Source organism: Diuraphis noxia, unplaced genomic scaffold (genome assembly GCF_037042655.1).
Source record: "Diuraphis noxia isolate RWA-SAM2 unplaced genomic scaffold, SU_Dnox_SAM2 contig0003, whole genome shotgun sequence".
NCBI classification, from domain to species: Eukaryota; Metazoa; Arthropoda; class Insecta; order Hemiptera; family Aphididae; genus Diuraphis; species Diuraphis noxia.
In genome coordinates, this window is record NW_028301713.1 from 65,468,632 (window position 1) to 65,526,607 (window position 57,976).

The 57,976-nt window shown below is 28.5% G+C and overlaps 7 protein-coding genes and 1 long non-coding RNA gene across 13 annotated transcripts; 4 read left to right on the forward strand and 4 right to left on the reverse strand.

The window, feature by feature from the left end:
• Positions 1-891: 891 nt before the first annotated feature.
• On the reverse strand, positions 892-2,622 carry Ski6 (exosome complex component Ski6). 2 transcript variants are annotated; one of them, XM_015512080.2, is made up of 4 exons: positions 2,345-2,622; positions 1,962-2,165; positions 1,283-1,492; positions 892-1,213 (listed from the first exon to the last, which is right to left on the reverse strand). In XM_015512080.2, the coding sequence occupies exons 1-4, from the start codon at positions 2,504-2,506 to the stop codon at positions 1,040-1,042; spliced, it is 750 nt and encodes a 249-aa protein (XP_015367566.2). In that variant the 5' UTR covers positions 2,507-2,622; the 3' UTR covers positions 892-1,039. The 2 variants fall into 2 exon arrangements, with proteins under 2 accessions (XP_015367566.2, XP_089079843.1); XM_089223717.1 differs by having other exon boundaries at positions 892-1,200; positions 2,345-2,609.
• A 1,771-nt stretch (positions 2,623-4,393) lies between these two features.
• Positions 4,394-11,401, forward strand: eIF3c (eukaryotic translation initiation factor 3 subunit c). Its single transcript, XM_015512092.2, has 15 exons — positions 4,394-4,544; positions 4,617-4,727; positions 6,077-6,209; positions 6,267-6,643; positions 6,702-6,829; positions 6,902-7,040; positions 7,122-7,384; positions 7,452-7,664; positions 7,727-7,880; positions 8,125-8,340; positions 9,906-10,046; positions 10,122-10,260; positions 10,345-10,538; positions 10,597-10,939; positions 11,017-11,401. Exons 2-15 carry the CDS (start codon positions 4,635-4,637, stop codon positions 11,208-11,210), a joined length of 2,727 nt encoding a protein of 908 aa, XP_015367578.1. The 5' UTR covers positions 4,394-4,544; positions 4,617-4,634; the 3' UTR covers positions 11,211-11,401.
• Positions 11,402-15,201: 3,800 nt separating this feature from the next.
• LOC149057673 (uncharacterized) lies at positions 15,202-24,826 on the reverse strand. The gene is made up of 3 exons (XR_016190985.1): positions 24,677-24,826; positions 16,127-17,366; positions 15,202-15,408 (listed from the first exon to the last, which is right to left on the reverse strand). It is a non-coding gene; the product is annotated as an uncharacterized LOC149057673 (long non-coding RNA).
• Positions 16,853-22,657, forward strand: polo (Serine/threonine-protein kinase polo). The gene is made up of 9 exons (XM_089223716.1): positions 16,853-16,993; positions 18,070-18,314; positions 20,613-20,810; positions 20,869-20,964; positions 21,042-21,343; positions 21,417-21,626; positions 21,695-21,848; positions 21,909-22,155; positions 22,230-22,657. Exons 1-9 carry the CDS (start codon positions 16,895-16,897, stop codon positions 22,419-22,421), a joined length of 1,743 nt encoding a protein of 580 aa, XP_089079842.1. The 5' UTR covers positions 16,853-16,894; the 3' UTR covers positions 22,422-22,657.
• Positions 24,827-24,993: 167 nt separating the features above from the next.
• Wdr59 (WD repeat domain 59) lies at positions 24,994-31,006 on the forward strand. 3 transcript variants are annotated; one of them, XM_015512111.2, is made up of 3 exons: positions 24,994-25,053; positions 27,424-27,547; positions 27,630-31,006. In XM_015512111.2, the coding sequence occupies exon 3, from the start codon at positions 27,641-27,643 to the stop codon at positions 30,398-30,400; it is 2,760 nt and encodes a 919-aa protein (XP_015367597.2). In that variant the 5' UTR covers positions 24,994-25,053; positions 27,424-27,547; positions 27,630-27,640; the 3' UTR covers positions 30,401-31,006. The 3 variants fall into 3 exon arrangements, with proteins under 3 accessions (XP_015367597.2, XP_015367595.2, XP_015367596.2); XM_015512109.2 differs by having other exon boundaries at positions 25,013-25,292; XM_015512110.2 differs by lacking the exon at positions 24,994-25,053 and adding an exon at positions 26,424-26,442.
• Positions 31,007-32,585: 1,579 nt separating this feature from the next.
• On the reverse strand, positions 32,586-37,328 carry LOC107164314 (uncharacterized). Its single transcript, XM_015512079.2, has 5 exons — positions 36,086-37,328; positions 33,716-33,838; positions 33,378-33,579; positions 33,031-33,271; positions 32,586-32,950 (listed from the first exon to the last, which is right to left on the reverse strand). Exons 1-5 carry the CDS (start codon positions 37,122-37,124, stop codon positions 32,783-32,785), a joined length of 1,773 nt encoding a protein of 590 aa, XP_015367565.1. The 5' UTR covers positions 37,125-37,328; the 3' UTR covers positions 32,586-32,782.
• Positions 37,329-43,211: 5,883 nt separating this feature from the next.
• LOC107164316 (uncharacterized) lies at positions 43,212-45,330 on the reverse strand. The gene is made up of 3 exons (XM_015512083.2): positions 45,193-45,330; positions 44,999-45,115; positions 43,212-44,172 (listed from the first exon to the last, which is right to left on the reverse strand). The coding sequence occupies exons 1-3, from the start codon at positions 45,328-45,330 to the stop codon at positions 43,327-43,329; spliced, it is 1,101 nt and encodes a 366-aa protein (XP_015367569.2). The 3' UTR covers positions 43,212-43,326.
• On the forward strand, positions 45,274-48,925 carry LOC107164319 (uncharacterized). Of its 3 annotated transcripts, XM_089224534.1 has the most exons (7): positions 45,274-45,377; positions 45,716-45,755; positions 45,857-45,883; positions 47,933-48,025; positions 48,117-48,292; positions 48,431-48,631; positions 48,753-48,925. In XM_089224534.1, the coding sequence occupies exons 2-6, from the start codon at positions 45,726-45,728 to the stop codon at positions 48,609-48,611; spliced, it is 507 nt and encodes a 168-aa protein (XP_089080660.1). In that variant the 5' UTR covers positions 45,274-45,377; positions 45,716-45,725; the 3' UTR covers positions 48,612-48,631; positions 48,753-48,925. The 3 variants fall into 3 exon arrangements, with proteins under 3 accessions (XP_089080660.1, XP_015367576.2, XP_089080661.1); XM_015512090.2 differs by lacking the exon at positions 45,274-45,377 and having other exon boundaries at positions 45,658-45,755; XM_089224535.1 differs by lacking the exons at positions 45,274-45,377; positions 45,716-45,755; positions 45,857-45,883 and adding an exon at positions 45,932-46,604.
• Positions 48,926-57,976: the final 9,051 nt, after the last annotated feature.

A 57,976-nucleotide genomic window follows, 5' to 3' on the forward strand; every position in this document is an offset into this window, starting at 1 on the left:
TTAGATGTTAAAATAATAATGACTAATGATAGACTAATTAACATTGTTTTTTTTTTTTTTTTTTTAATGAAGCTTATTAAAAAAATTGTATTCAAATTGAAAAAAAGTAATATAAATATAAATTATAAACATCAAAGAAAATAACATTTTTCTTGTTGTAAATACATTATACCAGGGGTGGCCACTAACCTTTATTTTGGGAGCCGCATATTTATGAAGCTATTTTGAATTGAGCCACTTTGTTAAGATAGGCAGGTATGTTTATATAAAACGAAAATATATTTTTGATTTTATAATCAATAAAGCAACATTCATTTTTTACACTACCCAGAGCATAATTGTTCAGGTAGTAAGATAGTAGGTATTAAGAAATGGGATTTTACTTTTGAGGAGTGTTTTTTATATATATTGTAATACAAATTAATTTTACTCCAAGCTTAGTTTTAACTTTCAAGAGTCATACGAGACTCACTCGGAAGCCGCATGCGGCTCGCGAGCCTCGTTGTGGTCACCCCTGCATTATACTTTATCTTATTTGAATTGATTTTAGTAATCATCTAAAAACTTTTTATAACTCTTTTAATTGTAAGCAACAACTTATAACCTCTATAGCATACCTTAATTTTACCTAAACTTATTTTAACTGCATCGGGTAATGGGTGCATATAAAATAAGTCCCTTCTAGTTTAAATAAATTATAAAATTAAATAACAGTAACAAAATATGTAATTTTTGGACAGCAATATTTTAATTACCATTAATTATAAGCTTTTTTCTCTTCAATATAAATTTAATTCAAAAATACTCATATTAAATTAAAGTTATAAATGAACAATGACTTATATTTAAATATTTTAAAAGTTGAATAGAACAAAAAAAATGTATAACACATTTTAACATAAAACTGTTTTATTTTTTGATAAAAAAGTAACTATTGTCATAAAGAAAAAAATTATTATACACATATTTTTACATACAATATAAATTATACAAAAATATATAACAATTAGCAAGTTAATGTTGACATGTTATTTTTAAATTAAATATTGTACTCCTCAGTTCCCCAATTTGAAGCACCACCGATCTCTTCATAATGCTTCTTTATGATTTTATTCAAATTCTCATATATGAAGCGACATCCTCGAACAGCTTCGGTTAATACAGGTTCTAAATGATTGATGTGAATTCTTTGTGACGTTTCTAACATAGCAATCTAGAGTTTAAATTCATAAAATATGTCCAATAACAATAATACAGTTGATAATAAAACAAATGTGTATACCTTTCCAGAAATTGGTAATATTGCTACAGTCAGACTGGGTCCACCCATTGTTTCTTCAAGATGACTAATGTCCACTAGTGGCGTTTCTCCGTTAGCTAAACTTGCTGTACACGAGATCACAAATTCATCCATGGCAATTCCAGCATCTATTAGAGCTAATGTAGCTGCATTAACACATACACTATAATTTCCACCATCTGATTGTAAAACCTAAAATGAATAAAATATCTATAATGTACATGGCAATTCTCAAACACGATTCATAGTACATATTTTGGTGTGCATTAATTTTAATAATTGGCAATTGTTACACAACCTACATACCACCTGAAATTGAATAAATTACAACCAAAAAGAATAAAAAATGATAATTAAACAATTTTGTCTATTCAATAATTAAGTAATAAATTAATAGAGAACAAGACATAAAAAATTTACAACAAGAAATCTAAAAATTTAATCAATTTAAGTATATGGAATAAGCAAAGATTAATACTTAATGACAATGAGAATCTAGTGATAAGTCTATATTATGCTTACACACAAATCCAAGCCCTAATGTTTTTTTAAGAATTCATTAGGTATTACAGCCTTAATATTTGACTGTATCATAGCACTAGCAATAATCTAATCTAATTTAATTTTAAACTTAAATATTAATCAAGTGCCTAACAATTACCTGGACAAAAATATCAATCTGAGATTTAGGATAAAGATCAGTTTTGATTGCAGTGGCCATAGCTTGTTTGAGATGCAATGTAAGCTCAGCTGATTTATTATCTCTCGGTCGACGTTTCCGTTCACTCCTGCTGAACGTGGCCATACTATACTGACAGTTGATCACAGCACTGTCGTTGGGTGCTTTAGACCGATTGGTTCGAATCTAAACACAAATTACTGAATCATTCCAAACGAAGATCTCAATTGTAAAAAAGGTAATGTCAGTAATTCTAAACATTTGGACATGTCTGGGTCGAGCACAAGTGTTTTTCGAACGCCAATCAACTAAGGCAGAACGTGGAACTATGAACAATCGTAACAGTTACCAATCAAAATATGTACCTCGTGCGGTCCGTAGATGGCCGCGACAACTTTAGTGTTGCCCTGTTCCAAGTATGCGCTGCCATCCGGTTGATTGAATACACCCATCTTGCATCGTATCCTGCGCAACTCACCGGACCTCCGACCGTCTGTCCTCAGTCCTTGTCTGCTCAACAGATCCATTGTGGTGTGGTGTGCGGTGTACCTAATAGACAATGCTATTTATTGGTTTCGCTGTGGCTACTGGCTGGAGGGCCCGGTCGCCGGGTAATGGCGTATCTAATATCTATAATATATTAGAACATGTGCCCAAGCGCGGTTTGCGCATGTGTGAAAACTTATCATTTCGGGTACAGTTTTCCCGATTTTGATAACAAATGATAACAGCTCAGATTTTATCAAATCCCGCGTAAATCAACCTTTGCCTTTTGTTCATGATTAATGATTATGACCGTGGTAATTGTATTTACAGGCTCTTCGTCAGCATGGTTGTGCGAGGGTGAACCTGTATCTGGCCCACCCTAAATTAACTCTGGCCCAAGGCTGGTTAGGTCGCCAACTGGGCCCCCTTTGAATTTATTGAAAAAATATGCTCAAGGCCCCACGTCTTCATGATTGTACCTAAATAGAGGGGCCCTTTTTTATTTAGCCGACCAACTAATCTGTTCCCAGGCCGCCAATTACAAGAAAATTAAAAAAAATTTCAAATTTCAAACTTCTATAAATAACTTAAAAGTGAGTTGAAATATTTTGAAAATATTATCAAGTATAGGAATTGATAAAATATACATGTGGTGTAAATTTCAAGTTTCTATAATTATTTGTTTTTGAATATCACTACAAGAGCAATCGATTAAGTATCCAATGTTGTAAAAACTTGAAATTTAAACACTTGTAAAAAGGAATGTATTGATTTTACATGACGTGTGTTTTTTTTTTTTTTTTTGGACTGTCATCGCGTTTTGGGGCAGTAAAAGTGCTTCGATTTTTGACTTCAGCACCTCGTTCGATCAGAAAGTGAATCTAGTTGGTACTTTGGGGGGTCAAAAGTAAAATATTCACAATATTTTTCTGAAGAATCGGGATAAACAAACTTAGAATGAATGGAAAATAAGAATTTTTACGCCCAATCAGTTTTCGACAAAATCGATTTTGGTTTTTAATTTAACTTTAAGAAAAATTACCATAGATTGATGAAATTTTCACCGAATGTTTATCTAAGTATATTCTACCCACCATGCAATTTTTGATCATTATTAGTTTTTTTTAAATTAATATCGAAAAAATTGATTTGTTGGGTAGAAAAGCTTGAAAGTTTAATACAAGGTTCCAAACATATTGTTACAATAGCAGTTGAAAAATAAAATAAATTCATAGTTACAACTTTTTTTTTATAAGCATTCTGAATTTTAACAAAATACGTAAAAATCACAGCAAATAGCAAATTATTTTAAGCTAGAAATTCATTAAAAATTTTCTTTTTAAATATAAGATTTGAAAATTTAATTCAAGATTCTTTCCAAGTTTTTCAAACTTTATCACAAAAAAAATGTCCAGCGGAAATTCAACATTCGCTCAACATTTAAAAAACGAATTATAATTAAAACATTTAAAACTATATTATAGATTAATGAAACACATTTTCTAAACATATTATTTCAAACATAGGCTAAAATAACTACAAAAATTGATTTCATAAACACAAATATGTGTCTCCTGAAAATGAATGTTATTTACTTACGTGGTATTATATCTTAGCTGACGATTTATTATAGCCATATAAGCTATTTAAATAAAACTTAAAACTTTGAATGGTTATAACTACAAAATTAATGATCTGCGTCAGTTTCCGTTTGTACCATCGGATTCAGTGTTGAAAAATACATAGGACCAAAAAATCTGTAAATTAGAAATAGAATTACACGACAATTTTTATCACCAACATTTTTATAATTTTTCATGAAAAAAGGTGATGGCGGTAAAAACTTGAGATCATTTTCACACCTTCACAGACTGATATTTTAATTTGGCTACACTGTGACGTGGCGTGGTGTGATATTGTTTATCAACATCGCCGCATCGCATCCACGCTCATGCCTCACCGCTAGTGACCGGACCCCACTACTGCAATATTTAATCATTATACGTCTATACTTGCAAGTTGCTATTTTGCCTGGGTGTCTTTCAGGCTCCACGTTTTTGCCGTTTTTGGTACATCTAGGTATTTTACATTTTATTTGTGTTTATTTAAAACTGTTGCCGTATATATTATTTGTGGTGAATTGCTTTTCAGATTTACTAGCTATCAAATATGAGTAGATTCTTTGCAACCGGCTCGGATTCCGAGTCCGATACATCGTCCGAAGAAGAGCAGGTTATCCGCCAACCAACGGCGAATTTCACCGTAAGTAACTTTCATAAATATTGAATACTACGTTGAATACTAAATTTATATTATACTAATAAATATTAATTTAAATTATTGTAATAATGTTTTGGGTACAGACCTCAAAATTTGTTATTGTAACGGTTACTCATTCTAGACTAAAATATATTTCTAAATGTCATAGGTACGTTCTACTAGTTGATCAAATTTATTATACACTATTAATTTAAACGTAAATATCTACATTTTTACATCACATTCATTAGAAACTTTCTATTTTCTTAAATAGGGTCATCTAAGATTGGGTTCATTAGTTTATGTAAAATATTTATCTTTGAACTAAAATACAATTTTAATATTGAGATTTGATATCAAAATATCACTTATAAGCTTAAAAGTATTATATATTTTACCATTTTCAAAATAATCGTTAATCTTAGCTTAAAAAAAAAATAAATATCTTCATTTTAGTTAATGCTAGGTAATAATTGGTTGTTCACAGATATAATTTTAAATTTTATTTAAATCTAGTATACCAATTATCTTTCTATATAATTCATAATAAAAACTTATCCTAAATGTATACATAATTTTTTCTATTACAATGTTGAGCATCAAGTGGTATGAAATATATTTTATGTATTATATCTATTAGGTACTATTTTATTCTGTTACACAATGGCACCAAATACATATGGCAAGTGGGGTAAATACCCCAGGACATTTTTAGGTGGTGGGTCGTGAGTGACTGATTTTGTTTCATTATATAGGATAAATACTAAATAGTATGAATAATATATATTTCCCTTACAATTTAAAGTTTAAATTTTAATCTAGTATTTTTTGAAAAAGGTGCCCCCTTTTATCCATCAGAGGTGGGTAGGTAGTACTCTCAAACAAGATTTACTCCAGTGGCTTAAAAAAGGTTCAACGATACTGCTGTTATATCTTGTTTCGGAAAGAATTCATAAGGAATTCATTTCATGAAAGCTATTGTTATGTAATTCCTATTTATTGATAATTACTACAAATTTGAAGTTCATCAATTGTATCTAAAAACATTACTTTGTTGGTTTTGTTTAATACCTAAATGTTTTCTTTCTTTTATTGCTTTACTTATAGATTAAAAATTTCATGTAGATATATTTTTTATGTTTCTTTAAACTTTAAAGGTTTAAAGTATCTTATTTTTTTTTTTTTAAATTACTTATTTAATAATATTACGTATGTGTTAAACTTAAATTTACTATGTAAATAATTTACTATGGTGTATTCAATTTTCTACAGCTAAACTAAACAATTAAAGTAAAAATTAATTGTACGTATAAACCTTAAGTAATTTAACAAATATTGTTCTTTAATTGTAGTTCAGTGATGATGAAGAAGACACAAAACGTATTGTACGGTCATTAAAAGAAAAGCGATATGAAGAGTTGACAATGACAATTAAACAGATCAGAAATCATAAAAAAATCAAAGATATGAGTAGCTTACTGACCAGTAAGTTGATATAAGCTTCAAAACTAAGAACCTTAGTATAAATTTACCTGTTTGTAGGTTTTGAGGAACTAACCCGTGCATACACTAAAGCATTCAACGCAGTTATATTGAAAGAAGAAAATGGAATAGCTCCACGTTTTTTTGTTCGATGTTTAGTTGAAATGGAAGATTTTATTAATGATGTCTGGGATGATCGAGTAGGACGCAAAAATTTATCAAAAAATAATTCTAAAAGTTTAGCTTCCTTGAGACAAAAATTTAGGAAGTATGTAAAAGATTTTGAGAGTGATTTAGCTAAATTCCGAGAAAATCCTGATCTCCCAGACCAAGAAGAAGATCAAAAAGAAGATGAAGATGTAGATTCCGATGAAAGTAAAAGTGAAGATGAAGCTCCAGCTGCGTCTTTCAAGAAAACTGAAGAAAAAATACCCAAGGTTAGGATTTTACTATTTTATTTTTAAATAAAATATAGTATACTTATTTATAATTTAGGTACCAAAAACTGGCGGTGATTCTGACAGTGATGATTCTTTTGATTGGGGCAGTGACTCTGAAAGCTCTTCTTCAAGTAGTGAAGATGAAGGCCAATATCAAAGTATAAGAGAACGATTTTTGAAAAAGTAAGTTTATTTCGATTATGATAAAATGCTCATAACTATTTCTGTTCTTACATCATAACATCATGATTCCAGATCAACCGATAAAGATGATGATGAAAAGAAAGAAAAGAAAAAGGAGCGCAAGGAAAAACCTAAAAAACTTAAGCGAGAAGAAGAAGATGGAAGTGATTCTGAGTGGCAAAAAGTTAAAGGAGGAGTAGCTATCCCATCTGTAAGTTGAAATTAATTATAATAAATTATATCACCTATTAAATTTTTTTATTATTTATTAATTAAATTTGTTATCACCTAGGAAAAACCAAAAATGTTTGCAAAAGATGCAGAAATTACTCCAGAGGCTGTTTTACGTAAATTAACAGAAGTAATTGCTGCCCGTGGAAAGAAACGTACAGATCGAAGAGAACAAATTGAACTGTTACATGAGTTGTTATTGATATCAGAAGCGCATAATTTAGGACTAGGTTTAAGAGTAAAAATAAAAATGTCAATTATTTCTTCTATTTTTGATTACAATCCTAAAGTATCTGATGCTATGAAGCCAGAAATTTGGAGCAAGTATGTTAATCATTTTATAACTAATATATTTATTGTTGAATATTGATATATCATTAATTTTTTTTAGATTATTGGATTGTATAGTTGAACTATTGGACCTAATTCTCCCTGCTAAAGACACAATTTTTATCGGAGAATCGGTAGCAGAAGATGCTGAGACATTAGATAAGCCAACTTTTAGAGTACGTGGATGTGTGCTTACAATTGTCGAACGATTAGATGAGGAATTCACAAAACTTTTGAAAGAATGTGATCCTCATAGCAATGATTATGTACAAAGGTCAGTATTTTGTATTTCTTTCAATTTTTTTTAGCTTTGTAAAATTAATTAAAAACATATAGATTGAAGGATGAAAAACGTGTATGTGACATCATTGATAAGGTTCAACTGTTTCTGGAACACCAAAATATTGAGCCTGAAGTCTGTCGTATCTATATGCGTAAAATCGATCATCTCTACTACAAATTTGATCCACTTGTATTAAAGCAAAAGAAGGTAAAAATATAAAAAAAATTAACAAATTAGTGTGCTGAATTAGTCAAGATATTTTTTTATTTTCAAAATTGTAAAAACCCCATTTTAATTAAATTCTTGTTATTCATGAATGATGATTGGTTTATTACTGTATAGTGTAGTCAATATTAACTTGTGGGTTATTTTGTATAATATTTTTAATAAATAATTAATTTGTACTATTTTAATTTAATTTAATTTTAATTTTACTGTATATTAATTTTAGGGAGAAATTCTTGCATCACATAAAACAAATGTTCAGATAATGGAAAATTTATGCAAATACATTTATGATAAAGATTCTACAGATCGTTTGAGAACAAGGGCAATTTTATGTCATGTATATCATCATGCCTTACACGATAATTGGTTTCAAGCAAGAGATTTGGTACTTATGTCTCATTTACAAGAAACCATTCAACACTCTGATCCTGCCACTCAGGTATATATAAAATAAATATTAGAGTTGGGCGTGCATTTTTTTTTTGACAACTACTAGAGTCCATTATTTGAAAACTCATTCTTCTGTCTTCATAGGGTTTTTGAAAATTATTACCCTAGTGTCCTAAGATTTTGAAATTGTTTATTATTTATAAATTTCCATAATTGTAAGGCATTTGTAAATGTCTATAGTTAACAGAAATTGCAAGCGTTCTATTAATGATGTATTAGTTTATGTATGACACATACAGAGTGTCTCACGAAAGTCTGACAAATGAAATAAGTTTTGTTCTAATCAATATTTTTTACAAATTTCTTTTAAATATAATTCATATAGGCACTTGTGCTACATTTTTAATTTTTTAATACTGAAAATAAAAAACTTAAAAATTGATAAAAAAAGTTTTCGAAATATTCAATATAACCAATTTGTAAATCTGATTTTCGGAAAAATGTATATGGTAAAAACACTTATTTAAGTCAAATTAGTGATTTTTAAAAAAAAATTTAAATATCAATGTTTTCATTAAGTAAATTACAATCTAGTTTTTGTTAAAAATATTTTATAGGTTCATGTTAAAATCTAACTTAACTTTTTATTGTATCTAATATTTTATTATAATAATATTATTTGGTGAATAAGCTCAATAAACCATTAGTACAATGATCACCCAATTATTGATTAAATAATATTGATATTTAAAAGAATTGTAAAAAATCAGCTATTTTACTTAAATAACTGTTTTTAACATATACATTTTTCTGAAAATCAGATTTACAAATCGGCTATATTGAATATTTAAAAAAAAAATTATCAATTTTTAAGTTTTTTATTTTCAGTATTAAAAAAAAAAAAAATGTATTCTAAAAATGTAGCGCAAGTGTCTATATGAATTTTATTTAAAAGAAATTTGTAAAAAATATTAAACAAAAGTTATTTCATTTGTCAGAGCTCCGTGGAACACCCTGTATGTTGTAGCTAGATTTCAACCAGCTTTATACTAATATGTTCTTTTGTTATGAACAATCAATGCTTTATCCCATTATTTTATAGTATGTTTCAATGTTGTGTCATAAATATAGTTTTTTTTTATAAATTTCTTAATTTAAGGTAACAATAGTGAACAAACGAGCAAAATCATATTTTTAGACTGGATATTATCTATACTATACTATACTATACTATCATGTATATATGTGTGTATGTTATACTATAATTATATTTTATCTAATGGATATGGCTCTTTGTTAAAATGTTGCAATGATTCTTAAACGCATCGCCAAATTGAATTTGTTGAGTGTTTCATTGATTTGGACAAAAATTGAGTATTGGGTTTAAAGATATTTATTTTTCCTTAAAACTTTTTAGTTTATTTGAGTATAAAATTTAAAATTAGTTAAGCCATGTACTTATTTTTGATACTATGAGAAAAATGGGATTGAGTTTATTCAAGTTTTCAAAATGTATTCAAGTATTTTGTCAAAGTTAAGAACTAACCTAACTCATATATATCTATATAACATACTATTGATATTATTAAATTACATTACATAAATTAAATACAGATTCTTTACAATCGTACCATGGCACATATTGGCTTGTGTGCATTCCGCCAAGGCAACATTAAAGATGCTCACAACTGTCTGGTTGATTTAATGATGACTGGTAAAGTGAAAGAATTGTTAGCCCAAGGATTACTACCTCAAGTAAATACTTAATAGTTTCTTTGATAATTATAGTTAATCATTTGATACTAATGTTAAAATATTATTTAATTAAAGAGACAACATGAACGTAGCAAAGAACAAGAAAAAGTGGAAAAACAAAGACAAATGCCGTTCCATATGCATATTAATTTAGAACTCTTAGAATGTGTGTATCTGGTATCAGCAATGCTCATTGAAATTCCATACATGGCTGGTAAATTGAATTAATTATAAATAATATGAAATAAACATTATATGTTAAAATATTTCTTAATTGCATACTAAAATTGTAATCTAGCTCATGAATTTGATGCTCGTCGGCGTATGATTTCCAAAACGTTTTATCAACAACTGCGTTCAAGTGAGCGACAGTCTTTAGTTGGTCCTCCAGAATCTATGAGGGAACATGTTGTCGCTGCTAGTAAAGCAATGAGGAATGGAAATTGGTCTGCCTCCCGTAATTTCATAATCAATGAAAAAATGAATGCTAAGGTTGATAAAAAGTTAGTTTTATTTTAATTTTTTATTAAATTATTTACTCTGTTAACAGGTATGGGAATTGTTCTATGAAAGTGATAGAGTCAGAGATATGTTAGAACGTTTGATAAAAGAAGAATCCTTACGCACTTACTTGTTTACTTATTCTCATGTTTATAACTCTATTTCAATGAAGACACTATCTGAAATGTTTGAACTCCCAAAAAGCACCACTCATTCAATCATATCTAAAATGATAATTAATGAAGAGTTAATGGCTTCTCTTGATGATCCTACCCAAACGGTTGTAATGCATCGTAGTGAACCTAGTAGGTTACAATCACTTGCCCTGCAACTGGCCGATAAAGTTAATAACTTTGTAGATTCCAATGAAAGGATTTTCGAAATGAAGCAAGGTAAAGTAAAACAAATACATAAACATAATTTTATGAAAATTTGAAGTTATTACATTTGTTATTAATTTTTTCTTTAGGAAACTTTTTCCCAAGGGGAGGTAATCAAAATCAAGGACAATACAGACAAAACTTTGGTCGACAAGGTGGTGGTGGACATGGAGGACATGGTGGGCACGGCGGCCATGGTGGGCATGGTGGACATGGCGGTCATGGTGGCCATGGTGGACAGGATTGGAACAGACAACGACGAGATAACCGTAATAATTATTAACAGTTTTAAACAAATAGTTATTATTTTCCTCTTCATTAATATTCATACAGTTATTTTAAGTATATAAAACCATAGACCTTATATCTGTTCAACTTTTCTATTGATTGAAATTCGTATAGAATACATTTTTATTCTATAAAATATGAAATATTTAAAATTTACAATTAAATATTATTTATTAATATTTCAAATCGGTGTTATTTATTTCAATTTTCAACCATATGTATAATAATATAATTAAGCAAAATTCTTTTGATGTTTTTTCCAAATAAACTTATTATGTGATTATGATATTAACTTAATTATCCTTGGTTGTTTAATAATATTATTCTATTATTGTATATTATTTTAATTACTCAAAGTACAACATTAATCTTATAAGGTATGAAGAATTTCCTCTGTGTGTCTGACCATCTTTCATCATCCACCTACTAAAAACCTTTATTTATTGGAAGCGATACATATATTTGTTATATTTGTCTTACAAATGCGTTACATAAAACATTTTAGTCTTAGCACATCATGTTTATCTCTGTTATTATATAATCAGAAGTTTTTCAGTTGAAATTTTTTGAAAAAAATGTAAGCCTTTTAAAAAAGAAACATTTGTAATTGGTAAAAAATGTTGCATTATAATTGGTCAAATAACCTTAATTCCATAAATAACCCCAATTATTTAAAAATATAATATTTGAGGATACTTCAAGATTTAATCTACTAACACAGTTTCTAAATGTGTCCTAAAAATTAGCTGTGGTTGTATTTATTTTTTTTTTATGACTTCATCTTTTGTATCCATAGGATATATACAATAAATTAAAGTAATTTATTTTGTTATACTTCAAAAATATTATTTGAAGGGACTTGATACTTTTTACAATTGTGTTTACTATTATTTGCGATATATTATATAATTTTCAAAATATTTGGACTACGTAGTTTAAACTTCTTACAAAATGCAACAAATTTACTCATATAATATCATACCATACAACTTACTTTATTTTTTAGTCAGGTTTTATTGTTGTTTTGTAAATACATATTTTTTAGACTTGTTTATGATTTTTGTGCACAATTTGTTTATAAAACATACTCGTAAGTGAAATGTTGCAAAAAGTGCAAAAACTTCCTTAAATAATTAACTTTTACGTTATTCCATAGTTTACAAAATAATTTCCTTGATTTTATATTGACTTATTTTTAGTTTTGGCATCCAATTATTTAATTTATGCAAATTAAAATCTTAAAAAAATAAATTATATTCTAACTCATATTATGGATAAATAATTTGATTTAATACTTAAATATATAAACTTTTAGATACTAAAACGTTAATTTTTTTATTTTTTATGTTTGAAAAAATAGTGGTCTTTAAAAATTGAAAATAAGTCCTTACTCAAAATAACGTATTTGAGGAAAAAGCAAAAATTTGCAAATGTATACATACTGGTATAATACTATAGTACAATTAACTCGATAATTAGAATTTTTGTGAAACTAGAAAAATTTCAAATAGCTGAGTGGTTCGAAATATTAAGAAGGCAAATAAAATAATTCAAATTACCTAGTTATAAAAAAAAAGTTCCCACCTACGATAATAATTTGATAGTTGTGAGAGATAATAAGTTACATTTTTACACAGGTTTAAGCTTTAAAGTAAATTATTAACGGTAAGATTATAAGAAATATATTTTGGTGAATACACTTCGAATTGCCAAGCGTTGACGTTCGAATTGTCGCGTGTTGATGGCTAGTATTCCCTAACATTGTATTACGAATTACCGAGTGAAACTAAATATATTGTTTTTATTCGAATAACTGCGAGAATTTCAAGGGAACATACAATTACTTTGAATTACAGAAAGTTTCGAATATTCGAATATTTAAAATATCGAGAGTTTACTGTATACTGTTTATACTAGTATATTACTTAACACTAGCAATGTAATATAATTTTTTATTAGTAATACAATAGGTAAATAAGTTCAACTGATTTTAGCCAAAAATATTGTATATACCAATATACCTTACACTATAATAATATATTATAGTACCTACCTGATTAGTTTTCTTATTATTACAATTTATTGTTACTATATGTCTTTAGCTGTTAAATGTGTTATTAATTTATAAATGCAGATGAACATCAAAAAGTGGCGCAATTAGGAATTTGTAGTCTTGGCAGGGGGAGATTATAAGTTTTTAGCAAAATCTGTAAGCCTCATACAGTAACGTCAGTAACCTACCTACCTACACTACCAAATATAAAATGTTAGCCTCCTCGTCCTCTCCTTAATAACGACCCTGATACCGAGTACTGATATTAACCGTAGAACGGTGAAAATAGGCAAGTAAATACCTAGTAGCTAGAGTCTTGAGTCTTGACATGAATTAAAGAATTTTAATTAGCCAAAAGAAAAAAAATTGCAATGTCTACGGACGAGTGGTAGGTAGTTATAATTTATTCTAATGGCAAATTTTGAACTCCGATAACTCGTAAAAAATTACCCATTGTTTTATGTTAAAGTTTTTTTAAATTTCTGTAAAACACTTATGATGAATCTCGTATTATAGGTTCCTATATTTTCAAGACTTATTCGATATTCAAATAAAAAACTTGATACGAAAATTTACGAAATATTTTACTCGTGATAAATTTGATGATTTTCGTCAACATTTTGAATTTAAGCCTTAGGTAAAGGTTTATAAATAAAAATTGTGATGTATTTTCGATACTATTTGACCGTGTTAGGTACAACTTACAAGGCGCCATGTATTAAAAGTTCTAGCTTTTTAAGCAAAATCGTCAAAAATTTGATTTACGTGAAATATCCAGCATTTCCTTATTTTATTTTTTATTTTACCAGATTATTTTGAAAGTAATTGAGAAATTTTTACTTTTGAGTTCCTTAAACAACCGACTAGATCCGATTTTCTACCATAGACCCAACCTATACCTAAGTGAAAAACAAAAGATTTTTTATTAAACCCTCAGACTTTCAGAGATATAAAGAACAAATAAGTACCTAATAAATCTGGGATCCCTAGGTACGATACTACTGCAATATTATAGTCATCAGTCAACAATAATACAGTGGGTTCCGCTTAATATGATCACTTTCCTTTAATTTGCAGGTTATTTTGATTCTATTATCTTCTAAATATTTTGCAACATTTTTTTCATAATTTAATCTTTTAATACAATTGCTTGTTTAATAATTTATTTTTAAATTTTTTATTTAATAGTTCTATATTTAGGTATATATTTATGCTTGAAATAAAATTAAAATTAAATAAATACGTTTTAAAAACATTAAAGAAGTTATATACTTTTGATTGTACTTGACAGTCTACTAATTCAATCTTCATATTAGCCTGAAATTAAATGAAATGAAATAAAAATTCCTATTCAGGTTTTTCGTTTACAATAAATATATATACCATAAAAACGACAAGATTTTTCATAAAACTATAAAAGTGATTCAATTATCTGCTACTCGGTGATTCGGGGAATCGTAAGTTCCTACACGAGAGTAATAGATAGACAATTACATACGTTAATTCCTACATATGCGATGTGTAAGTTCCTACACGAAAAAAAAAGGTATACGTGTAAGTTAGTCATGCAAGTGATTAAACTTTAAAGCGGCAAAATAAATAAGTAATTCTTGCAAAAGTAAAGGTTTAGACTCCATAGTTGAAAGACCATAAAAAATAATAAGAAAAGAAATATCTAATACACTATAACGATGAAGATTTGATTTTTTCCGAATTTAAAATTATAACAAGAAATATTCATAATGCTAGAATGCATTGTTATCCCAAACTACCAAAAAAACATATGTCACATTATTGAAAAAAATAAAAATATCTGGAGTATTACCTAAAAAAATTATTTTAGACTTTGAAATAGCGAAAGTATTATTATATTAAAATTATTAAATTAATAATATTTATTAGGTAAATTATTAAATATTTTAAAGAATTATATGTTATACATAGAATAAAGGGTTAAAATGTATGACAGTATTATAATATGATATAACTGATATTAGATTAATGACTTATAATATACGTAGTGTAGGAACTTACATATTATGTACCTTATTCTATCGTGTAGGAACTAACATAATATGTATTTTGTTTACCTGCTAGGTCTCGTGTGGGATGAGTAGGAACTTACATTCGCCCGGTGATTCTAATAAAAGATCGATTTAATCATTAGTAACATACAATAAATTTGGTTTGAGATTTTCATTTTTGTTTCTAATAAACGGCTGATTCTGATTCTATAAACCAGTAATCACTAATCACATTAGGCGGAACTCAGTACTCACTGTATTATTGTTGACTGATGACTATAATATTGCAGTAGTATATTGCTAACAATTATATTTATTTTACTTTATTTACGCACAGTAGCGTAATTTGGAATTGGTTCTTGACTTCTTTTGAGTGGGCCCCACCCGGTGACATAAGTTTATACTATTGCCCTAAAGGCCTAAACACCTACCCCCATTGACCATTAAATTTCATAGATCATAGTCTTATACTAATTTGTTACTATAAATTTAATGAGGTAAATAGTATAATAATGGTTTCTAAAGCTGTTTTAACTATGAGCCGTACAATTTTCTTGTCATATATTTTAATTAATGTTGAGGTATTGCAGTTTCAAACAAGGAAAAAAAAATTCAACCATGATAATGTCCATGATTCCTTATTTCTTATTTTAAAATCTTAAAATCTTTTAAAGCCAAGTGAATACGGACATTTAATCATGTCTATTTTTTTTTAAAAAAGGCCCTGAGGGGGATATATACCTATCACCCCAAAAAAAGAAATTACGTCAGCACATGCATCAGATTTTAGTCAATAATACGTTATAAAAAATAATAGGTACTCAGTATCCTTACCTGTCTGGTATAAGTGTAATACCACTACAACCTACGTCAAACAAATTCTTTCATTTTTCCTTTGCCGTAGCTGCGCGATTTATTCTTCCACGGCCAACGGCCGTTCGTATACACCCCGCTGCCCGCCACCGTATGGCACTGGCGATCGGGTATTGGCGTCGTGCGCTCGCGCAGTGATCGTTGTCGCACAGCGCTCGCTCGGTGGTTACTGGTTACAGTCGGTGTGCAGTGGGCGGTGTGCTGCGTGTTTGCAAACGTATATTTTAATTTAACGGTTATTTTCATAACGTCTTGTTCTGCGACCGGCGCTCGTTGTCCGTTGTCGACTTGTCGTCCGACAAACCCGTCCACGGCGTCCATACGATTACGACCGTTTTCCGCCACAGACTATCATCAGACGAAACGTGCCCCGACTTTTGTTTTTTGACGTGCGCGCCAACACACTCGTTCATAATATCCACATAACCTAACCGCCACCACCCCCTGCCGTTTTTACTGGTTCCCGCTGCCTAATCAAACAAACGTCCAAACCGTATTATTATTATTATTATCATCAACATCGTTAACTCTCCAATCGTCACAACGGCTACCTGAATCTCATTTTATTTGCGTATTGTGTTTCTGAATCAACGTGTTAACGTCTCCTGTCGCTCAGCCCAGTAGTCGGTGCAACAGTGTTGACGGTGATCCTAAAGTGTCGGTGGCAGCCAGTCATTCCGGACGAGTAAACGACTACGAGGTGATATATTTTGATCATCAATAGCCAACATGTCGTCCAGACCAAAAGAAGAAGAGGTCCGAATCCCGGACGTGATTTTCGACAACAAGACCAACAAGAAGTATCAAAAGGGCAGTTTTCTCGGAAAGGTAATGTGGATTCTCACTTGTGTGACATTTTGGAGTGGACGTGTGCACCATGCTTTTCAATTTTTTCTCAGTGAATTCGAATCGTTGTAAATGTATTATAGTAATCTATTCGTTTTTATATTCATTTGGTGAATGGCGAATCAGCTGTAATAACGTCTTACCCATGTCGTTATAAACACACTTAGTATTACTTATTTATGTTAGTACTTGATTCATATGCTAGATATCTACTTCTAATTTAATATAACTGACCGTTTCCACGAAAATGTATATATGCTTAATTTTTTACGCGCACGCGTACCTGTTGATCTTTTTAGATGTCAATTTTTTTCCTTTGTTTCGGGTTTCGCGTAAATTAGGTAATCATCAACACCTGAAAGAAAACATTTTAAAACATAGTGTTCTTGTGATCTTGAATTTTCTCATTAACTTTAAATACTTACCAAAGTATAATTCAAGTATTATCAGTTTTTTTTATGGACACAGTTTGTTTCTAATTTTTATTTAATAAAATATTAACTATCCCTTTTTATTTAAAATATTTATATTCATTTGGTACCTAGGTACTTATTAACTGTTAAATCAGATGTATTTACAGTTTTAAGTTTGGACAGTTAGATGTAAATAACATTTTCATATGAACATTTGATTATATTTTATAATCTATGTATATTAAATCTTTTTATTGATATATATTATTAATCTAAAGTGTATTTTTCTGATTCTATACTGGGTATGTGTACCTAGTACTTGTGTAATCTTGATTAACCAATCAACGTCCAGTGTAATTTCAAATGATGTGCCATTAATAATCCATTAGTTTATACAATATACCTACATCAAATCATTTTGTACTTTTTTATAAATCATGGGTAGTCAAATCTAAAAATATGTTTTTCTTTGTTATTTATTAATTTATTGCAATTTTATGTGGTTATGTATTTTTAATGTTAATTATTAACTTTTAAATTTATTGGGCCTAATCTGTTTTAATTTTCCTTTTTGGTGAGTAGCAGTTGCTACTCACCTGCACCTGTTATATTTTCATTAAAAACTGTATACAAATATTATTACAGGGAGGTTTTGCTAAATGTTATGAAATTGTTGATATGAAAACCAAAGAAATCTTTGCTGGAAAAATTGTTTCTAAAAAATATTTATTGAAACACAATCAAAAAGATAAAATGACGCAAGAAATACATATTCACAAGATGCTGAAACACACAAACATAGTTACTTTTCATAGTTTCTTTGAGGATAATGACTTTGTTTATATAGTTTTAGAACTTTGCCGTAAAAGATCCATGATGGAGTTGCATAAGTAAGTATTATGATAATAAGCTGAATTCTTAATAATAAAATACTTTCAGTCTAACCTAATATTTTAATTTTTAAAAAATGCCAGTTGAAATTTATGTTGTTTCACATGATTAAATAATATTTTCTTAGGTTAAATGAATCTACCTGCTTCCTTGTATTTGTGAAATATAATTGAATACAAGATGTATAAGCCTATTAAAATGCATTTTCATATAATAAAATCCTATTATAATCTATAAAAAAAACAATAGTATATATACCTAATGTTAAGAGCAAACCCAAGGAGCTGGCTTAAGACTTATCCCCCCCCCCCAAAAAAAAAAAAAAAAAAAAATAGAACTTTTAATAAAAAATAAGCTTATAATTAATATATTGCATAAGTATTATAACTTAAATTAATTTTTTTGATCATGTACATCAATGTTAGTTAAAGCAAAACTAAAATTAAAAAAATATATTATTTAGGTAGAACAGATTTTTTTTTTACATTTCCCTCAATACATTTGTTTAAAAATTGATTTTTTATCTAGGTTCTAGCAATTTTTAACATTTTTCAAAATACTTTTATTCTTTATAAATTATTTTGTTTTAAACAGCATAGTATACAAAGTAACTTGTTTACAAAATATACTGAAATATACCAATTTCTTCAAATGTACACTTAATCTTGAAATTAAGATTATATATTATTTACTCTAAACTTTTTTATGGATTCTCTTCTAAACACATAATTAAAATTTCTTACTCCCATCAATACACCAAAAATATATATATGAAAAATCATACTATTCTGGACTCTATTTATAATGCATTTATTGCGAGATTTATTGGGATATAACAATGATCATAAAAATATGTACTTAAAATTATTATTATTATATTGAAATCATCACTATTTATAATTAGTACAATATATTTTATTTTTTGTCAGCCAGCATGTGTTAAAACAATTTCTCACAAACTTTTTTGCAGTCAGCAGTTCCAATTTTGTGTTATTAATTTTAATATTAAAGCAAATTGATTTTTTATCAAACCTAAAGGTAAGAACATACCTAATATAGTTATATTTTTTTGTATTTATATTTTAATTTCAAAGCGAGCTAATCATTTTTAAATAGTGATATTTTACATGCTTAAAATTCGCTTTAAAATTAAATATTTAAAAAATATATATACTTAAAAATATATAATGCTATTACCTTTGAGTTTGTTAAAAGATCATTTTAATATTGAAATTAACAACTCAAAATCATGCATTAATTTTTTGTGTAGTACAATTATTATGAGACTAAGATCAAACATGCACAATTTCCTTTTAAATTATTGCCTCTTTTAAAATGACAATTAAAATTATGATGTGTAGTTTGATCCATAAAATCTCTTATAATGCTGAACATTTTTTAAGAAGTTACAGTTTTAATGTTACTTAACATGACTTAAATATCATCTTTTTAATATATACTTATCATAAATAGTAATAAGAATGATTCTATTTTGTTATTTGTTAAAATATTTCATGATTATTAAGTCAAGTTAATTTCCTGATTTAGGTCAAATATGCTAAGGAGTTATTGTCATGCAATCTGTAAAGCCTAGTGTGTCTTTCAGTATCAGGTTTCTGAGTTTAACCCAATATTGATTTTTACAAGAATTTTGTTTGACAAAGTTGTTTTGAATTGGTACTTTATAAATAATTATATTATTATATATAACCCATGATATATTTTACCTTAAGTATTTTATATACCATCTATATTGTATTAATGTAACATTGTAATTTGAATATATTTTTTTTTTACCATTTACCTATGTTAAATATATTAATTTTTTTAATTCTTAACTAAACTAAAATATTTATTTAACTAGGTTTATTTATCTTAAATAAACAATAAAAAATAATTACTAATTACATTCCACTTAGAAAAAAAAAAACAATGAGAAGTGTTTTTTTTTTTTTTTAAAGTAAATACTTAATTTATATATTTTTGATAATGCGTAAACAAATAATAGTAAGCAAATTAACAGAGTGTAATAATAATGGAAGTATTATGACCATTAGTCACTGATGCTAAAGTTCAATAAAAACCACATTTTATTAATTACAAATATTTTGGATGATTATAAATTTTTTCCTATCTAAACCAACTAAGCTTTAATTTTGATAGGTTTTTTATTAGGTACTTGAAAAATAATTTTCATTTTAACTAGTAATAAAATAATGACTGAATTAGGTAAACACTATAAGATTAAATTAGGTATATTGGATTTATTAGTATATTGTTAATCTTTTTTGTTTTAGGAGAAGGAAAACTCTTACAGAACCAGAAACCCGTTACTATGTATTTCAAATTCTTGAGGGCACATTATATTTACATAATCAGGGCATTATTCATCGTGATTTGAAATTAGGAAATCTATTTTTAAATGATGAAATGGAAGTGAAAATTGGAGATTTGGGCTTAGCTGCAAGAATTGAATATGATGGGCAGCGTAAAAAGTAATTTTTTTATTGTGTTAAGTTGATCAAATTAAATAAAACTTTTAACTATGTGTAGAACATTATGTGGTACTCCAAATTATATTGCTCCAGAGATTCTTAGTAAGACTGGACACAGTTTTGAAGTTGATGTTTGGTCCATAGGTTGTATAATGTAAGTATTTAAAAAAAATATACATATATTGAATGATTTTAAAGGACACAATTTACTAATATTTTATTATATTCAAGGTATACGCTATTAGTTGGCAAACCACCATTTGAGACAAACTCTCTGAAAGAAACATATGCTAGAATTGCAAGGTGTGATTACAGTTTACCTCCCCATTTAAATAAGAATGCCAGTTCTTTGATTAATAAAATGCTTCAGTATGATCCTAAAAAACGTCCCTGTGTTTCTGATATAATGAAAGCTGATTTCTTTATAACTGGTTATATGCCTAAAAAATTACCTGCGTCATGTCTTACAATGGCTCCTCGTTTTGATTCAATCAATTACAGAGAATCAATTTCTAATCGCAGACCACTCAATGGTAATTATTTAATTAGAAAAACTTAGTTATTGTACAATTTTCTGTCATCATTTATATAAAAAATATTATTTAGAACTCAATAGCCCGAAAGCTGCTATTATCAAGGTTCCTACAAAACCTCAAGATCCGGTTAATAAATTACCAATATTTAATATTCCAAACAAACCTACTACTGGAAATGGAGTATCATCTAATGATTGTAAAGAATATATGATGTCCCTTGAAAAGGAATTGGGAAATTTATTAAAATGTAAACCAGCCATGAAAGGAATGAAAAATATGGGTATACATTTAATAAAACTTTAATACTGTATTATTAGCTATGTACTTAATATACTGTTTTAATTATAGAGGAGAATACTGATCCTGCTGCGCAGCCTCTTATTTGGGTTAGTAAATGGGTGGACTATTCCGATAAATATGGATTTGGATATGAGTTGTCTGATGATTGTGTGGGTGTTATGTTCAATGATTTTACCAGAATAGTACTTTTAGCCAATTTAAAGTAAGGTTTAATTATAGTGTATTAATGAATAAATTAAATAATTTCTTATCAATTTTTTAGAGATGTCCATTACATAGAAAGAAATGGTTCTGAGCAATACCATACAACTGATCATACTCCACCGGCATTGGAAAAAAAAATGAAGTTATTGATGTACTTCAGACGTTATATGAATGATCATCTTATTAAAGCTGGTGCTGATATATTAGCTAAAGACGCAGACCAATTGAGCCGCACACCATATATGTATCAGTGGTATAGATCTACTTCATCAGTTATTATGCAACTTACTAATGGCACTTTACAAGTATGTAAAAATTTTAACTTTTTATTTTTACATATATTATTCTATACATTTTGTTATTTTTACTTTTTCTTTAGATCAATTTCACGGATCATACTAAAGTTATATTGTGTCCGTTAATGAATGCTGTAACATTCATTGAAAATAATGTATTCCGCACATACCGTTTTAATACTATTGCTGAACATGGCTGTAGCCCTGAATTAGGGAAGTGTTTGGAATATGCTCATAAGAAAATTGGTTCAATATTAAAAGATAGTCCAGTTTGATTTACTTGAAAATGACGAGTATATTTGATTTATAGTTATGATAATTAATGAAAAACCAGTATGTTAAAAGAGCTATATTTAAGATTGTAAATAGTTAATATTTTTTTTTTCTCAATATTAATATTAAACCTTAAATTAAAATAGTTCATTTATTATTATTTTTATTATTTCTATTTTGTGATTTTTGTTATTTAGAAAACTATTATTTCATCAAAATATAAGAACTTAGATCAATACATTTAGTTACATTTCGCGCTCATCCAATATTGTTTTCCATTGGTTGCATTAAAAAGACAATATTGAGTTAAAGATCTTGGTATAATATTTTCAGTTTAATTTATTTTATATTTGAAATAGGCTATAATTTTAGCACATTATGTTAAGAGTTATTTTAAATCATGTGGTTATTTTTTAATAAAAACAGTGCTCAAGAGAAACTTAAATATTTTTCATAATTAATTCAACAATTTAAACATAATCATTTTTTGTTTTACTTACATGAATAAGTATTATTATTAGTATTGATTTTGTTTCATGATTATATATTATGTTTTTTCAATCATATTATATTTTAGTTCTGTAACTTAAAATATATTTTTTCAATCTTTTAATCTATGTTGAAAATTGTGTTACAAGTTCATGTATGTTACAGACATTTGACTACAGTTAACTTAATTTCAGAAATAGACAAATGAAATTTATTTTATCATGAGATCAGGTGATGTAAATTAATATTGAATTAAATATTTGTAAATAATTTTTTCTATAGTATAATAGTTATAAGATTTTAAAATTTCAAACCACCTGGATGAAATTATTTAACAATAAATATTTTACGTAATCATTAGTCTATTTTATTTATATGTAAGGAATTAAAGAATAAAAAATGTATATTCAATACTATACAAAACTAAGTCGTAGTTTTCTTCATTATTATAATGGTTATATGTGATGTTTTATTTATAAAGCGTGTTTTTAAGACCCCTACATTAAAATATAATTTATAACTCACTAGTGTACTCTCTAATAATCAGTATCTATCTCATAAACATATCAAAAATTTCATATTTTAACCCAAAAGTAAAGACATCTTACATAAGAAATAAGTATTATAATTATTTTAATCCTTATTTTATGTAATATACCAGGGGTAGGCAACATGAATATGTCCACGAGCCACATGGATAAATGAACTGATATTAGGAGCCAAAATGTTCATAAATACATTTTATAATTTTATCGTCAATACGTAAATATTGTTTTTTTGTTCTTTAAATAAAGTGCGAGAGCTACATATGACTATGACACGAGCTGTAAGTTGGCCAGTGGCCACCCTGTAGTAATATACTATACCCAGTTAATATATTTTCATAATTATTAAGGGGATAAATTTAAAATCTTGTGTTTAGTTCTAAGAATGAAATACAATTTAAAGAATTCGTGATTTTATGTATAAACTAAAATTTCAGATTATCAGTATATTAATACTGTCTATCCTTTTTCCTATTATATACAAAAAATCATAATTTTTTATCATTATCGAACTATCGGGTAAAAATTTAGACACATAATTTATTTATTCACCTTATAAGGTACAACCAATTATACTTAACATCATAACACGGGAAAAATTTTATCTGTAACCCACAAACTTAATGAAATCATTAATTAAAATATTATATAATCCTAAATTTGTGGATTACGGATAAAATTTGTTAGTCCCATGTAATAATGTTGCGTGTAATTGATAGTTATTATAGGGTAAATAATTAATAAACCATGTTTTTACATTTTTTGTCCAATAGAATTGCACATTATTTTGAATTGAGTGGCATCAAGGCATCAAATTTGATAAATTGTTACATAGTTATAGTATTAGTGCCCTATGCAGCCACTTTAGACAGATTAAACGTAAATTCATGATGCTTATAACTTTATAAGTAACTTGGTGTGAATCGCAAACTAGGAGGATGTGATTTTTTTTGTCAGTGCGAAACTGCCTATAAAAAAAAAATAGTGCCCTTTCATTCTTTATCTCTTTAATATCTATTCTAAGACGAAACTCTGGCATATATAATATGTGAATTGACATTGATGAGAACATTTTAGGGGCTTGGGACGCATAGACTAATATTTTTTTATTCATTGCTTCATTTTGGGACCATAAACATTATGCTAAGATTATGGGTTTATGCTTGTGACTGTAATGTCAGGCTGTAAACGCGATTTTAACAAAATTTTCTTTTAATACATACCTATCATGTTATTATTGTTATTGTTGTATGCAAAACATTAATACATAGATAAGTATATTAATACTAATAACACTATATTATAATTATTAATAGTTGTACAGTTGTACTTTTCACATTCCACCAAAATATACCGTTAATCGCGTGTCAGACTAAAAAATAAATAATTATTATCACTTATCAATATCTAAAATTATCACTTGTATATTTTCATTATTGTTCTGTGGATATTATCAATATTATTGTATACTGTTCTGTGATATTATCGAGTATGATACGATAACAATTTACAGGTAGCAGACTAGCTGCAGCAGCATACTGCATAATATGATAATATATTAATATCTATGAATACTGGCCACTGACTGTGTTAAAAACTAGTAAGTAGTAAGTAAAATAGTAGAATCAAGTACTTAATTAAAGTAGGACTATGAAGACAACATTGAGAATACTAGAATAGTACATTTTTACATTCAACATGATTCTTATGTTTTATATATAAACAATCACTATATTATTCTGAACTTTAAATTGATGATATTATATTTCATTATTGGTTTACGTCGATCGTAATCACGTAGAAGAGTCAGTCAATTAATAATTATCTCCAGATATAAAGGTAACAAAAATATCTTGTTTATCAAATAATTCTAATACATTAGGACATTAGGTACCTATATTGTTTGTTACACTTAGTAATTGTTCTAATAGAAAATGTCCTTCTTATATTTATTAAAATTGATTATTCAATTAAAATATTGTTTTTAGATTTTTACTGAGAAATGATTTAACTTTGTTTGTTTAGTTTTACCATCGTGGCTTCATAAATTATAATTGGTTAATATTTAGACTCAAGACATTCAAGCTATTGCACTTAATTAAACATACATTATGCTTATTGTACTTTTTTGTAGTATAGATTGTATAAATTCTAGATTAAAAATAAAAAATAAAAAATAAAAATATTTAGATAATTCTATGATTGTCTAACAGCAATCAATAATCATTATCCTGTTTTATATATTCTTTTTTTCAAGGCTGGGCATTAACGCGTTAATAAGTTAAAGTTAAGTTAATTTAACTTTTTAAGTAAATAAGTTATTTTTTTTTATGTTTATTAACTTAATTAATAAATTAAGGAGCTTTCGAATTAACTTTTAATTAACTTGACTTAATTTTACTTTTAAACAAGTTAAGTTAATTTAATTTAATTTTGTGAACTATTGTAGGAATACAAATTGCTGGTAGGTACACATTTTATAAGGTTATAAGTATACTAACAAAATGTGTACTGTAAGCTTTTGCACACATAAAATAGTAATAGTTCTTTGGTCTATCTGGTATGAACAATTTTAGGTACCAATTATTTTAATTTTACCTATAAGAAAACAAGAAACTTTTTTAAACTTAATTTGAGTTAAAAAGTTAATATTAAATTTTGGTTAACTCTTAACTTTATTTAATTGATAGAACATTTTGAATTAACTTTTAACGATTAACTTGATTTAGATTTTAATTTAACTTAACTTAACTGAGTTAAAAAAAATCATTAACTTGCCCAGCCTTGCTTTTTTTATAACTTATTGATCTTTGACCTATTATTCTCTGTGACCAAATGTTCCCATAAGTACTAGGTTACTTAATAAAAAAAAAAGTTTTCAGTTTTACAAACATGATTATCAATATTTTGAAAGGTCACTGAAATCTCCATTTTCTTTTAATGGAGAAGTGCTCACTAATCATACAAGATTACTATTACCTTTGGAAAGGTAAGCGTTTAAGGTTAAAGCATTAAATTATAATTTTAAACATTTAATGTTGATATTTAGAATAATCTCTGTATTTTTATTTTATTTATTTATTTTTTTATTGATCTTGAAATTATTAATAATTTTTGCTTTGACGTCTGAGGCCATTAACATTACATTTAATATTATACTATAAAAATAAAAATATATATACATCAAAAATAGTACATCAAAATTAATAGTTACAGTTCTTAGTTTTGAATCTTATAGTAATTGGAGAATTTGTGTTGCTTTGAAAAAATGTATGATGCTAACTTTGTTTAGATTTGGACCATGACTTGTTCTGAATGTTCTGATGTCATAGCTTATGTTTAGTTCTTCTCTTAGTTTTTAATGTATTTTGCATTCTTTGAAGATATTTTTACTTTAGATGATTAAATGTGATATTTTAATATTATTTTTAGTTGTCATGTAAGTTACTGATATTTTAACTGATATATTTACAAATAAACGTTTAATTTTTAGATTTGTGTAAGTAATAAAGAGAGTCTGGATAAGGGATTTTACTTACAGATTTATATATCAATATTTATGATTGGCATATTAAATTGTATAAAATATTGTTTTTATAATGGAAAAATATAAATAAAATATACCTGTTTATATATTACATAAATTCACTGTAAATCAATGATATTTAACATTTCAATTTTGAAAATATGATATTTTTTGAGAGGAGGGGGTGTTGTTTTCATTTCCAACAAATCAAAATATACATTGAAAAACATTCATATTTAATAAAATTAGACTCTAGACAGCGTTAATTCCCAGCCAAGTGTCACAAATGGGTGATTTCTTAATTCAAGATATTCATGTTACTATTATAATATCATATATACTTATTGTGCTATGTTGTATAGATTGTGTATTTCAAATTATAAAATGAAAAAAAAATAAAAATATATTTAATAAAATAAAATATCTCTTAAAATATGTTTTCAGATAATACCAATTTAATGAAAAAATGAGAATTTTTTCATAAAGTCAAAATTCAATTCATCTAGCAAAGATTGTTAACATTGATTATGTCGTTATGTGATCTTGAAACCAAAGTTTTGAATTTATAGTAAGAAAAATAAAATTAATTAAGCATTTTATGAAAATAATATGGCTTACATGTGTACAATTTTAATTTAATTTATTTTTAGATCATATCAAAATGGCTACAAGGTGGAGTAGTGACTATAATGCTATTGAAATTAGAGATTTTGATGCTCATAGAATGGCTATAGACTATTCTGGATCCATAGTATTGTTAGCTGGCCGCAAAAAATATGGTCTTGTTGAAATTTACAAATCATCAAATATTCTATTTCCTAGAACTTGTAAATATGAAATTAAAGCTCTGGAATGGAATCCGACATATCACAATCAACAGTTGTGTGCATTATCACAGAACACTCAATTGCAATTACTTAGTTTAAAAAACAATGTTAGTCTAGCTTCTTCAATAAGATTCAGTTCCCATACACGAGCTATATTAGATATTAATTGGCATGCCTCTGATCCAAATATTTTGGCTTCATCGTCTATGGATTCATTTGTAAATATTTGGGACATTAGAGATAATAGTAGACCATCTTTATCTCTTGCAGCTATTATTCCTGCTTTAAGAGTGCGGTGGAATCATTTAACTAAAAATTTGATAGCTACTGCTCATGGTGGGGAAGTCAAAATATGGGATCAGAGAAAAGCTACGAATCCAATTCATTATATTACAGCCCATCTCAGTAATATACATTGTTTGGATTGGAGTTATACAAATGAAAATCAATTAGTTACTTGTAGTCAAGATTGCACTGTAAAGTTTTTTGAAATAAATAATCTTAAAAAGGCAAAAAATATTTTAAATACTGTCACACCTGTTTGGAGTGCTAAATATACACCTTTTGGTGACGGTATATTAATTGTTTTAGTTCCTCCAGAGAAAAGAGTTGACAATAATCTAATACTATGGAATTTGAGTTCCATTAATTCACCTGTTCATACATTTGTTGGTCATTCTGATACAATATTAGAATTTCAATGGATGAGAAATAATGAAGATAAAACATCTGAATATGAGTTCATAACGTGGTCTAAAGACCAGACTATGAGATTATGGCACATTGTGTCATTTCTACAAGAAATGCCTATGGACTATATTGAAAAATCATCTGAAGATAATCCGGATAATGATCAAAACGCCTCTACTTCTGAAACAAGTAATGTGTCCAATGATGCACTTAATGATACAGATAATGTAAACATTGAAAATGAAGGTCAAGATAGTAGTTTTTGTATGTCTGCAAGTGAAGATTCTTATAATACTGAAAAAAATGAAGAACCTATTGTAAATTTATACCAAGAGTTTCTTTCTTTGAATGTTGGTTCAGAAATCTTCATTGAACAAAAAGATCCAGATCGACGTATATTAATAGCTTTGGTAAAAGTCAATAATAATTCAATAACTATACATATGACCTTTCCATTGGATTACCCTTTAAATGTTGAACCTCAGTTTCAAATTACCAAAACTACTTATGATGCAAGCATGAAAAATAAAATTCATAAAATATTATATGATTCAGCTATAAAACAAGTCTCTAAAAACTTGACTTGTGTGCAGTTTTGTCTTCGTGAACTTGTTGTGTCTCTAAGAAAGTCTCGGATATCATTTTCAGAGTCTCAATTTTCTGAAGACGATAAGAAAACATACTCAATGTACTCACAATCACCATCACATTATGAACGTACAAGTACTTACTTATCTAACCAAGACACTTACAATATTTTACAGCATAAGACAATGGGCTTAAAATTTTGTAACAATGGCGCATTACTATGGTTTAATAGTCCGCTAAAAAGGAAATCTGATTTTTTCCCGTCTATTTCTCTACAAAAAATTGATAGTGCAAATCACACTCCACTACAAAAGCTTCAACCTTACTGGTTTAGTAATAAAAATTCTCCTCCTGACGGCAGTAGTCGAAGCTCAAAAAGTTATAGAAAAGACAAGCTAGATAAACCAATAGTTTCAATTTATGATGTATCAAGTTTATTTCCAATAAACAAAGATTTAGCATCTAAATATGAACTAGATGTATCTAATGTTTTTAGTACTTGTTTGAAAAATGCTTGGATTACAAATGGTTTTAAAAGAAAAGATTTAGTTCAAACTTGGACACTTGCTGCATATGCCTGCAATACAAAATGTAATGTTAAAAAGAAAGTTACATCATCAATTGACCAAATTAATAATTGGAGAAATCATCCATTCACCATTCATATGATTGATTCATTGATCTCACATTATGCTGGTCATTCTGATTATCAAACTGCTGCTCTATTATGTTGTGTGTTTAATCCAAATCCAGCTTTAAAAAATATCGAACAGGATAGGACGCCTACACCTGTGTATACACGTTCAAATAGTCTATCAGAAGGTTTTACTTTTTCTAGGGGACAAGAAGAATCAACCGAATGTTTTGAAATTTCTGATCAAGGATTACTGTTAGAGGATTCTGATTCCCAGAAAAATATATATTATGATGTATACAAAAAAATATACATGGATGTATTAGATAATTTGGGATTACTAGATCAGCAAACTAGTGTTAAAAAATTTTTAAAACAACAAACTCAAAAGAGTGGTGTATTTTTTTTTAAATTCATTGTTGAATGTTTAAAATGTAATGACTCTATAAAGGATAGATACTGTCTCCAGTGTCAAAAGTTTAGTCTGAAGTGTACATTATGTAATTCTACAGTAAGAGGTGCTGCTCATGTTTGTCTAAAGTGTGGACATGGTGGTCATGCTAATCATTTGATTCAATGGTTTAGCAAAGAATCTTTATGCGCTGTAAATTGTGGATGTTATTGTTTATTTGAAACAATGTCTATACTACATATTAAACGATGTGACTCTAAAGAAGATTGAAGATATTTTACAATTTTTAAAGTTTTCATTCAACAAATTTTTTTTCATAGTTCCTCTTTGTTCTGTTGCAGAAACAAAGATAAATCACATTTCAGTTTATTATGTTATTTCAAAATATATATTTATTGGGTATCTCTGTATTTTAAATTAAGTAAAAATCTGTTAATTAATTGAATTGTTAAAATTAAATATACCTATGTTTATTTTTTTTATAAATGAATACTTAACAATTAATAGCAGTTTACTTTTTCATAGCATCAAAAACACTTAAATCACAGAACAATGCTCTAATTTTGCTAATTAAAAGAAATTTATAGTTGGATCTACAATAGTGTTTAATGTTTATCGACATTATTGTATAGCAAAGCAATTAAAATGAAATGGTTAATTTAGATTGGTTAAGAAGTTTAGATAGTATTTATGTTGTTAAAAATCCTTTAATTTATAACTAACTGATCCAGTACAGTGTTGTATCAGGTTTTTTACACAGTAATTTTGGTTTTTTTGACCAAATATGAAATATAGGTCTAGAATTATATTCAATCGCAATAAATATTTTATTTTCTGTAAACAATGTCAAACAATAAAACAAACAGTTAATATTCTTTTTTATGTTCCAAAAAATGTACCTACATGATCACCTGTCATCCCTTTAAAATGCAAAATTTAAAAATTGGACCTTGAGGCCCAGATCCTCAGCTATAGCCATCTATGTATCAAATATATAAACCAAGTGTTCGATAGACTTGACTGTAGATCGCTTGAATACACCGGATACGCGCATACAAATTTCTAATATATACAGGGTGTCGTACGGTGATCTAAAATTCTGACAAATGAAATAACTTTGTTCTAATAAATATTAAATAACAAAAATTGTTTAACATAATGAATAAACACTTACACTTAACTTTCTTACACATTTTGTAATACTGAAAATAAATAACTTAAAAATTGATAAACAAATTCCAAAACATTCAATATAGCCATTTTAAATTTCAATATTTTCGTTAAGTAAATCACAATCTAGTTTATTTTAGAAACCTTATAATTTAAAAAAAAAAAATTTAATTAGATGCATAATATGGTATTTAAAAATGGTCGCATAAAATATTTTTTTTAATAATGTTTCTAATGTAAAAAAATTGTAATTATAACTTATAACGAGAATATTAATATTAGGTAATATTTATTTAAATTTTTATGAATTATTGATTAGGTACAACAAAAGTTAGGTATTTCATTTGTCAGAATGTCAGATCTTCGTGGGATATCCTGTATAGTTTCTACAATAATTTTGAAATATAGAACTTAAATATACTAGGCATATCGTAGGAGGTCCGAGGTCGTATGCCTTCTAGTTCATTTGGACTTATAGGTAATAGAATTTGAGATTGATTGAGAGGGGGGGGCAAAGTCCTATTTATACAATACCGGATAAGCTTAGAACAAAATAGAGGACATTTTTTGGAAGCTTAACCCCTAAATCCTCCCCTACTTGTGTCCACACCTAGACCAGTATAATTTGAATGAAACTTAACATGTATAAATTGTTTTTAACATGGTAGACATCAAACTTTTTCAGTGTTCTTCTAGATCATTGCATAGACGTTTTGCTTTTAAGAAGACGCCACACCCTCTGCTGTGTTGTCTCCGTTGTACAAGTGCGTAAACATACCAAATTTTACGCTCAGCAGATCACGTTTAGCTCCATTAGTTTAAAATTTAGAATTTCTCGTGGGCTTTATACCATATTTTAATTTAAAAGCGAGTTATGCATGAGTATTTTAAGATATACAATTTACAATTTTAAAATACTCATAACTCACTTTTAAATTAAAATATAATAAAAAGCCCATGAGATACCCTAGATAATAATCTTGCATTTAATTTTTACAATTGGTCAATTCATTCCAAATTTTAACCTTACGGAGCTAAACGTGATTTGGCGAGTGTAAAATTTGGCATGCTACGCACTTGCATGACGGTGACAACACATGCGAATGTGGCGTCCTCTTAAGACCATTATTAACTTTTAAAGATATAATAGCCTATTTTATATGTTTACCTTGGATAAACATTTCACAATTTTAATTCCAAACTTTTAATGATTTAAATATTTAATTACATTTATTATATTATAGAAAGTTTAAAAATAAAGGATGATAAAAACATTTACAACAAATGTTATTAATAATAGATGACATATTTTATTAAGAATTCGAATACACTAACAAAATCGAATTTGATAAATGTGTTAATTTGTAAAATGTTCATTGCCTACCTACATAACTTATATTATTTTTTATTTTAGGTATCTCGTGAGCAGTAGCGGCTCTAAGATTCAGTTTTCCGACGAATATATTTTGTTTATGGTTTCGTTTAAAAATCCTCAATATCAGTTTCCAAACCATTAAATGTCGGGTGATCCATTCCTAAGCAGCTGGTGACTGTTTCATCTTCCCCGTGTGGACAATCGTCTTGTAGATCGCATACCCATTGCCGTGGTATGCAATTACGAGCATTATATGTATTAAAGTTATTCAAGCACTAAAAAAGTCATAAAATATTTTTAGACATATATGCATAAGTATTAAGTATGTATACGTATAATATGTTTTTGTTTTTACTCTAAATTCTGTTAATTGATTACACTGTGAACTCCAGTTGTCGCATACACGTTCATCGGATCCATCGGAACAGTCTTTTATCCCATCACAGACTGCACGGAAACCTACACATCCTGTTCCTTTCCAACATTTAAAATTATTTTTACTTATACACGTTTGGTCTTCTCGAGCGTTGAAGTCACCAAATCCTGGTCTTAATCCGCCATATGTTCGGCCACAATTGAATTCATTTTCATCCCACCTGTTATTATTTGGTATAATATTTTTATTTAAACAAATTATGCGAGTTTTAAACATATTTAAATAGAATTTTTCTATTTCATTAATAGTTAAGTGTGTTTACTTGCCCGTCATCACAATCTACTCGTCCATCACATAACCAAGAATTAGGTAAACAGACGGACATTCTTCGAGAACGACACCGAAATTCAAATTTCTTGCAAGTACCACGACTATAATACCAATTGTCATTATTGTTGTACAAACTATTGGTACTCTCTCCGGCATTAGTATCTACTGTATTGTAACAATTATATTCGTCGTCGCCTTCTATAATGGTTAAAGTATAATAAAAACATATAAAATAAGTAGCCAGTTATTTAATTTAGGTATTCGTGTATCATACAGTTAGCTAAAATATCATACTACGATATTTATTTATAAATATACAAATATCATGATTTACCAATACAGTCTTTTTGACTATCGCATAACCAGCCCAGAGGTATACAGACATCAGAATTCCGACATGGATATCCATTGTAAACCATACCGTCTGTGAAACATTTCACTGTGTTTTTGATTATATCTGTGAAAAAAAATGTATTTAAATTAAGAACTATACACAAATATTGATATTAACTAAGTTATACAATATAAAATAGATATTCCATATTTCTATCCCATTAACTATCAAAATTAAATTGAAAATATATTAGACTATTCATTCAAATAATGATACTATCTGCTGGCTGCTACCCAAGTAGAATTAGTATCTACTAAGTATTACATATATATATTATATACTCTCCCAGATGTCAGCCAACGTCAAAGGATATTTCCATCATCAAAACAAGGATTGGACACACTTTTCTAACGTATACGTATGTGTATACCCTTATAGGTAGTACAATTTTTACTTTACTTCAAAAATATATAAATTATAATTTTATAAGTACTTTGACATCATAAATTATAATATAGTAAGATCTTTCACATTTCACCGTAGGTGCCTAAATAATTAGAGCTATTATATGTATAGTGATGTAAAATTTTATTTCTTCAAGAGTAGTTATATATTTACTAAAGGTGTATAAAAATGAGAAATATTCATAAGTTTTTGAAGTATATTTCATGAAATTAAAAATATACTGTTCAAATTTTATAATTTAAATATTTTATATTTAAATTTTAAACATAATTAATAAACAAATGCTCTAATTTTTAATATTAGCGTGGTACCTAGTATTATATCATTCACAGTATAACTATTTTATCATAAAAAACTCAATGTAAATTAAGACAAATAATAACATTTTTTTTACTAGGTACTTACATTGCTAGTTATAACGTGTTTAGTAGGCATATACATGGTTTGAGGAAAGGACGATTCTAATGATCTACTAAAAAGCTTAGGTACCTATTGTTTATTATATTTTTGATTTGATTTTTATTAAATAATTTATGGAAAATCGTAATTTAGGTAAGTAGGTAAGTGTGTAGGTACCTAAAGAGTGTTATTTTTTATTTCGATTAGGTGGTAATAACTTATAAGTTACATAAGATTCTTGCTGTGTATTCATCAATTAGAGTTTTGATAGATTTTATTGAGTATTATTTATTGAAATTTGCTATTTTTTGTACACAAGATATATCATTTGTTAACTGTGGCTTATACAATTTGGTCGTGTTTACGTATTAAATATACGTTTATGTTATATTTGAGAATATTATTTATAATATCTATAATTCACATTTTTATTTCATATAAAGAAAATATAATTTTGTTCATAATTCTAAAAATCTAATCATCTATATCAAAGAATATAAGACGCTTTATTGGTATCGACGATCTCCGGTTCGTCGATCTTTCGAGAGTTCATCGAACTATATTTTTTTGTTTAATAATGACTTAATGAGTATACAATTAAATTAAAAAAGATAACTAGATATCGTTTACTATTCTAGCTTAAGCTATTATAATAGGTATCTATTATCATTTATTATAGATGTCTACTCATAGAAAAAATATGATTTAGTCATGTTTTTAAAGAATCATTGGTCTTGAAGCTTGATACACATATTAGATTATTATTATAATTTATGAAGTTCATTAACAACGCTTATTACAGATGAACGATGATAAATTTATACTGTTGTGCAGTGAGTCTGCATACTGATTAATGATTTATTAACCACTCTGTCACTATGATATTATATTATTATATAATTTATAGCATAATGTCAATCGGCTTATCAATTTATCATAGAAGAATTCACATTGCTGTGAGCCAAGAGGCCGCGGATTTCTCATTAGGAACTGTAGACAGCTGCCTAGGGAAACAATTTTTTTTTGTGGGGGGGGGGGCAAATTTTGTAGTAAAGTTTTATGAAAAAACATCAAATGTATACAATTTAATTACTTAATATTTACGAAAAATAATTAATAAAGTCTGTATTTTTTTATATTGTATTATGGTGTACGGTATACCCATCCATTTTGGTTCATTTTAATTTATAGTCGTTATACTCGTAAATATAATAAACAAATGTATATAAAACAGTTTCTGATAATAATATATGTATATAGTCCACCCAGAGTCCACTGTCAGTGACGCGAAATACAATCAGAACCAAATAATTACTACGATACAGCTGCAGACTGACTGATTTGCAGGTTTTTCAAATTTGAAATTCAAACTGCAAAGTGTAACCGTCAAATATGACGGCTTTAAATTGCAGCTATCCGAATTCGTATATTCGCTTATTATATACTGCGTATATTCCCTTGCACACCCATTTCATCCACCAAAAAACACGCCCGAGAAGGTCTTACCGTACGAGTCACTGTGAGCTTGCTTGGCGTCGATTTGGTACGAAGTGGCCGCGCCGTTCACGTCAGTCTCGTCGACATACTTGCCATTACTACCACCACTGCGTTCGTCCAACATATCCGTCAGGTTGGCGGTACCGCGAGGATAGAGACCGCCGGTATATATGAAAATTGTGTTTTCGCTTCGGTTCGCGTGCAGGTTGGGTTGATTCTGCTGCACGGGAACAGCGGTGGCGACGGCTGCAGAACGGCGGAACTTGACGGCCATCATTTGGTCGGGTGGTAAGTCAGCTAGCACGAGGTCGCTGACCGGATACCGGAGCGCGTACCTGGCGTACGGGTACGCCGAATACCGGGCACCCCCGACTTGCTTTGCTGCAGCCGCGTCCCACGTGTCGGCCGCGGCCGGCGGCTGTTTCTTGTACAGCTGAAACACGTCTACAGTGATTGCGGCGGTTACGTCGAGGCCTATATCTGCCAACGATGGGCGCAAACCGCGAAGCGTCACTGACACGTGTTCCGCGGTGACCGACCGGTGTGGGTCACGCCGGGATGGCTGCGCGCCGAACCGCCGTTCCATCGACTCCTTGACCGCCAGAATGGTGTCCAGATCCGATTCCGGGACCACGAATGGCGTGGCCACCTCAAACCGACGACCATCGTCGCAACCGAACCGTGCCACCTGATCACCGTCGACAAGCCGTGCAAACGTGCCCTCGTACACCCGGTCGGCGGCCAGGTCGCCGGCCACCATGTAATCGCCGCCGCCCCCGTATTTCTTGCGCGCCGACGCCACCGATTTGAACATGACGTGCCGCCGCTTGTCCGGCCCGTTTCTGTACAGGCACACTCCGGACAGTCCCCGGCCCTCGGGCAGGCCCAGTCGGACAGCCACGCTGTCCAGTGTCACCGCACCGAAGACCGCGGTCGTCGTCGTGGCCATCACCGCCGCCACGACTGCCGTCGTTGCCGCCATCGCATTCGCCGCCATCGCCAACATCACCGTTACTGCAGTCGCGACGGACCAAACGCGTGCAAACATCGCGTCTGTCGGTGAAGATCTCCCGCGGTGTACGTACGCGTAATGCAACAAAGTGCTCCGCACAAGTATATGCGGCGTATTATATATGCACGTCGGGCGTTTGGCGTGCGCGGTATAACGCAATCTGTGCGCACAATGTGCAGATCGTCGTCGTCCGTCGGTATAACAATATTATTTCAATAGCATCGCGTCCATTGTCATCGATCGATCAAGGTCGACGTCGTCGTGCGGCGCGCAATCCTCAGTCGTTATCTTTCGTCTCGCGCGCACATATAGTCAAACCTGTCAAATATAAAGCCGTTTGTGCGTCTTGCGCGTTCGAGTCTTTCGACCCGTCATCGTATATTGTATATTATTATAATATTTTACGCGCATCACGACCGCCCGCGAGGTTCCGCGTGTACCACCACCAACACCGTTCTCCCGGAGTCCATCACCACTGAGCAGGACGAATTATTATTATTATTATTATTGCGTTGGTTTATAGGATTACATTTTTTTAGTTTTTTTTTTTTACGAATATTATGTTATTATGATTATGTATGTATATATTATCATATAATAGGTAGGTCCACGTTTTGTTTACAGACAATCAATTTTTTTCTTCTCATAAATCGTCCGCAGTAAAACGAGCATAAAAAACATTGCACTATGCAATATGCATACCACACATATGTATATACGAATCGACGCGTGCGTGAAAAAAACGTACCAAATAATATCGTAATAGCTAGGTTCAACGATTATAACGTATTATAAGCGTATACAAGATCCATTATAATATTATATATACTTCACTGTAAAAAAAGGAGACGGCACAATATTGTATACTGCGCAATAATGCCTAGCGATCGGTTTATTATCCTTCGTATGACGTGTCAGTGCGTGAATAACGATAAAATACGTGATTATTTTTTTGTTGATAATATTCAGAGCTAAATAAAATCACTATAATAATAGATAATTTATTATACGATATAAGTACCGATAAAGTATATGGCTATAATATAGAGTTTAGGAATAATTCGTTCAAAATAAAATATTATGAAAGGTGCTCCGGGGTAGGTAAAAATAATTAAGTATAATATTATCCATGTAGATAAACGGGTGTGAGGTTGCGAACATGACTAAATCATGCCAGATAGTAAATTGTAGTAACATCATTAGTATAAATAGCTGGTATGCAATAATGATATTTCCAGAAATATGCACAACCCGAAAATGTATAGTGTTCAAAGGGTTGTCGAACATAACGTGTTATGAGGCGTAATGTATAGGCAATATAGGTACTCTACCGTGTTGCAAGCATATTTTTAGAAAATGTTTAATATTGATTCTTTAGACTGCTGGGCACGTACGTCATAACGTATATGACGTTATATTAGGTATACTATTATGTTACTGTTGCAGGTATGTAATATTTTGATTCTATAAGTGGAGCGACGAATTTATTGATTTTATAATAATGTCTGTGTTTTTATTATTATTTGTGTCTACACACACCATAAGTAGTCGAAATAATACTTATTAATATTAAGATTTTCAACTTGAATATAATTTTCAGTGGGAAAGTTTATATAGTTGGTACATTTGAAAGGTCAACATTTAAAATTCCCAGTAGCTTAAGAAGAGGCTAGAAAACAAAAATTTATTGAAAAACGGAAATTTTACTCAAAATCGATTTTGGTTTTGGTGTAACTCTTAATAAAAATACCGTGAATATTTAAAATTTCCCTGAATATTTATATTAGCATTTCTAAATACAATAAAATATACGAAATATTGAAATTTTTATTTTTATTAGGTTTAAAATAAAAATTAATGTCAATAAAAATATGTTCACTTTATCAAAAACTTGAAAATGTAATAATACATGGTTCTATGTAAGTTGTTGTAAGTTGAAATTTAAAATAAAAGGTTATTTTTCAATAAATTTTACGAGTGTCTTAAGTTCGAGTTTCAACAAAATTTGTAAAAATCACAAAAATCACGAACATTAATTATTCAGTTATAAAATGATGATAAAAAAATGATGTCCTAAAATTTGAAAATTTAATACAAGATTCCTCACAAATTTGTTTAATATGTAAAATATGTAAATTGTTCCTACCAGAAAATCAAATTAAATTTTTATGAAGTAAACAAATAAATGACTAATGAGCATTTTAACTTCAAATGTTCACAAGATTGGTCGATATTTACTCGCTTTCTCGTGGAACGATTACGTCCGATACGTACCGAGTCGGTCCTACCAAGCCCTCATATCGGGCTTAGACTTCGATGCGAGTCGCCGAGTCGGTACGTAACTATATTCTCAGTCGATATACGTATCGAATTCGTCTTCTTGGAAATCTTTATTATATATGTGATACTACTCTCTACTACTGTGAACTTTCGTTGTATTATTGTGTCACTATAGTTAATTATAATGTAGCTAAAACTTAAAATTACGATTACCATTGCAGGTCAATGGTAATGGTATCATTGGTAATCGATGAGACGATAACTTTTATATGATATTATAAATTATAATGTATGATATAATATCACAAATGACGATTATTATTCATTAAACCGGTGATCGAGATTTATATTACCTACTATTACTATGGTTAATTAAATTTTGATGCGTAGAAATACTAGAAATATACGATTTGAGACTTGAAGAAGGTATACCTATCCTATTTGTAAATTGACTGAAAAAATCTAGCATAAAAAAATAATTTATTAATTGTAATATTTGTTATATACTTCTAATCAGTATATATGTAAAAACAAATTTTAAATAATTCAACCTTCACAAGGAATAATCCCAACCTCAATCGAAAAGACGAAACTTTTTTAAATCATTTAAGAATCGGACTCACTAGACTTACCCACGAATGTCTCATGGCAAATGACGAACCCCCCAGCTGCGAAGTCTGTAGTAAACGCATTGGCGTAATTCCATTAAATTTTAGCGGGTGCAAAATTTTTATCGGTCCTAATTGTATTGCTCGCGTGTACTATAGCCTATAGGTATCTTTTTATATTTGATAACAATATAAGATAAACAAATATCAAAATCTGTAGGTACCTGTATTTTAAATACTATAATATGTACTGTATCTGTATTTTGTACTATGATACATTATATACATATAAAAATATAATATGTATATATGAAATTAATTAAAGTGATAACGAAATTTTTAAATAAGTTTAAAAAAAATTCAACAAATCAATGAAATATAGTTGATATTGTATTTTAATTGGTATAAAGTTCAGCATATTCTGTAGGTGCAAAAGCATATCTTTGCACCTGCAACATAACACCAGGGGGTACAAGTGCACCGTCGTGCACCCCCGTAATTACGCCACTGGATAAACGCCTCACCATCAAGCATATCCTGATTAAATGCCATATATTTACGATCAGAAGCGAATGGACCTCAACTTGGCCGAAACTCTAGGTCCACACCCAGAACAGAACAAAAAAACGCTGACATTTCTAAAATTAACTAATTTAATTGACAAAATAAAATTGTATAAAAGAACTTAATGTGTTTAATTTAAATAGTAATTAAGAATTGTAAACTAATGGCCTATGCTGCCGAGTTGTATTTTTTTTAAGATCAATAAAAAAAAAAATTAATAAATAAGTAATAATGTAGTATTTAAAATCTTATACCATTGATTTTATAGGGATTGTGCTGAATTTAAAAAACTCCAATTTATTTTCAGAGCGGAGTACTGTGCTATATAACTAAATGTGTGTATTGTATGTGTGTTATATAGAATGTTTTAGAATTAAAGCATTTGAATTAAAAGAATGATATTATTAGCGAGCGTAGCGAACCGAATATTTTTGACAGTAAATTTTCATTAAAAGGGAAATTTAAGTTTTATGGTTGGGAATTCTGAATACTATCACCTACCATCACTTGCATTGACCACTATATAACATATATATACAGTAGGGTCTCGATTATCCGAACACAGGCTAATCCGAAAGACGCGGTAATCCGAACGGGCTTGAGAATTATCTTATCGCCTTAATATGTACAATGTACATACTACATAATATGTACATATTATGTATGTATTTATAAATAATATTTTCCGGTAATAAAGTTTTTCAATTATGTGGGACAAGGCTACCAATTCATAACGGGAACCAATGTACAAAAAAAAATCAATATTTTAAATGGTAAAGTTCATAATTAATATTAATATTTTTATGTATTCAATGTCTTTTGAAATAACGAGTTTTTACACGATTAATACAAATAAAAATAAAATTTCATATTTTAAATAAAAATAAAATTGATGTTTTTTTTTTAAGCCATAGGTAATCCGAACAAATCGCTAATCCGAACGACCCCTTTCCCCAATCTCGTTCGGATTATCGAGACCCTACTGTATACTTATTATAACCTATAGGCAGGGATGTAGTGGAGGGTATGCGTGAGTATGCGGCGCATACCCACTTTTCAAATTTTTAAAAGAGAGCATACTAAAGAAAAAAACTTGAGACTGGAAGTATGCGCTGAAAAACATGCGTATACCCACTTCACAAACATTGTTTTAAACTAGCTGGCAGAAGTATTATTATATTATGTATTAGGTAAATAAATATACTTTATAGTTTATAATAATATTAATTACATTGTTAAAGTTATTATAATTTAAAATCAACTTAATAAAATAATAACTAATTATATGTTATTAATTTATATAAATGAAAGGAGGTGGAGGTGGAGGGGTTGATGCAGACTGTAGCCAGACCAAATTTTCTGGTGGGGCAAAGCAAACTTTAGGGGGGGCGTTATATATAAAACAATGTCTGTCTAATATTTTTAAGGGGGCAACGCCCTTTCCCACCGTGGCTACGGGGGCCTGGGTTGATGACAAAAGCTGCCACATATGTAGCATACTCACAAATAACTTTAGGACTACATGCCTGCCTATAGACAACGTTTGATATGTGCAATTCAAAATAATTAATAGCGTAATTAAACCAGCTTCATAATATAATTAAAGAAAAATAAAATTGGTACATGGTGAAATAATATTAAGATTATTATGGAATACAGACATTTTCTGTGCCAAAAATATACGCCATGTGGTTTAAACATAACGGAGGTACCCAGATACCTAAAAACACGTATTTTTAAACGTCACGAATCACGAAATCTTCAGATCGTGTGTGCGTGTTATACTGTTATCCATATTGTTATCGTTAAGACAATAGCTTCGAAACCACTGTATTATGTTTAGTATTATTATTATTATTATTATTATTATTATGAACCCGAAAGATCGTTTCATAAATTGCATTACACTTATAGCTCAACGCTATTACTTGTATAGATTGAAGATTGAACAATATTTGTATTTTCTTTAACAATTATACCTACACAACACTCGCGATCGTTATTAGATACGTAACGTGTTTGCACGATCCTAAAGATACCTCTTGCGTAGACAGCCAGATGGTTGTTGATTTTTTTTTAGGAATTTATAGTTTTTAATGTATCTTATGATATTAATTTTATATACGTTTTAAATTATAATATTAATACTTTGACATAAAAATATATGGTTGAAAAATACGACCATCTAATTTAACAATTTAAGGAATAACTAGATATAATATATTATATATTTATATAACTATAATGTATATATGATCTAAACGAATGTGACTATAAGAAAATTATTCTTAATTTTCATCATGCATAATTTATTATGCACTGTTTTTTAGTTGTTCGATAAGCTAATTAATTAATACAACTTATTCGCAATATTAGAATATTGCCGTATACTGTTGTAGTGATAGTTCTATACATACATACGATGAAAAACAATATAAATTTCCGAATAAACTTATATTGTATTGATATAAAATAACAAACAATACACCATTGGTGAGTATACACATAATTTTAAATTTACCTCATACTTATACACGGTTGTTATTGAGTTATGTTTTTGACTGACAGGCGTGACCATCACGTTCATCTTAAACAGAGTTATAGTCGTCAAGACTTGAGCATTATACGCTATATATTAGGCTTGATTGGATAGGTAAACAGAACTCAAGCGTTTGCTTATATATTGTGTCTGAGTGTATTGTTCGATTTTCAAAATATTATAAAGTGTTAACAAAATATTAATTGTATCATTTAGAAATGCTACGTCGATCCAGCTGTGTATCAGGTTAGTACGAGCCACGTGAGCATTTTGCGCACGAGCATTTTCCACAAGAGCACTTCAGTTGCGGAGACGACTTATTGCAAGTGCAGTGGCATCCCGACGACGAGCATCTTACATTGGTGTCCATCAGTGGCGACGTCTCGCCGGTGTTCTCGTAAACGGTATTACACGGAGTGCGACCATTGGGCTGCGGGAGCGGGCCAACTACCAATGGCGAGCAAGATGGCGTTTCGGCCTGGTAGCCGACGTCCGCGTAGCTAGGCAGCGTCACTATCGGTCCGTCGTAATCCACAGGTCGCAAGGCGTCATCCTCGAGGGCCAGCAAGGCATCAGCTTCCGTTGCCAGCGCAGCCGAGTCGTCTGCAAACCGCGACTTACAAGTCTTCAGCTCGACGATGGCCTTGTCCAACGAGTAGAGGCCCTCTTCGTTGACGTCCGGCACGGCCCGTGGCAACGGTAACGCATCTCTCGGCACGACGACCTGCCCGAACGCCAGACGGCCCTCGTGCACGTCACCCCGGCACCGATTGGCCTCAGCTTGCGCTATCATTAGCGACACCGGATCCACCACGACGGCAGTGAGTGGGCCGTTGTCGCAGCACCCGTTTCCCGTCGGATCCGACGCCGGTTCGTCTATACCGTTCGGGCCGGGTGGGTCTTGGGACACCGGAGTTCCGGTGAGGTGTGAGAATTTTCTATCACACTCAGTTTCTGGGAAAAACGCGCCGCCCGGTAAACCGAACAGTGGCGGTGCCTCTTCCACGCCCCCACTATTGTCTCTCGCAACTTGAATCGGTGGTGTTGTGGCCATCAAGTTGCATTCCACTCTAGCCACTGGGGCCGGCATCACCTGTGGACATAAAAATACTACTTTTTAGGCATTCCAGGTGTTAATTGAATAAATTATTTGAATTTTCTAAATTTCTAAGAATTAATAAATGCAAAACACTTGAACATAAAGATTTTTTAGTATATTCAGTGTGAAGAATTTTTCTCATCTAACTTTTCATATTTTTCGCCAAAGTCTAAATTTGTCTATAATATGTTTTATAGTTATACAATAGGTACTAAAAAAAAACTAAAAAGTTCAAAAATGTAAAAAAAAAAAAATTATGTAAATTATTTAAAAATTATATGAATAATTTTTTCTTTTAAAATACAACGTTCAATAGTTAAACCTTAATAAACTGGATTAATAAACCATTGATTTTAAAGTTCTTAACTTATTAACTTTTGTAACACACCTAATATAATATGCCATGGCTATACATGATATATTGCATGAAATTATTGAAATTTGACACTAGGACATTTACTGAAGTATGCAATTCGTTTTGTTTCATAAACAGTAAACACTGTTGTAATTATTCTTACACAAAAAGTAATTATATTTGAACTAAAATGTATATATATATATTAAACATCAAAAATCTGAACAAGGAGAGTTGCGTGTTACCATTTATTGATGTTTTAATTTTTTTGATCAAAAAGGGTAAAAGAAGTTAATAGTTATGTATTAGAGTATTCATTTAATCGTTTAAATCCTAACATTGAATATTATATCTATATTCAAAATTTATACTAGATGTCTACCTAGGTACATAAAAAAACATTTTACTTTATTCATACAAACATCAAATATATATCATAATATGTACAATATACTGTACACTTACCCGTGTGCTTACACAAGTGCAAGCATTTTTTATTGGTGTGTATGCTTGAGCGCTAGGTATTTTAGTACAGATGACTTGCTGAGCGGGTTTTTGAATTAGTATTTTTGGTGTTCTAATCTAAAGACGAAGTAGGTATATCAGTGTTAAGTATTAAGACTTGTTTTTTTTTTTGGACTTAAAAAAATAATACTTACTAATGTAGGTTGGCAGTTACAAAGTTCTTTACCAATTGCAGCACCATGTCCAGTACTCAGCGAGATAGAGAATAAAACCTGAGTTAAAAGCCACCAGGATTTCATATTATCGTTAAATGACATATACAAATATGTCATTTATGACACGGAAATGTTAAAAATTAAATTTTGAACGATACGTGTGAGTAAGTTGTATTATATATTTCACGTTGAATACGCAGAAAATAAGTGTTGAGTAAATGAAGAAAAAAATATAATCCAAGGAACAATGAAATACGTGATATATATTTTTTTTTAATTTATGAATTAAAACAAAATTGAGGCTTATTGTGACTTACGTTAGTATAAACTATAAACACTAAACAATAACAAACGATATTTCAGAAAATCCTTGACCATAATAGTCTTATAAATAGAAAAAAATATATATTATAATATGTAATTATATTAAAATTATCCATCAAATCTGACGATTTATTTTTTTATAATTGAATTATTGTGTGAAAATGGTCCGTGTTTTCAGCATTTTAGAAATGTCTGTTGTAGCATTTTCAATTGTACAGGTAATAACGGATATTTATTATAATTTATAATTTCACATCAAAGTCTAGTTTTGTAAATTGTATAGAGCTTTGCTTTTAAAATAAATATATTACTGTTATAGATCATGGGCGCATCATCTCCGGAATTGGTAAGTTTCTAAATTATAATATATAAAAACCTATACAAGCTAGTTGTACAGGTACAAATATCCAATCTTTATAGTAAAAAACTTACTACTTTGGATTAGGTATTAAGGAAATGTAGAGTAAAGGTATTATTAATAGTTATATAATATTACAATCCGTAACCAAATAAGACTTTACAAAAAAAAAAAATTAATATAACAAGTTGAATATATTATGCTATATTTATACAAAATATAATTACTTCTTAGGTCAATATCTCAAAGTACCTATGAAAAAAAAATATATGAAAAAAAAAATTGGGCGTGTATAAGTTTATTCATCCGTGAATGTCTCATAATTGTATCTGGTTTGAATTTAAAAATACGTGTTTCACGGTGTAAAATATTATTTTTAACTAAAACCGATCTCAAGGACTACCTATATATTATTATAATTTATAAAACATAAATATAATATAATATTACATTATTACGCCTATATTGAGTATATATTGTATCATATTATTGCACAGCAAAATACTTCAGGCAACTTATAAACATGAAGATGTTTGTACTCGTTTACATAATAATAATTACAGCAAATAGGAGATAACAAACTACGGAAAAATTAACCTTTTTCTAAAAGTAAATTTGTAAACTGTAACAAATAAAAATTCAATATTATATAGTCGTCGGCAAACCGATAAGATAGGAACATTATACAAACTGCAGTTTTTTATTTTGTGTAAGTATACCTACTATGTATACGGTATAATGTAAAAAAAAATTTTATTATTATTATAATATGTTATTATATGTGTTATAAATAAAATAAATTTCATTATATTATATTATTATATGTACGAGTATACTTCATTTATATTGATTAAGAATATTACAAATACAAATTAATAAAAAAAATTAAAAATTAATTTCATTATTATTATTATACAGGAGAGTAAATTTCCAAATACACCAGTAATGTTATAATCCTATTTGAGTTTATTAAATCAATAATAATTAAGTGTTTACCGAGAACATTGTATGTATTAAATATCATAATAATGACATTTATTTTTTTATTAATTTGTATTTGTAATATTTTTAATTAATATAAATTAAATATATAACACTATTATCTTGTAAAATTTCGTTTTTAGATTTTTTAATTAGTAGCTTTTTTCACGGGACCCAACTTACCTATTACCTGTTTTTTCCCAGGACTCAATTTACCACCTCATACAGGGGCGTCATTTCAGTTTTTCTTAGGGTGGGGCAAAATTTTTACTGGCTCTTTGATTATTTAGTTAAAATAATATGTGTATTGCAAAGCTCAAAAAAAGAATAACTTTTAATTTGATTATGTAATTGATTTTTAAACAATTTTCAAAGTTTGTTAAAATACAAATTTATTTCTTGTTAATCAGTGTTTTGTTATCATTAAACATTAGGTAATCAATAATAAATACATATATTTTATCATTATTTAACATAACCATGTGGTTCATACCACCTCCGTCCTCCATTATTAGTTAAATAGAACTGTTACACCTGTATTAGTATATTATAATATTATATCATATTTAATAAAAATGTAATTAGCTAGTATTATTATACTATTATAACAAGTAAAGAAACCGATATTTATAGATATGTTGAAATAAAACTTAAAAATACTTTTGTATTTATCTAACCAACTTCTACGCAACTTAACAAGATTAATTAAACGATATACGCACCCAATAACATTTAGGTATAAATGGTATAATGCATAAAGATTTTGGTACCTATATAAAGGTACTATATATAATTTATATTATCGTATCGATATGACGATATGTATATATTACAGAATATAGTATATAGGTACATAAAATAAATTGCTGCAGTTTGTGTAATGTATATCATTGCAGGTTTTGTCACAGACTGTAATAAGGTTAATTTTTTTTCCGTGGTTTACATATTGACTTTTAGAAAAAAAAAATTGATCGCATACATACAGCCAAATTATTCTATCATATATTTTTCTTAAATAAAAAGAAACTCAATTGTGTGTGTGGTGATTTTTTTTAGCATTATTGTCCGATGTGTGGTATTCCAAATGATAACCCTTACAATTCCCCGTGTCCAACCTGTTCGTGTAATATAAATTATCAAAATTATCAGGTATCTATAACGCATCATACCTAATGTGATATAGTAATAGTTTTAATTACTATTTCCCATGCTTATAATAATATATTTTATCCTTTTTCAGACTTCGGTTTGCCCAACGAATACCCCATATCCCTATTTCAGTGCTCAAAATATTGATAGAAGCTGTCCGTCGGAGCTATCGACTGGCCATGTGGTTGGTTCTTCTTGTAACTGTGCTGCAGGTGGATTTCCTTACGAAATCCAGGTTCCACCAAATGTTCAACCATCGCCAACTAAGTACCTACACATAAAAGCTTTTACTGAACCGTTAAATTGTTCTAATTATATAAATGATAGATTTTCAAAGAAAATATTATATGCTATATAACATATGACCCGATGTCTGATGAATTAATTATTATTCCTACAATACAGAGTGTCATATCCGTATGTTTCCGAGGATCCTGCACATAGTCCGTGTCAACAAACATTAAAAAATTTCGGATATCAGTTACAAATTCCCGTAGCCCACCGGCGTGACTCAAACTATGGTTCTCTTAGTGGAATCGTCGACAAAATATACAAAAAGTGTACTCCGTGCAATCGCGCGTTGTAAATAATTTACACCAATTATTGGTGAGACTGCATGAAAACTTGTAATTTATATAATTGCATGAATTGTATATAAGTTATATTGTTATAATATAATACCGATGATGTACTATTATATACGCAAACAAAAATAATTTTGTTTCAGCTATATTGAACCAACAGAAGATGATCAATAATCGCTAAACATCTCCAGTATACGATAATACCTATATTACCTATCTTCCTATTGGCTATTAGTTAATGCAGTTAACCAGTTGTCTGAGTCTAAAAATAAATCAATTTAAAAGAACGTTTGTGAATAATATATTTACCTTAGTAATAATTAATAACCTTGCTGCATCAATTGTTATTTATTTTTTTGTAAGGATAGTTATATGTTCGATCTGCAGTTGATACCTACTTATACTACCCTTTTGATTTATAAGTATTATTTATAGAATATAATATACGGAGGGGGGTTAAAAAAGAGAAATGTACAAACTTTGAAGGCATTAGAAGAAAAAACTAAATTTTTTTCAAAATTGCAAAAAAATGTTGATGAAAAATAAACAACAACGGCGACGTCCAATAAGTCATCATGTAGTTATAATTATAATATACTTTGCAGAGTAATTTATATTGTACCTATATATAATTCTTATATTATAAATATTCTACCTATTAGGTACAATATACAGATCTCATGCTAATAATATAATGTATATAATAGCTGATCCCCGTACACTTCGTAATTCGTTGTCCGTTAAAAATACCAACCCAATACGATTCAAAACTTTGTGTTTAATTCGTCGTCTAATACCCGCAACGGCGTAGCTAATAAATTTAAAATTTCCAGTGACAAAGTCCTTGGATTCACCCTATATTATTATTATCCCATTAAAGATTTTTAACACAGTCATATAAAATACAGGATTAAAATTATATTTAATTATAATAATTTCTTGCATTTAAAAAAAATATATATATTATATATTATATAGTACCTAATATAATATATAATAAATACCTACAGTTTAACAGATATTGTATTAAAATTAATTAATTAGTATTAGTATACATTATTATTTATTATTAAATATTTTTACTATTATATCTATATTAATCTATGGGGTGTGCGCACACCTGCACACCTAGGCACGAGCCGCCATTGAATGGCTTATTTGTAAAGGTGAAACAATTTTTAAAGTTGGTACCTATAATAACAATAAATTGCTAATTTCTTATTTATCCGCATCATACTAAATTATGTAACTAATAGCAACCCTATAATAAACAAAGGCATACCTGTATTTATTATTATTATTATTATTATTATACCTATTGTTTCTATAAAACAATTTTAAATTTGCAATAACCAATTCAGGGTCACTTATCAAGATAAAACATAGCCTATATACTCTATATAGATCCATTGAGATAATGTAGTTTTCTGATGATAAAAAAAATTTAAATCGGTTAAGTAATTCCAGAGATTAAAATTAAACCGAACAAATGGACAATTTTGAAATTCTTCGATACATTATAGGCCGTAATTTGAATAAAAAGTTATATAACAGGCGCATGACGTATTTTGTGTGATGCCGTGATGGGATAGAATTGATTTAAATTTACTTCGATAATAATATGAAAAATACCTACGGATAAAATAAAATTGTAACATTTATAAAAAATATTCGATATTTCTACGGACACGTGTACTAAACTTATTAACCGACTGCTATTGTTATTTAATACATAATGTAGTTGAATACATAACACACAATATGTATATAAAAATACAATTTAACGTGAACAATTATTTTTAACGATTTCAACTCCTTAAAATCAAAATTTTGAAAAATCCTTTCTTAGTGCACGGTAAAATGTTATTATTAATTTAGTCAAAAATTCTAATATAGATTTGGTTCTGCGTTGAATCAGGACACTTTTGTTTATATACATATTGATATTAATAATTGTTATTATGGTACAGATTATACTCATTGGTTATATAATACCTATATATTTATTCATAGTAATTAGTAAGTTTATTTTTTTTCAAAATAATACTAATTTTTATACCATTATGGAATGAAAAAAATAAAAATAAATTTTCCGAACGAAACCTCTAGGTACCGATTTTCCATTTTTATCCCTTCTCACTCTTTTAACCGCTGTAGGGATTCAATTTCGAAAATTCCTTTCTTAGTGGCCAGTGGATGCCTTCATCATAAAACGGAACTGCTGTCCAAATTGCATAATCATATAGCTTCAGTGGTTCTAGGTAGGTGATGATGAATCACCCAAGACAAGTCATTATATACATATATATTGATTATTGGGTGATTTCTTAAGTTACCAATCACTATTGATTTATTAACATGAATAACTTGCAAAAATAATTCAAGTATACATAAATACTACATTTAATATTACATAATACATATTATAATTTTTATTTTAGGAATTATTTTTTTTTATTTAATATGTAATTTCATCCAAATTTGGACTAAATTGAAAAAAAATGTGCCTATGTATTTTTAATATTTTGCAACTGTTATTATATAGTTATGGGAAACCTTGTATTAAATTTTCAAATTGTATGATCCAATGAATAAAAAACTAAAAAAATAGAAAATTTAAAATGTCTATTAATAATTTAAAAAATGTTGAGATATTTTGAAAATTATATCAAGTATAGGAATTGATAAAATAAACATATGGTGTAAATTTCAAGTTTCTACAGTAATTCATTTATGAATTGATACAAGAGAAATTGAGTGAATATCCAATGTTCAATTTATGACAAATCCAATGTCGTAATTCAAATGCTCATAAAAATTGAATTCGACTTTCCAGTAGATATTTTTTATTTGATAAAAGTAGACAAACTCATGAAGAATCTTGTATTGAATGTTCAGATAGAATTAGATTTTGAAACATACATTTTTATGAATTTCTAACTCAAAATAAATTGCAAATTTTCGTGATTTTTACGTATTTTGTCAAAATTTGAACTTTCAATGATTATTAAAAAAAAATTGTGATTAGGTATGAATTTTAAATGTTTTTTTAACTACCATTGTGACAATATATTAGAAGTCTTGTATTAAATTTTTAAGATTTTTTATCAAACGAACAACGTTTTATATCAATTTATAAAAAAAAAAACTAAAAATATTGAAAATTTCAAATATCAATAATAACTTAAAAAGAATTGAAATATTTTGAAAATGTTATCAAATAGAAATAGGAAATGGCAGTACTTAATCAAATTCAGTGAAAATTGCATGTATCTAAGGTAATTTATTTTAGAGTTACACGTTACATCAATACCTAAAATTGATTTTGCGCAAAAAATTCCCGTTTTTCTTATTTTTTAAATTCTGAACGAAGTGATGAATGTATTGATTTTACAATGATGTGTTTTTTTTTGTGCTGTGTACAGCATAACTAGTCGAAATAATGCTTCAATTTCAAACTTTGGGGATGGTTTCCGATGTAAAAGTGATTATCCTTGTTGCATTATAAATAAACATCTTCCAACAGTTTTCAAAAAACTCGAGAAAAAAAAATGACAGAAAAACGGGAATTTTTACGCAAAACCAGTTTTCGACCAAATCGATTTTTTTATATGGTTGTAATTCAAAAACTAATCACTGTAAATACTTGAAATTTTCACCAAATGTTTATATTAGTGTTATCTATATACAGTTTAATTTTCACAAATTTTTGACTTTTTTGAGTTATTTATAGGCCACTGAAATTTTCAATTTTTTTGAGAATTTATTTTTTAAGTGCCGATAGAAAAATGTTGGACGACTAAAAAAACGGTTCCTTATGAGTTGTTCTTATTGTAGCTAAAAAAAATTAAAAATCGTTAGTCACAATTTTTTTTTTATAAGCGTTTATAGTTCAAATTTTTACGAAATCTGTCAAAAACGCGAAAATTTGCAAGTAATTTTGAAGTTTAAAAATCATAAATTTTTTTGTGTTTATAACTAAAGATCAAAAATACAACACTAAGTTTTCCATTAGTTTTCCTTCAAGTAGCTATAGAGAAAACTTGAAGCATCATTATAGGAAAAATTTTAAGTGCGTTTGAATTTTAAATGTTTACGAAATAGCGTAACGATAATGATTTATCCTCAAACGATTTTAACCCTTTGCCGACCAACGGGACTTTTGAGTCCGCTGTGTATTTTGTCCATTTAAAACTAGGTAAAATAAATTAAGTACTATCTGACCATAGTGACTTATAAGTCACTCCATTTTTAATCAATAATGTTCCCGAAAATTTTCTGTGAAATCAATAGATAGCGTTAAATACATCACATAACAAAATAAATATAGTTTAGCCCATAAAATAAATATCGATATTTATATAAATAGCCACAGCGCGAACCAGTATAGATAAGCAATGGGTTTTATTATTATTCTTTTCGTTATAATCCCGAGAAACAGAACGTACCATTGAATATCATTATTATTGTGTATAAATATGTGTTTATTGACAATAATCACAACGGACTTTGAAGTCCCTATGGTCTATTGCGACATTTTTATAGTTTTGACGAATATTCTCAGTCAAGCACTCGCGCGCCAAGTATATTGTTTATACGCATGCTATTTTTTTCGCTCTTGAGTGTTGTTTGTTCATTTATTAATTATTATTTACTCGTTAATTTTTTTAATTTATTTAATTGGTGAAATGACTATAAAACTATAAAATGTCCTACTGTAGTTAATGATTATAATAAATACATGGGGGGAGTAGACAAAGCAGATCAATTACGAGCTCTATATAATATCAATAGAAAATCAAAAAAATGGTGGCATAGATTGTTTTGGGATGTTATTGATATTATATTTGTCAATTAATTTGTTATTAATAACAAGCTTAGTGAATCAAAATTAACCGTTCTTCAGTTTCGAAGAGCAGTTGCCCAAGGACTAATAACACAAGGTAAATGTGGCCTAAAAAGAACAACGGATATATCTCCAGGGACTTCAAAAGGTAGACCATGTCTACAACCAAGAAGGGGCAAACAGTTGTTTTCAACAACTTCAGATGTGAGGTTAGGGAACTTAGGGGCCCACTGGTTACAATTTAGTAAAACAAGAGGTAGATGTGAAGTGTGCAGCAAAAATAATATAGAATCTAAACCATATACTAAATGTTCTACTTGTAATATTTTTTTATGTTTAAATGAAAAGAAACCATGTTTTAATGAATATCATTCAAAATAATGTGTTCATTTTTAAAATTATTATTATTTTTTTTTTTTTTTTGTACATTACTATTATGTTTATATATTTTTAATAAAAGTCTTATTATATGATAAATTATGAATTGAACATTTATAATATTAAACATAGTAACCACTCAATGTTCTTAATATTAGTCTGCTATATAAAAAAATTGACCATTTAGTTTTTGATACTATAACTATTTTCTTTAAGTTTATATTGTTGTTAATTTGAAACATGAATTATATACATATTTAAATGGTCATTATATTTTTAATTAATTAATTAATTAAATTTTAACTAATTACTTATTATTATTACTTATTTATCATAGGGAATAAGAAAATAGTAGTGTCGTAACTGACCATAGGGACTTTTAAGTATAGTCCTTAAATGACCAATGGGACTTATTTGTCCCACTCCTTAAAAAAATATTAAAAAACCTCCAATTTTAAATTTCTTAATTTCGAAATTCATCAAAAAAATAATAATTTATAAAGGTGCAAAAAAAAAATCAAATTTCTATCACCATTTAATGTTGGTCTACAAAGGGTTAAATATTTGTTATTATTCAAAAAGTATAAGTCGTAGATACTTGAAAATTTTACCAGTTATTTAGATTGGCATTTTCTTTACATGATTTAATTTTCAAAATATTTTGACTTTTTTTGAGGTATTTATAGACAACTGAAGTTTTCAATTTTTCTGAAAATTTTTTTTTGAAGTTTTGATAAAATTTTTTTGGCCCTATCAAAATTTAATACAAAGTTCCTCATAAGTTATTCTTACAAAAATTCGTAAATTATTTTAAACTAGAAATTCATAAAGTATTTTCCTTTTATATCTAAGATTTGAAAATTTAATACAAAGCTCCTAACATATTGTTACAAAAGCATTTGAAAAATTAAAGAAATATAGAGTCACACATTTTTTTTATAAGCATTTACAGTTCAAATTTTGACTAAATACATAAAAATTACGGCAATGTTCAAATTGTCTTAGATCGAAATTCATAAAAGTTTTTCTTTTTAATTCTAAGATTTGAGAATTTAATACAAGGCTCATAATATATTTTTACAATAGCAGTTGAAAAATAAAAGAAATATATAGCCACAATTTTTTTTTACATGCATTCAAATTTTAATTTTGACAACACACGTAAAAATCACGAAAATTCGTAAATAATTTTATCCTACAAATTCATAAGAAAATTTCCTTTTATACCAACGATTTGAAAATTTAATACAAGGCTCCTCAAATATTTTTAGTATAGCAGTTAAAAAATAAAAGAAATGTATAGTCACATTTCTTTTTTACAAGCATTCAAAGTTTGAATTTGACAACATATGTAAAAATCACGAAAATCACGAAAATTCGCAAATTATTTCAAACTAGAAATTCATAAAAAATGTTCTTTTTAATTCTAAGATTTGAAAATTTTGAATAATCTATAATATATCCTAGACAGATAAACCGTCTCCGTTCAGAATCGTTTTTCGTATACAATGATATCTATCATTGCATTCAAATTTAACCTACCTACCCTAGTTAGAGGTCCACCCCACCCTCAATGTACAGCCGAGCAATACCCACTTCCCCGCTTTTTTTTTTTGTTTTTTCCGGTGCTTTTGAAAACTACTGAGGATTTAAAAATTTAACCTCCCCAACAATACAACTAGATTCACTTTTCAACCGGTAAATCTACCTATACTGAAGTTGAAAATCGAAGTATTATTTCCACAACTTATCGTTTATACAAACACAATAAAAAAAAAACTATATAATAAACACATATCATTGTAAAATCAATATATTCATCGCTCCGCTCAGAAACTAAAATAAATAAAGAAGGATTTAATACATTTTATCTCTGGTCTTGTATATAAAATATTTACCTATATGAAAAAAAATGTCATAATTTGTAAATGGATAATACAACTTACATCAAAATAATCATACCTATATACATATAGTATTTAATATTTGTACATTTGATCCATATTGACCATATTTTTATCTATCAAATGGTATACATAATACATTATATCATATATATGTATATATATATATTTGTTTATCCATTCTCATTGGTGTACTGACATAAAAAAATATGTCAAACAAATATTGTAGAATTACCGCTGTGACGCCTTGAAAATTTTTGTTTGTTATGTTTTAAAAGTTACAAATTATTAATAATAATAATAAGTTATTATTACAATAAAACAAAAACACGTATGTAGTAGATAATTTACTATAGAAGTTTACTGCAGTTTTTATAACACACATTTCGAATGACCCTAAATACAAATATTGAAATATATACAAATGTTTAAAATATATACATGTATTATTTATTATTTTTATCCTTAACTAATGAAAACATCATTTTTTTAAAAAGTCATAAAATACTAGATTAATTATGTCTTTATCAAACCTTATTTATATTTATAAGTTGAACAAAAAATGGCCATAAATGTACAATTTATATAACAGCATATTTGATGCACAAACTCAGTAGGTAGTTTCAAATAAAAATATATATTTAAGTTATTGTATTTTTTCAAAACATACTATGCGAATCGTGCAGAAATGATTATAATTGTATAATAATATTTATTTCTTGGAAGTCGATAACAAAATGTTTTGTTTAAATTTTGTGTCAAACCGTTGTTTCAGACTGATGTATATATATATTATATCGAATTCAATCGAATTGCAATATATATATTTTAATTTTACATTCAGTATATTGTGGTGGATATATAAGTTCAATTTCATATTATTAATAATTTCCGCATTTCAAAATATGTCAAAGTCTAAAGTTTTTCCAATTAGTCTTTTACTCGTGATTTTCGTAATTGTTGTTCAGGCGAGTTTGTGTTAAATTTATATTATTAATTATTTGGCGTCTTGCTACTGAACGTATTACGTTATGATTTTCTCGTAAATAACAATTTTTTTTTTATAGACTTGCGTTGTACCTGTTAATGTAAGGTGCGGAGGTGGTGGTGGTGGCTGTGGTGGCTGTGGCGGCTGTGGCGGTTGTGGTGGCTGTGGTTGTGGCTGTGGAGGCTATGGAGGCTACGGTGGTGGTGGCTGTGGATGTGGTTGTTCCGGATGCGGTGGCTGTGGTGGTTACGGTGGCGGTGGTTGCGGAGGGCACACGTTATGTGGTTGCATTAAGGGATGCATTTGTTAAGTATAGGTATAATCAGAGGTATAATAACTAGTAAGTAAATATACCGAGACATTTTTATATCAATTAATTTAAACAAATAGCGGTACCTATATTTAATTAGCGATAATTATTTTAAAAAAATTCAAATTTGTTTGTATTAATAATTTTATGTTGCCTGTATTTAAATATTTTTAATTTTGTTTCTGTGGTTTTGTTATTATATTAGCTACCAAACTATTTATATAATTATTATGCAGAATATCTGAATATTATATGATGTGAACATTTTTTTCTTTTTATTGCATTATGTATGAATAATAAATCAATAATGATCAAAAATTATGAAGTACCTAAGTATTATAATAACTAGGGATGGGCCGATATCACTTTTAACCGATTACCGATAAACCGATATGTTATGCAAATTTAAATCCGATAACCGATGTATTCAAAACTTTGAATTTCTATCCAAAAACATGAACCGATATTATAAAATACCCGATAAGTACTAAGTAGTAACTAGTAATACTGTAATAATCAATATTATTTTATATTATTTTTAAAGCAAAAAAAAAAAAAATTATATAATGATTAAATTAATAATTAATAAATATTAAATATTAAATAATAATTTATTATTTAATTATATTATACAATTAATATTTAATACAAATAGAGTTAACACAGTTGTACATAAATAATAAATATTAAATAACAAAGTTAAAAATTTAAAATGAACACTTTTCTTTCTTGTTAGTTGATAATAAATTATAACTTATTAATTTAAGTTATACATTTATAAGTTTTAACTATAGTCTAAGTATAATTTTAACTTTTTAATAAAACAAATAAAATTATAATAAAAACAAATCACATAGGTATGTAATATTTAAAAAAGGCGGGTAAGTCGTGGATGTCGCTCTGCTGTACAGTAGGTTACAAGTGGGTTACTGTAATGGATG

Bases quoted from the DNA above. Each gene is read 5' to 3' on its own strand.
- LOC107164314 (XM_015512079.2), bottom strand. From the start codon at position 37,124: ATGTTTGCACGCGTTTGGTCCGTCGCGACTGCAGTAACGGTGATGTTG. The intron at 33,272-33,377 runs GCAAGTAAACAC...AAATAATAACAG, and splicing joins CGAGTAGATTGTGATGACGG to GTGGGATGAAAATGAATTCA. The intron at 32,951-33,030 runs GTAAAAACAAAA...TGACTTTTTTAG, and splicing joins ATCAATTAACAGAATTTAGA to TGCTTGAATAACTTTAATAC.
- LOC107164316 (XM_015512083.2), bottom strand. From the start codon at position 45,330: ATGACATATTTGTATATGTCATTTAACGATAATATGAAATCCTGGTGG. The intron at 45,116-45,192 runs GTAAGTATTATT...CTTCGTCTTTAG, and splicing joins GTAACTGCCAACCTACATTA to ATTAGAACACCAAAAATACT. The intron at 44,173-44,998 runs GTAAGTGTACAG...TTATGTCCACAG, and splicing joins GCACTTGTGTAAGCACACGG to GTGATGCCGGCCCCAGTGGC.
- Ski6 (XM_015512080.2), bottom strand. From the start codon at position 2,506: ATGGATCTGTTGAGCAGACAAGGACTGAGGACAGACGGTCGGAGGTCC. The intron at 2,166-2,344 runs GTACATATTTTG...ATTTGTGTTTAG, and splicing joins CCATCTACGGACCGCACGAG to ATTCGAACCAATCGGTCTAA. The intron at 1,493-1,961 runs GTAATTGTTAGG...TATTCATTTTAG, and splicing joins AGATTGATATTTTTGTCCAG to GTTTTACAATCAGATGGTGG.
- eIF3c (XM_015512092.2), top strand. From the start codon at position 4,635: ATGAGTAGATTCTTTGCAACCGGCTCGGATTCCGAGTCCGATACATCG. The intron at 6,830-6,901 runs GTAAGTTTATTT...TCATGATTCCAG, and splicing joins AGAGAACGATTTTTGAAAAA to ATCAACCGATAAAGATGATG. The intron at 10,261-10,344 runs GTAAATTGAATT...ATTGTAATCTAG, and splicing joins TGAAATTCCATACATGGCTG to CTCATGAATTTGATGCTCGT.
- LOC107164319 (XM_015512090.2), top strand. From the start codon at position 45,699: ATGGTCCGTGTTTTCAGCATTTTAGAAATGTCTGTTGTAGCATTTTCA. The intron at 45,884-47,932 runs GTAAGTTTCTAA...GATTTTTTTTAG, and splicing joins GCGCATCATCTCCGGAATTG to CATTATTGTCCGATGTGTGG. The intron at 48,293-48,430 runs GTACCTACACAT...CCTACAATACAG, and splicing joins GTTCAACCATCGCCAACTAA to AGTGTCATATCCGTATGTTT.
- polo (XM_089223716.1), top strand. From the start codon at position 16,895: ATGTCGTCCAGACCAAAAGAAGAAGAGGTCCGAATCCCGGACGTGATT. The intron at 16,994-18,069 runs GTAATGTGGATT...ATATTATTACAG, and splicing joins AGGGCAGTTTTCTCGGAAAG to GGAGGTTTTGCTAAATGTTA. The intron at 18,315-20,612 runs GTAAGTATTATG...TTTTTGTTTTAG, and splicing joins TCCATGATGGAGTTGCATAA to GAGAAGGAAAACTCTTACAG.
- Wdr59 (XM_015512111.2), top strand. From the start codon at position 27,641: ATGGCTACAAGGTGGAGTAGTGACTATAATGCTATTGAAATTAGAGAT.